We start from the raw sequence: 72,089 nt of genomic DNA, 5'->3' as shown, positions 1-72,089 counted from the left end.
CAAACCTATTGATGTTTTTACATTCATTTCTAATGCGATGGGTTTCTGAGCACACATTTCAAAAGAGAATTCTATTACTTCTTAATAATTGCAATAGAAGCAGGGGGCATCCTGGCAGTATTTATTCCTATCGAGAGGAAAAAAAATGTGATTGCCTGGGGCTCTTTCTCAGCTTTGCTCTCCATTACTGTTTAGACTTTTTGTTGTTCATGTAGGGCAGTGACCCAAACCCAGTTAAGTAAGTAAGTGAAAGTCACTCAGTCGTGTCCAACTCTTTGTGACCTCATGGACTATACAGTCCATGGAATTCTCCAGCCCAGAATACTGAAGTGGGTAGCCTTTCCCTTCTCCAGGGGATCTTCCCAACCCAGGGGTTGAACCCAGGTCTCCCACATTGCAGGTGGATTCTTTACCAGCCACCAGGGATGCCCTGATAAATAGATTACTAACCCTTAGCAAGCATATCCTGAAAGTAATGGTGTAGGGATAGGTCAGAGTATGGCCTCAAGGAGACCCAGTCTTACAAAAGGCATTATAAATTCCTTTGTTGGAGGAGCAACATCTAGTGGTTGGGTAGGGAACTGATCTCCGCAATACAGTGATCTTACCTTATTTTAATCATTTATTTCTTACTCTTCACCTCAGTCGAATTTCTACACATCTTTATCCAGAATATTTTTGTCTAGCATCATTGTGGGAGAAGAGATAACACATGAAGTCCTGGCATGCCAAGTCCCCACTTAGAAGTGGAGGTTTATCCCAACGTTTGGTAGGATGGGCAGTAGTCCAACCATAGTCTAATTCCCCAAAACAGCTGACAAATAAATGCACTGACAATTCTGTTGCCCCAAATGGTGGATCTGATGGCATATATTGATGGTCAGATAGGCAAGAAAATGGCTAAGTCACCTGAGGATTTATGTATATAAGTTGCAGCTTCATGATACTAACATAATGGATTGATTTGGTTTTTTGGTCTGATGGAGGAGACTTTTTTCCCCAGAAGTCTTTACTTTAGGAGTTTTGGAGGTGAGTGTGTTAGTTTGCTAGGGCTGCCATAACAAACTGCCATAGATTGAGTGGCTTAAGCAATAGAAATTTCTCACAGTTCTGGAGGCTAGAAGTCTCAGATTAAGGTGTTGGCAGAATTGGATTGATCTGAAGGCTATGAAGGAGGAATCTGCTCCAGGTTTCTTTCTTTGGCTTATAGATGGCTGTTTTTTTTCTCTGTGTCTTCACAGGTTCTTTACTCTGTGCTCTAATCTCCTCTTCTTATAAGGATGGTGGTTATACTGGATTAAGGCCCACCCATAAGACCTCAGTTCACCTTAGCTACCTCTTTAAAAGCCCTGTCTCCAAATACAGTCATGTTCCAGGGTGTTGGGAGGTAGTAATTCAACATATGATTTATAAGGGAGACACAGTTCAGCTCCTAACTGTGGATAACCTCATTTATTCTAGCTGATAGAGAAGAGATGCTTAGCTTTGGAGCTAGCTTTCTAAATTACAAGTTGAGAAAGTCTATCTTTGGTATACCCACAGCCTTTTTACTTCTGAGTCCTTTCTCCAATATGTTGTCATCCTCTTGTTTACACTAATCAGGCTTTCTGCCTCACTGTTCTATCTCCCTTCGTTTAATGCTATGCTATCTCTGGAGAAAGAATCTGATATAATGAAGCAATTTTAACTCAGAGCAATTTGCATGGTATGTCATCTCCAGAATAGTGTAATGAAAGGCTTTGTTTCCACTTAAAGGAAATTCACCCATCAATGATTACATCAACACATGTGTGTGTGTGTGTGGTGAGTGTGTGAGATTTTTTTTTCCTTGTCTCACCCCTGAAATAACAATAGGTAGAGAGACACCTACTAAATTCATCTCTTTACAAAATTGGTTTTCAGATCAATGGGGGCACCACCCCACCCCTGCAAATCCCCCAACAGACACACAAAGGAAATAGGCAATGAACTCAAGCAAGAGTAATTGAGGAAAGTTTAATAAAGAGACTATTTGTGAAGGTGTAAGCAGGGTTAAAGAAAACCATTAGAGATGGAGAAATATCCCAGGGCAAGCAACAGCAGGAAGCCATTACCACCTTCAGATCTGAAGGTCAAGGGGAAGGGGTGCTCACCAGAACCCAGCAGAGCTAGGGTGGCCAGGGGTAGCTGTGGGAGGGCTCCCAGACAGAAGCTATGGGTTTGAAGGGAGGTAGTCTAGGGAATAAGTACTAAGCTTCACTTTCCTCCCACCCTCCTGTTTCCCCCAGCTGCTAGCAAATGGAAGTCAGAGGTTGAGGAAGTTGATGTGGTCTGTAGGGTCAGCCTCCCAAAACTCAGAGCAGGGTGAAAAAGGTTCTTCTCACTCCACATATTTCATTTCTTATTGCATATGACGTAACTGGGACTTCCCCGGTGGTTCAGTGGTAAAGAATCCGCCTGCAATGCAGGAGACATGGGTTCAATCCTTAGGTAGGGAAGATCTCCTGGAGGAGGACACGGCAACCCACTCCAGTGTTCTTGCCTGGAGAATCCCACGGACAAAGAGCCTGGTGGGCTACAGTCCTTAGAGCTGCAAAGAGTTGGACACGACTAAAGCATGCACACACACGAGGCAAACTATTCAAGGCCTTGTAACAGTCAAAGGATGAGTGCTAATCCTACACCCCCATTTTTCTCCTCTATTTTGACTGATGAAATGACTTCAGAAAAAGCTTCTCTTAATTACTGCCAATTATTTAGTCTAAAAGTTTTGTCATATATCCTACCACAGTGAGCTTTCATACTGTGTCTTGGGCATTTACTTTATTTCCAGCATCAAGATTAGATCGAAGAATTTTCCTGTTTGTGTCTGTGCAGACTTCAGCTGTTTTTGTCTGACATACTTTCCTTTTCCTCTTTCCTGCTAACAGTACCTCGATTTGCCTTTGAAAGTGAAAGTGAAAGTCACTCAGTCCTGTCCAACTCTGCAACCCCATGGACTATCCATGGAATTCTCCAGACCAGAATACTGAAGTGGGTAGCCTTTCCCTTCTCCGGGGCATCTTTCCAACCCAGGGATTGAACCCAGGTCTCCCACATTGTGGGTGGATTCTTAACCAGCTGATCCACAAGGGAAGCCCCTGTGATGTGCCTTTAGGGGCCGCTTTTCCCCAGCTCTCAGTTTATGTGGTTGGGGCGGGGCTGGCCTTGCCCCTGGGCTCCACGGATAGGCACGTGGCTAAGCTTAGCCAGACAGAGCTCTGCATCTCCTTTGCTGAAGGGATTATGTCAAAAACATTCTTGTGTTCCATAACAGCCTCATGCATAAGATGTAGGGCTTCTGCTAGTACAATATACCCTTTATAAGCCGTCAGGTTTGCAAGGCTTACAAACACAGGTTTGTAAGCTCAGTGTTCCTTGGAATAACTGCTTCATAGTGAAGCCAACACAGAAAACAGCAGAAAGGGGATACAAATAAAGATAGATTCTTGGATCTAGCTGTACCTAAAGTTCCCTTAAACTTAGTTTTAGTTTCATTATGGCTTATAATTTTCATATAAGCCACAATTTTCTTGTCAGTTTGGGTTTCTGTCACTTATAATGGAAATTCCTGGCAAACGTATTTGTTTATGTTGAGTTCTACACATCTTGTTTATCATCAAGTGGCATGGATTCAATTCTATGTTGCACTGCAGGCATAGGTAGATTAGCATCGTTGAAAATACATTTATTAGCAGAAAAATAAGATACTTTACAGGCTGCGAGCTGGCACTTTTTTCTTGAGAATAGATGCCACCTATCAGTTATAAAGAATATCACTTATTTGGTAAAATAATGCAAAATTCAGTTATGGGCCATCCAGAGAAATATGTAACAAATAATTTTTAGTTTTTTTTTTTTTTTAATACAATAGCAACAGGGCTACTGGAGTGATGAAAGATACAGCATGCTTAGAAATTGCTCTTGTTTTCTATAAATCTTTAAGCTCCATTAACTGTATTCCAGAGCCTCGTTCACTCAGTCTGGGAAGGATACATAGAATAGTTTCTATTACATTTTCTATTTGTTTTGCTATTATTTTCTTTCAGGCCATAAATGTGTTTCCAAGGCTATTTCCAGAGCAGATTTTCAAAGATGAAGTAGGTATATATTCTGCCACATTACTGTTCAGGATTTTTCCACCCAACACTAAATAATTAAAGAATAAAATTCATTCAATCATTTGGCTGACTATATTGATACATGGCTATGAAGACTAATTTATAATGGAGATGCACATCTGCATATGGATCTGGAGTCCACTGGAGTTTCACTGAGGGTCCTGACCTGTTGGGAAAGGTCTCATAAAACGGAAGAGGAGGCTTCCTGGAAAGATGCTGGCTGAGCATGGGACTGTGTGATGCACTTTAAGATCTGATATTTATTATCAAATTGCCCTTCAGAAGGTTGTGTCAATGCTCACTTCCACCAGCTGTGGAAAAAGTGCCCATTTTCTTACCCAAACTGAACATTAGATTTTATTTAATACCTTCAACGTATTATTAATATCTTTTAAAAATTATTTAAATACTTTTTGAAACTTGGTAGGACAGAAGAGTATGTCATGGTTTCATGTATCTCATTTCTCTTTGCTTACTAGTAAAAGAGCCGACAAATTGGAAAAGACTCTGATGCTGGAAAAGATTGAAGGCAGGAGGAGAAGGGGATGGCAGAGGATGAGATGGTTGGATGGCATCACCGACTCAATGGACATGAGTTTGAGCAAGCTCTGGGAGATAGCAAGGGACAGGGAAACCTGGTGTGCTGTAGTCCATGGGGTCACGAAGAATTGGACACAGCTTAATGACTGAACAACAACAATAAATTAATTTGGAGGGAATTCCTATTTTTATCACATTGAGTCTTCCCATTCAGAAGGATTGTGTGCCGTTCCATTTATTCAAATGGTTTGTTATGTTTTAGTAGGTTTCATAGCTTTCTTGATATAGACTGTATGTACTTACTGTTATTTTTCCCTTGAAGTTTTCAAACATTCATTTTTTTCTCATAACATATAGAAAGCTATATGTTTTTCTTATGTTCATCTTGTTCTTGGCTGCCTTACTAAACTTTCTTATTAATCATAACACCTTTACAGTTTGTTCTCTTGGATTTTCTTAGTAATGAATTATATCAGAACAAATATCTGATGATTGTTTCTCCTCTTCTAAAAAATATAGAGTACTTGTTTCTTTCTAATGTCTTACTGAATATTAAAAACCCCTGGGCATATTGCTTTCCTCCAAACTTTAGGGGATTCCTTCAGCTTTTTTGTAATTAAGATGATAATGTCTAATGATATGAGGTAGAAACTTTTCATCTGGTTAAGAAGCATCCTTCTAGTTTTGCTATATTAACAGATTTTTCTTTTTAAAAACCTGAATCCATTGAAGTTTTTTTCAGCATCTATTGGGATGATTGTATATGTGCCCCCTTTTAGTTAATGAAATTTAGATTTCTTAATATTAAGAAATTCTTGCATTTAGGGAGTAAATCCCAATTGGTGAGTTATTCCTTTAATAAACCACTGGGTTAGATTTTTTAATATTTATCTTGGAGCATGTGTATCTATACTCATAAATGAGATTTAGTCTGTTGACCTTTTCTGAGTTGATTTTGTTTCCAGAATTATCTCAGTTTCACAAAATAAACTGAAAATCTTCAGTCTTTACCTCTAGTGGTCCAGAGCTTGAGCTTTATCTACTTTTTAAAAGTCATTGAACAACTTGCTTGTACAACAGATGGAGTTCAGCCTTTTGTACTGGCTAGTCCCCTGGTTTCATTTTCATTTTCTTCCAAGGTTATAAGTCTATTCAGTTTTCTGTTTGTTCCAGTTCCCCGAATCCCATAAAATTGGCCATTTGAACCATATTTTAAAAAGGTACATGTCTTAGATGAATTTTCTTTAAAATTAAAAAAAAAAATCTCATCTGTGTCTGTCTTTTCTTCTAACACTTTGTACATATGTTTTCTTTTCCTCATGCTAAGATAATCTTGCTCAAGTTAATGTTTTTTAAAAGAATAAAAATAGAACTTTTATGAATTATTTATAATTTGTCTCTTCATTCAACACTTTTTTCTGCTTTAAAATATGTATTAAATTTTTATATTCACAAAACTAGGCCTAGTTCTGGATATGTATTCTTTTCCACTGAATTGTCTACCTTTGTACCTGTGCCAGTATAAAATGATCTAATTGTTATAACTTAATAGTATGTTTTAATATATGGCAGGTCTAGTTTAAAAACATTTCTTCTTTTTCGGGTGAACTTCAGTATCACTCTGACAACTTCCTCCTAGTCCTCACCCCTGTTTCCTGGAGATTTTGATTTAGTGTTCCTTTTGAGGAAGCTGCTCATCTGGCTGGGGGAAGGTTCAGGCTAGGTTCACAGGGTCTGGGTAATAAACCTAGTGTAACTGTCATGACACAATTCTAGTAATTTAAGTTGGGAGTTTGATAATAAAATGTAAAATTAATTTTTATGGCTTTATAACTACCCATCAAAACTTTGCTTTTATTTTTATATCAAATTGCTTATGAGAAGCTAACATCAAATAGGTCTGGACATGCCAGTGAATCTATAATCTGGCAAATAACCAATGGTTTTGTAGGGGGCTGGTGGCTCAGACAGTAAAGAATCTGCCTACAATGCAGGAGATCTGGATTTGATTCCTGGGTCAGGAAGATCCTCTGAGAAGGGAATGACTCCTCACTCCAGCATTTTGGCCTGGAGAATTCCATGGACAGAGGAGTCTGGCAGGCTAAAGCCCCTAGGGTCACAAAGAGTCGGACACGACTGAGCAACTAACTCTTGTGAGATGAGGCTGAGACCAAGATTATTTATAACTGCATTCTTTAGGCATCAGAAAACATAAAGTCTGAGAGACTGAAATAGAATGAAGATTCCAGAATAATCTTCTGTAAGGCCTATACTTTTGTTTCTCTCTTTCTTTCTAAACACTTACAAGAACACTAAGCTAGAAGCGAGTTTATATGAGTTGGGTTTTGACTCTGGCTTAGCGAATTTGGACAAAGCATTTAACTTCTCTGAGACTCATGTTTCCATTCCTACAACACGGGAATGATAATAACTGTTCTCAGCAAGTCACTGGTTTTTAATATATAAAGCTTGTGTAGGTATCAATATTGGGCTCCCCAGGTGGCACTAGTGGTAAAGAACTTGGCTGCCAATGCAGTAGCCATAAGAGACACAGGTTCAATCCCTGGGTCGGGAAGATCCCCTGGAGGAGGGCAGGGCAACCCACTCCAGTATTCTTGCCTGGAGAATCTCATGGACAGAGGAGCCTGGCGGGCTGCAGTTCATGGGGTCGCAGAGAGTCAGATACAAGTGAAGTGACTTACCTTGCTTGCAAACTGTACCATACAAATGTGAATTAATATGTTTTCTGTCTCTTATCATCTCCTTTACCTACTTTAAACATCAAGGTATTCACTTTATCTTATTCATCAAACATATTTTGCCATCTCTGATTTTTCTTGATTTATCCTGAGTCCAAAACAGCTAGTCATTTGCCTATCTTAGTTATTGTTGCTCTTTTAATTTTCTATTGACCCAACTAGCCTTTGCAAGATCTTTGCCCCTCTTCTCAAGTAGTTCAACCCTTAAGAATGGGGAAAACTCTTGTCACAAGTTAATTTCTTATAGTCACCGAGGTCTACTCAAAACATGAAATAGTAAATTAAGAAATAAAGAAGAATATTGATAAAAATTTGAGATTAGTTTTATATCTGTCAAACTTTATTTTGACTTTTAAAATAAAATTGTTTATGAAAGATTTGAGTTGCTACGCTATAGGATGCTCCCAATCTCAGAAGTAGGAACGTGGAAGTCTGGATACCCAATACTGTATGAAGTTGAAATTCCAAAGGAATTTGAGGGGTGGGGGAGGTTAGACAGGGAGAACTTGTAAAAATTTGACAATGACCCTCAGCTTCATTTGGAAAATCACTTGGGATTTAAAAAAAGAAAAACAAATCAGAGGCCTTGCCTGGCCAAAATTTAAAGCTCTTTATAAAACTTTTTAATCACTTTTATCCTTTTTGTCTTAGGTATTCTGTTTTCTCATGCATGAAGTAATTTCATAAAACTTTTAGGAAAGAAACAATTACACACACACACACACACACACACACACACACACACACACACACACACACACACACTGTGCTTGTTTATTCCTGTTATGTGAATGATATATGGTCATAGGAGAAATTTGCAAAAGTGCAGAAAAACACAAAGGAAAACTAATCATTTGTAATACAAGGAAATTAACATTCTAGTGCCTATCCTTTCAACTTTTAATGTATACTTTCTATTTTTTTCTTTATAAATTTTTATATAAAAGTTTAAACATAAACCTTGTACTCCTGTAATACATATATCTTGCTTTGTTCACTTAATCTATCAAACATTTTCTCATGATTCTATGGAATCCTTGACTTCTACTTCTGGTAATTACATTTTGAAAGTGTTGAACTCTAATGGATATAGTTTTCTTTTCATTTCTTTTCTTCATTTTGGCTTAAATGGTGAACATTTATTTTAGTTCTTAAAAAGAAAAAGGAAATTTTCAGTTTATACCAGTAGGTGTCATCCATTCACACAAAGCCCAACCAAGGAAAACTAACGTAATTCGCCTTCTTTGTAATGTCTATTAATATCAAGCTCCAATGTTGTATTCTGGTTTAGCTGAGCCCGTTGGGTGAAGGGTATTTAGGTTTTAAATAGAAACTAGAGAAGAGGTGACCTTTGCCCTTAAGTGAAAGTGAAAGTCGCTCAGTCGTGTCCGACTCTTTGCTACCCCATAAACTATACAGTCCGTGGAATTCTCCAGACCAGAATACGGGATTCGGTAGCCTTTCCCTTCTCCAGGTTATCTTCCCAACCCAGGGACTGAAGCCAGGTCTCCCACATTGCAGGCGGCTTCTTTACCAGCTGAGCCTCCAGGGAAGCCCTGGTGCTTACAAAGGAAGAAGAAAAAAGAACAGTTTTGAAATGGAATGAATTTCATAAGCTTATACTTTAATATTCTAAAAATATATCAATTACTGGGAAGAGGTTATTAAAATCTTACTATTAGTTAGCCATTCAAAGAAGGTCAATTATACTATTTATTTTTTTGAAAGAGGCTCAACAATCCAGATCCTATGTTTAAGAACTCAAGATGAGTCGAAATATGATATAGTTTAAGAATACCAAACACTTATGAAAAAGTTATGCAATTTAAAAATTATAATAACTAGATTTTTTGGTATCATGTCACAGTTCTTAAGAGCTTTTATATCCATTATCTTTTTCTCATAAGAATCCTCTGAGGTTAGAAATTAGTAAACTTGTGTTCAAAGAGATTAGGCCTGTTGCTCAGGGTCACATGGTTATTAAATGATGCATCCAGGTCTAGAACAAATCTTCTGACGTGTTATGCCTGGGTTTGTAGTGTGAACTGAGTGTTATCCTTTAGAGGAGAAGTTAAACCAAACTGGATCTTCAGATATATATTGTTTGCCCCCTCACCCCGCCCCCAGAGTGCTCACTCATAATGGATTTTAGATTTTTTGAATAAGTTGCAAAATTTTAAAATGGGGACGTTTCCTACAAAGACTAGAGTTTCGTACATATATTTGGAAAAGAGCAGAAGATACGGCTACTGGAGTTGTATTTCCTTGTAGCAGTGGATCTGATTGGCTGCTTCTCCCACATCCTCTCCTGTGTGCTCCAGTTTCCATCACTCCCTATTGCTTTATACCAGGTCCGCTTCATTCATTTCTTTTATCTGCCTGCCTCCTTGACAGCATATGAGCTTGCAAATCTTTTGAATTTCAGTCTTTCAGGAAAGACTATGTACTCCTTTCAACAATGCTAGCCATGTGAGGACAAGGGGCAGAGACAGGGGTGAGTCAAGAACACTAAGGATGCAGGTAACTTCTAGAAGCTAGGAAGCAGCAAAGAAAGGTTCTACTCAGAGCCTCAGAGGGAGCGTGGCCTTGCTGACCCGGTGATTTTAGACTCTTAGCCTCTGGAACTGGGAGCCAATAAATTTCTATTGTGTCAAGCCACTCAAAGAAAAAAAGTCACACAAGAAAAATGGTGCTGGTATGTTAGTCCACTTAATTTTTAAATTAACAGTGGCATTATCTGCTTGGTCACTTGGGTGGAGTATTTAGAATGAAGACAGCAGAGGATGAAGCTCAAATTCTGGGGACTGTTAACATCAACATTGAGGAGGAGAGAGGAATTAGAAACCCTGGCACAGAAGAAAAGGGTCTGAGAGATGGATGTTAAAAAGCAAGGAGCAATGATCTGACCAGTCACTTTGAGGCAGACCACAGATAGGCTGTGATGACCTGTTTGAAATTAGGAAGGTAAAAGTTTCCTTCTGAGAGTTAGACCTCATTCAACACAGAATATATCAGAATATTTTTAGTTCTGATAATTCCTTCAGGACCAAGTGGTACCACTTTCAACATAAAGTAAGTGTAACATCAACACAAAGTAAGCATAGCATCAAATGCTTCAGAGGGGTCAAGGAAAGGAAGGAGGGAGAGTGCAGTTTGGAGCTGGCAATGTGGAGGTCATGGGTAGGCTTAGGGAGAGCAGTTCCAATGACATGATAGAGACAGAAACCAACAGACAGTGGATTGAGGAACATCTAGGAATGAGTGAAGGACAGAGACTGAGTGAGGTCTTTTCACTAAGAAAGAAGAGCGAGAAGTCAGTGGCTGGGCTGTAGGGTCAGAAGAGATGTGCTCATATATGTTAATGGTTGAAGCGATTCTAGCACACTTATAAACAGAAGGGAAGGAGCTAGAGAAGGCCACTCAAGAGTGAAAGGTGGGACTGAGAGAAATAGAATGATGGAGATTCTGGAGGAAATGGGATCCAGAGAACTGCTTTATGATGTTTGGGGCAATGGCACCATTGTCAGAATGGAGGCCAAAGTGACTAAGTGGGGTTTTTTTTGTTGTTGTTGTCAAAAATATCGATTATATCACATTATAGTCACATCTTAGGCTTCCCTTGTGGCTCAGCTGGTAAAGAATCCGCCTGCAATGGGGGAGACCTGGGTTCAATCCCTGGGTTGGGAAAATCCCCCGGAGAAGGGAAAGGCTACCCAATCCAGTATTCCAGCCTGGAGAATTCCATGGACTGTATAGTCTATGGGGTTGCAAAGAGTCGGACACGACTGAGTGATTTCACTTTCACTTTCATAGTCACATCTTACACTGATTTTTCTCACCATTAACTGAAAATAGTTTTCAGGGCTTTAGGGATGAATCAGTAACTTTTAAGTGAGTAACTATTATTTTGCTGTTAAAATAGAATGTTTATTTATTTGATGATTAGGGATGGACAAATGATCAGTTAAAAGAGATAAATCAAGATGATTAATTATTATATTACTGAGTTAATTTCAATGTGAAATACAAGCCCATCTTGATAACTTTCTGCCCTCAGATAATCATTCTAAGAGCAATATTGCTGATGGTTCCTGAGGTAATATAGTTTCTTCAAAAGTCGAGGATTCTTCAAACACTCACTCATTCAACAAATAGTGATGGAGCATCTAGTCAGCTCCAGGCACTGTGAGACCATGAGGACATGGCTGAAGACAATGCGTCTTCAGTCCTCGCTCTGATGCTGCTCACGGTCCAGCAGGGAAGTCACCGCACTCGTGTAGAGAGTCTTGGGATGAGGGATACAGAGGGAATTTAGGAAGATGCAGTAAAGCCACCCAATGGACTCTAACTACGGAGTAAGTGGGTCAGGAAAGGCTTCTTTTATAAATTGATGGACACGTAAGCGCAGACCTGAAGTATGGTAGGATTTTGGCAGAAGAAGGGAGGCTGGTGTGGGGACGAGGGAAGAGGGGGCAAGAAGAGGCTCCTGGTGGTTGGAGGAAGGGTTCGCTGGGGAACTTGGAGAACGATACGTCATTCAGTGTGGCTGAAGCCCTGAGTGCAGGAGGAAGGAAGAAGACATGTGGCAAGAGATGGCGCTGCACTGGAACCCTGCTGTGAAGAGTCTTGTAAGGAGGCTGGGCCTTATCTAAGGCTGGCAGGAGGCTAGGGGAGAGTGAGAATCAGGAAAGCAGCGGTATCAGATTTACATTTTACAAGGATGGCTTACTCTGGGTATAGTGTGGAGACTGACTGAAACTGGGCAAGAGTGGGACAGAAAGATCCAGAGAGAGATGCTGGAGACAAGAGATGAAGAAAAACAATGTGGAAGAGAGCAAGAAAGTAGGATAACAGGGCTCATTGGTGAAATAGTGGAGCAGAGAGGGCTGACATGCAGGTTCCCGGCTGACTGCATGATGGTGTCGCCCAACAACTGGGGACAGAGGAGGAGAAATCATTTTGACTAGGAAGAACTCTTCTCTTCCATTGTTTTTCTATTTCAGATGAGCAAGCCAAGTTCAAATGAAGCAGAGACACTTTGGGGGTCATTTTCAGCCCCACTATTTAGATTCACTGGCCTTGGTGTGTGGGCTCTCTTACACCTGTGATTGTTGCTTTCAATAAGTTTCAAGCAAAGGAGAAGAAAGGTATTCACCTGCAGAACTTCAAACAAGCAAGCACATAGTCTCCCCAGCCCCAGTGCCCGCAAGGCAAGTAATAATAAACACGGCACCTTTAATGTAACAGACTTTCCATTCCCACCCGCATGCTAGGCATCTGCACACACAAATCAAAACCCTCTTAAGTCATGGAATGAAAAAGTGAAAAAAGTAAAAGCAAACAAAAGTGCTTCCTGTGGGGTGAATGGAAATTTCTGCCCAGTTTGTTTTCCAGGCACTTGAAAAGTAGTTCTGAATAATTAAAACCACAAGTAATTATTTTCTGAACTGAGATTTTTGAGATGAGGAGGTGAGGGAAGGATCCCTTGGAGGGGTCTTTGATATGAGTACCGTCTACATCGCTGATGCAGTGCCTGCTTTGCTTCAAGCTCAGTTTCAACCAAGAGTCTTAAAACAGGTCTTTTGGTGGGAAAAAACAAACAGATTCTTATCAAACGAAAACATGTATATTCAGTTGAACTCAAGCAGAATCCAACCATAGTTTGCGTAACTTTTCTCTCTTTGAGATAGAAACATTGCATCTCAATTTTATAGGAAAACTTTTTTGCAATCAGATATTTGGGAACTTCATCAAGGACCTGAGTGTTTTCCTTCCACCAAAATCTGAGGCTAAAAATTCATGTTACCAGTAATCTCTGGCCAGATATATGAAGATCAGCATGTGAGCGTATTGTGGTAATTAAGAGAATAGAATTCAGAATTTTGTTGTCTGTGTTTGACCTGACTCTATCACTTATTGGCTGTGTGATCCTGGACTACTTTTTTAATCTTTCTAAATCTCAGAGTCCTCATCTGGGAAATGGGAATAATAATGAGATATACTTTAGAGAGTAATTGTGAGATAATTCATGTGGCACACGGTGTCTAGCACATAGCATTGAATTGGCTAAAAGATTCATTTGGGGATTTTCCATAAAACTTTATGCAAAAACCCGATGAACCTTTTGGCTAACTGAATACCTACTTACTATTTGTGCACATGTTCAGTCATGTCCGACTCTTTGTGACTCCATGGGCTATAGTCCGCCAGCCTCCTCTGTCCAGCAGATTCTCCAGGCAAGAATACTGGAGTGGGTTACTACTTGCTTCTCCAGGGGATCTTCCCAATCTAGGGATCGAACTCATGTCTCCTGCATCTCCTGTATTGGCAGACGGATTCTTTACCACTGAGCCACCTGGGAATCCCCAGCTACTCAATAAATGTTCTTTATAGATCCCCCCACCCCCATTTTCCTCTGCACAACTGCAGCTGAACTCTAGAATTTGTAGCAGCTTTTATCAAATGAAGTAAAGTCTCTCCATTCTTAGTTCCAGAGCAAGGCCACAACTAGGTTGGAAAAGAAACTGAAAGTGTTAGTCGCTCAGTTCTATCCGACTCTGTGTGACCCCATGGACTGTAGCCTGTCAGGCTTCTCTGTCCATGGAATTCTCCAGGGAGGATTACTGGAGTGGGTTGCCATTTCCTTTTCCTGGGGATCTTCCCAACCCAGGAATCAAACCTGTGTCTTTTGTGTCCCCTGCATTGACAGGAGGATTCTTTACCACTGTGCTACCTGTGAAGCCCCAATAAACCGTATTTCCTTCCTTTCTTTTCTGTCTGTCCCTGACAGTATCAAGAGTCCCACTGACTTTGTACTGGAGTCCTTGCCCTCAGAGATAGCAGGGAAGAATAACTGACCTTTTCTAACTTCATTGTGGTCTTGCTCTGTGGCTCAGACAGTAAAGAATGCCCGCAATGTTCTCAGGGATGGAGAGAAGGGAAAGGAAGGAAATACGGGTGGCAGATTCCCAAGACACCTGTGGCCCAGTTGGTGGTGGTGGTGGTGCTGCTGCTAAGTCGCTTCAGTCGTGTCTGACTCTGTGCGACCCCATAGACGGCAGCCCCCCAGGCTCCCCCGTCCCTGGGATTCTCCAGGCACGAACACTGGAGTGGGTTGCCATTTCCTTCTCCAATGCTTGAAAGTGAAAAGTGAAAGTGAAGTCGCTTAGTCGTGTCCAACTCTTAGCGACCCCATGGACTGCAGCCTACCAGGCTTCTCCGTCCATGGGATTTTCCAGGCAAGAGTTGTGGAGTGGGGTGCCACTGCCTTCTCCACCAGTTGGTGCTAATCAGGTTCAAATAGCATCTTTCATACCCACTAAGGAGGCTCAGGGGCCCTGAAAATGGTATCTGGGAAGCCTCAGCAGCTTGGAAATCACTACAGGAACAGCCTCCAACCTTACCTTTAGAACCCCTTGACTCTGGTCCAGTATCCTTAATTGCTTTTTTATAGTCTATCCTGGATTCTGCTTCAGAGCCTGGACATTTGGACTGACCCCTTTGTTGCCCCACCCAACTGATTCCAGCATCTCAATTGGGTGTCACCTCTGTAGACTGATGGTTGATCCTGCCCTGTTACTCCCCAGAAACCCAGCCTGAACCCAGCATTCTGGAAGCTGGTTCAGACCTCTGAGTGTTAAGCTTGGCAGGCCTTGGCATGACTGGCTTCACCTGCTTGTTTAGGAGTAAGAATTCTGGAGTCACAGGCTCCAAATCCTAGCACTGCCACTTACTAACTAAACGACTTGGGCCATGTATTTTACCACTCTGTGCCTCAGTTTTCTTCTTCTGTGCAATGGGAGGATTAGTAGCCCCCATCTAATAGGATGGTTAAGAGGATTAAGTGAATTAATATGAACTGAGCTGAAAACATTATATAAATATATAGCAAATAATCCACATAAATAAAAATATAAATACAATATTAGCTTTATTTACATATTTTATGCATATTGAATATATATCATTTTACATTTAATTTTATATGTTTTGCATTAACATGCATTGTTTCATACAAAGGGGCTTCCTGGATGACTCAGCAGGTAAACTGGAGAGATGCAGGTTTGATCCCTGGGTTGGGAAGGCCCTTGGAGGAGGTAAAGGCAATCCATTACAGAATTCTTGCCTGGGAAACCCCATGGACAGAGGAGCCTGGCAGGCTACAGTTCTTGGGTCGCAAAGAACTGGACATGACAGAGCATGTGGCACATTTCATATAAACATCTATATGCATATAAACATAATTCTTTATATTATTATTACTGTTGCTGTTGTTGTCTACTCTATCTCCTTGCATAGATAGAGAGACACTATGGGTAGGCTCTTCAGCTTTCTTGCTTTCATCTGAGATCATAGATTCAGAATCCCTTGTCTCTACAGACTCTGCTGGGGCTTCCCAGGTGGCACGAGTGATAAAGAACCCACCTGCCAATGCAGGAGACATAAGAGCTGTGAGTTTGATCCCTGGGTTGGGAAGATCCCCTGGAGAAGAGCAACCCATTCCAGTAATCTTGCCTGGAGAATCGCATGGACTGGGGATCCTGGCAGGCTACAGTCCATAGGGACATAAAGAGTCGGACACAACTGAAGCAACTTAGCGTGCGTGCACAGACTCTGCTAAAATTATGCAAAACAAGGTTTAAGTTAGATTAAAACTGACTCCATCACTTGGAAAATTACCATCTACAAGGAATGCCATAAAACTATTCTTTCTTAGGTTTCGGTGCTGCTCCTCCTTCAGACATCATTATCTAAAGTTCTGTAGTGCGTGCGTGAGTGCTCAGTTGTGTCTGACTCCTTGTGACCCCATGGACTGTAGCCCACCAGGCTCCTCTGTCCATGGGATTCTCCAGGCAAGAATACTGGAGTGGGTTGCCATGCCCTCCTCCAGGAAATCTTCTTGACCCAGAGATTGAACCCGTGTCTCCTGCATTGCAGGAGGATTCTTTACCATTGAGCCACCAAGGAAGCCCAAAGTTCTGTAGTAATTTTATGTATTTCTTGTCCTACTTCAAAGGCTTTCTATCTCTGGAGCAAATAGCATAAGATAGAAATGCATCAAAATACATGCTATGTATCATATGGTTAATTTTAGATCATGCTATACCCAACAACTATTGATTCAGAAGGAATAGGGTGGTTCTGAAAAGAGCAGGCATTGTCTCTTTCATTTGTTTTCTTGGAACTGAAATAAGGGCAAAGTTTTCCTTTGTCTTCAAAATCATCAATAATCCATGGAGTAAGGGGCTGCTCTGGTGGTCCAGTGGCTAAGAGGCTATGCTGCCAATATAGGAGGTGCCCAGGTTCAATCCCTGGTCAGGGAACTAGATCCCATGTGCTGCAACTAAGATCCTGTGCAGCCAGATAAATAAATATAACAAATTATAGTAATCCATGAATTAAACTTAACCTCCATGAGCAATAATGCCACTGACATTGACATCACTTCAGAGACACCTCCTTGCTTTGATGGTAAGTGTGACACAACATCAGCCCCCACCAAACCCACTTCCTTTCCAGCAAATAGAAAACAGTTAAGGACGTGAATTCATTGTCAGCCTTAAGCGCTGAAGGAGAAGACTGCATTTGCTTCTGGCAAACATGAAGTCAGACCTCTGGTATTTCTTTCTCTTCTGCATCCAAGTTGAAATTATAACAGGTAAGTGACTTATTGAATATGCATTATTAAGTTATAATTCAAGTGAACATTAAGAAAAATAAAAGGTGGAAAAGTTAGTCACCAAATAGAAAGTTTTTGTTTGTTTTTTAGAAAGTAAGAACAATTACAGAAGAGCCCAAGTCCATGGCTAATGGCATTTATGTCACTGTTTTAAGATGAAAAATGTCTCATCAGATCATTAAAATTTTAAATTACCTGCTTGAAGTTAACTTTTAGTGGATAAAATAGAAGAGTGGCTTACTGTTCTCAGAGGAAGATGAAAGGGAAAATGACTTGTGTCAACAGAATGAAAATTAAGTAGGCTTGGCATTTGGGCTGGGAGAAAATAAAACGGAAGGGCTTTGAAAAGGAGTTTTATTTTAATCTTATCTGGGTGGTCTTTTGTCAGAAATGCACTGGCTGCCACAAGGTTTTTTATAGCCCTAATGTCAGTCCTTGTGAAAGGCCAAGGATCAGTGGACAATGTAAAACAGTCCTAAGCCTCTGAAGACACTAAAAAAAATCATTCTGAAGTCCTCAATTCTTTCTCTTACATGGTATATATCAGACTCTATTTGAATATTTTAAATAATGCTATTGACAATGAAATTAGTGTGTGTTTCTTCTACTTCATACTGGGTATGTTTTCAATTATTTTTGTTTTATCTTTAAGTCTGGGCCATGTTCCCGAGGTTGGGAAAAAACAAAGTGAAATCACATTATTTTAGGAAGTTTTGCTAACACTAAAAGTGTAGGCAGAACTTTGGATGGTATACTCTTATTTAGAGATAAGTTTTGCAGTGGTACCAATAGCAGACTTTATTTTTATCTTCAAAGGAAAAAAAGTGTATTGATCAAATATTTGAGCTTGTGGTGGCTCAAGGTGGTTCCAAAGCTCATAAGAGGAATGAGGAATGAGGAATGAGGAGTTATTTATAGGTCCCAAGGGTAGTTTGGGGCTTCCCTGGTGGCTCAGAGGTTAAAGCAACTGCCCGCAATGCAGGAGACCCAGGTTCGATCCCTGGGTTGGGAAGATCCCCTGGAGGAGGAAATGGCAACCCGCTCCAGTATTCTTGCCTGGAGAATCCCATGGACAGAGGAGCCTGGTAGGCTACAGTCCACGGGGTTGCAAAGAGTTGGACACAACTGAGCGACTTCACTTTCACTTTCACTTTCAAGGGTAGTTTGGGGCCACTATGCCTTTTCTACACCCCGTGAAATCCTTTAGCTGCACAAGCAACAAGGGAATAGCACTGAGAGTGATATTCATTCATTCATTCACTCATCCATTCATTCATTCATTCAGCACCAAGAACTTGCCAGGTAGGCAGTACTGCGCTGGCCTCTGTGTGTATAATGATGAGCAAAACCAGGTTAGTTCCTGCTCTCATGAAGCTAACTGAAAGTTTGGAGAGAGGCATTAATCAGATAATTTTGTGAATGAAATGACAATTATAGACAGAACTCAGTTCTATCAGGGGGTGTAACGAAAAAGCTTGTGTAGACTGGGTGGATATGGAGGTGCGGGTGGGGGGTGGGGATCATCCAAGTCTTTTAAGTGGTCCTTGAGCTGAGATTTGCAGGGCAAATAAGGGTGAATGGGGAGAATGGGGAGACAGTGGGTAAGGACATTTCATATCATGAGAAGAGTAAGTGCAAAGGCTCTGTGTCAGGAAGAAATGAAGTGAGTCAGGAAGCTGGAATGGAAGGTGGATGTGCCTGAGGACAGAGAGGGAAAGAGTTGGCGATGGTGCAAGATGAGGCTGGAAGGGAAAGCAGAGGCTAGACTATTCAGACCTTTTGTGCCACATGAAGGATTGTGGATTTTCTCCCAAGAACATTGGTTCAAGTCATTGAAGGGGTTGTTTATAGTGTTAGAAAGTGTCCCAATATGCCAAACCCAACTGGGCATGTGTGGTGGTGATATTATGCTCAGAGATTCAAATTAACAATGGTGTTACCACTGTGGAAGGATCGATCCAGCCTAGGTGGAATTATTTCCAGTTGTCAGACTAAGCTGATTAATACATTGTACTTCTGGAATGATATATATCTTAAGATTCTGATGGAATAAAATCAACATTCCCCCTCATCACACAGAAAACCATGCCACGTGACAAGCTGTTTTCCTATTTGACTGGTGGCAAAATTGGAGCATGAATGGCTAGATGGAGATAGTAAATTGCTTAACAATTTTTTTCTAGCAGTATTTTCTCCTTTAATTTATATAATTGATTCAGGTGGTTCAGGGATTCATCATTGGTAAGGCATTCCTTATTAAATGAACTTGAGCATCTATGCTCCTAATTTAAGGCAAAATCGCTATGCCTTTCTTACAGTTAATTCTTATTGGAGGATAGTTGCTTTACAATGTTGTGTGCATCTCTGCTGTACGGCAAAGAGAATCAGCTACATGTATGTGTATATCCTCTCTCTTTTCTGGATTTCCTTCCCATTTAGGTCATCATATTCAAAGTATCATCACAATCCATTTATTCAGCAACTACTGTTTTAAAGACTCTAAATGCAAAGTAAAGACCAAAACTGAAGTCAGCTAAGTTCTTGCAGCTCCTTTCCTTTGGTATATTTGTAATCCTTCCAACTATGTAGGCTTCCTCACCCCATGGAGAGGTAAGCATTCTTAGTTAACATTTGAGGAATCTCAGACCAGGAAAGGCTAAGTGTTTGGTTACCTAGTCTTTAGTGGCAGAACCAAGATCAGAATTCCAATACATCTGATTCCAATATCCACTATCTTTCTGTACTATGTTGAAGTAGCCGAGAAATAACATGAATCTCAAACGAGAGAAATTACCAGTTTTGTTATTTGGTTGGTGAGTTAAGAGGGAAAGAAATCTTGGTGATTCTCAGTCTTCTATTGATCTCAATGTAAAATTTAACAAAATCATCTTCTTTGAATGATTCTGGAACAATAGGAGGTTCTTTGTTGTGGAAGGATTTGGGAAAAGTGGGACCTTCTGTCTACATTTAGAAGACATTCTTTCCAGAACTTATGGGCAATGGAGATACGATGTGGTGACATGTTGAATTCTGGTTTTGGACAGACCACTTTGAAAGCAGTGAAGTGTGAATGGCCAAGATCAGGTGGTGTTTAATAAATGTGCATGTCTCATGGTGTGCTCAGGATGGAAGCTGGAAGGGGAACCATCATGCTCATTTTGAGCCTTGATTTTATCACCCAGGCATTGAAGCAGTGGTTCCTGAACTCCATCACCTGAGGGAAAAAACATCTCTTTGGCATCTCCAACATCTGCTCCTCCCCAGAGTTCAGGGGAGTCCTCCCCCTGAACTCTGGGGAGGAGCTGAGCCAACATTTGAGCCTCCTCCTTCCAGTGTTTGTGCTATATTTAAAAAAATCCAAATTGTCCATTTTTCTTTCAGTGCTTGAATTCAGGCCATTTCTCACTTAGTACAATAACTCTATGTTGATTTAGTATGTGTCTGCTCAGTTGTTCAGTTGTGTCCAACTCTCTCTGACCCCACGGACTGTAGCCCGCCAGGATCCTCAGTCCATGGGATTTTCCAGGCAAGATACTGGAGTGGGTTGCCATTTCCTTCTCCAGGGGATCATCCCAACCCAGGGATCAAGCCTGAGTCTACTGTGTCCCCTGCATTGCAGGCAGATTCTTTACTGCTGAGCCACCAAGGAAGCCCTATATTGATTTTACTCCTTCAACATTATGTTTATGTTGACTTTCCTTGGTTGTGGTCTTTTCTTTTATTTTTGTTGAAATGAGAAAATTTCTTTTACAGACTACAGAGGAAGTCTTCCCTCTGTAATTTGAAAGGTCTGCTACACTTCTTGATTGACTAAGTCATTGTCGTATTCAGAGCATCTTAACTGAATATCTATTTATTATTGTAAATAGTAAATCATAATTTAACAATAAAATGATGAAATCATAATAAAATCAATAATGACAATAGGCTTGCTTGATGTTTTTATCCTCCACCCCCTGCAGTCACATGAGAACTCCACGATGTTCTCTTTTCACTCTTCTGCTTTCTGGCGGGGCTTTCCAGGTGGCCTTTGTGGTAAAGAATCCGCCTGAAAGTGTAGGAGACACAGGAGACTTAATTTCGATTCCTGGGCCAGGAAGATTCCCCTGGAGGAGGACATGGCAACCCACTCCAGTATTCTTGCCTGGAGAATCCCATGGACAGAGGAGCCTGGCGGGCTACAGTCCACAGGGTCACAAAGAGTCAGACATGACTGAAGTGATTTAGCATGCACACCCCATATGCGGGTTTTGTTGAAATAAATGAAAACTTGTAGTTGCAGATCAATTGCTAAGTTTCCCCTAACAGCATTTCTCTTCTGACCGAAGGATTCTCTCCGTATACTCATATCACCTCTTTTCAATGGCAGCATCATTCTTGCCATCTGCTCCTGTCTTGTCACCCCTGTTCTTATCCAATGATCAGAAGACTTCTATTATTTTCTTCAGATACCTTGAAGTCTCTGAATTCCAGCATGGGTAAAGATGTTTTTCTTTTACTCTGAGGAATAACTAATATCTTTCCTGGGAATAAGATTCCTGATCTGTCCTCTTTAAATTGTCTGTGGGTATTCATTCACTGTCTGCTGGCTTCTAGGGTTGTGGTTAAACAGTTCCATGCTAGTCTGACTCTCATTACTTTGCAAGTAGCTTAAAAAAATTTCTCTAGAACCTTGTTATTTATTTTAATATTGGAATTCAGGAATTCCACTAGGATGTGCCTAATTCTGTGAGTGTTTTCATTAACATTGTTTGGGACTGAGTGAGTCTTTTCAAACTGAAGATTTCAGTTCCTTATTTTAAACTTTCGGGATATTTTTTCCTCACAGTGGTTGTTTAGTCGTATCTTTGTCTCTTTTTCCTTATTTTCAGAAAAGCCTATTATTTTCATGAAGGTCTTGAGATCCTTGTTGTTCATAGTTAGTGAACAAAATGACTTTCATAACTTGCAGTTGGTATTAACAACTTACTCAGATGAAATGGAATATTTTGGTTTTTAAATTGCTAGCAGCATATTCCAATTTCTTAGTAGAAACAAAATGCAAGCGTGTAGGGAGGATTTCAGTTCTCATCTAAGCTTTGCTCACTGTGGTATCCATAAACTTGCTTGACAAAAAAAATTGGCCTCAGTATTCACAGTTGTAAACTGAGCAAAACCCATAGCTTATGCTGACTCCCTATCCTAACAGTGTGACTTTTATACATAAAAGATGCAAAAGATAAAAATTCAAAGTCCAGTTATATATATAAACATATGTATACACATACATATACACATACACACATGTGTATGTACATACACTTACACAACATTTGCTGTCTTCAATGCCTGAAGAAAAAGTCACATTTACTCCACAAATGGCATCTCTGTGCTACTTCTATCCTAATAAATTGAGTCTATTAAATGACACATTTTGGTCATTCTAAGTAAAATAAGAATATGGCATTCAACACCTTTTAAGGAAAATTCAAAATTACATTTTGGAGTTTAGAACTTAAGAAGGCAGAAAATATGTAGCACAAATGAGAGCTGTTAGTCAGCAAGTGATTTTTTCCCATTAGTTTGGCCTGTATGGTTGATTGAAACAGACAGGCGAGTTTAGAGAGAGGCAGAAATCAAGATATGAACCTCCTCTTACTCTTGCAGACATACTGATGTCTGGATCTACTTTGCATGAAGAAAAGCTAAGAAGAATCAGGTTGTCTTTAAGGAAGGTGATGGACTCAAGAATTTTGAGTCAGTCAACCACTAGTTCTGGTAGAGTCTTTTGTTTGTCTGAGTGTATGGCCATGTCTATGGCACTCCCAACAAACAACAGAGGAACACTTAGAAGGAACTTCTTCAAGTGTAAGACATCAAACTTTTTACAGCCAGCAATTATACTCTCCTAGGGCTTAGAGCTGAAAAAATGCATTCATAAAAACAACAAGAAACAGAAATAAACCTCTACTGCATTCTCAATTCAAGTTCTGTTCATTTTGTACTATTTAGGACTGAAGCAAAATCTTCTTGGAGTTCCTGTTTGCATTTATTTAACTAGGAGAGTTTCTTATAAATGTGAATATATCTGTTTACTTTTCTACAGGCAAATAAGTTACAATACTCATCAAGAATTTAGACCCCATCAGAGCAAGGACCCAGACTTTGTTGCAGGTTCAGGTACACAAGGCAGCTCAACGCACAATGGTTCGAGGCTGTCTAGGGAAATGAGTGTATTAAACACAATGTAATTTCATATAAAATAAATAATTTTATGTATTTTTGTGGTGTACAATAACCTTTTCAATCATATAAAACATATGTGGCACCAGCATAAACACTGCTTTAAGTATTTGGAACAATTATATACCTAATACATCTTGAAGGAAAAGAAATACTTGAAAATAACTTCTAAATCTAGGTTAATGTTAGAAACTTCTTTTTCTTCCTTTTTCTCAGCAAGTCTCTTTAGCTTCTGTGTTTCAGTTTCTATAAAATTAGGAAATTGGGCTAGATTACTAAGGGACTTTTTAGGAAGGGTGACTCTGGTTTCAGATTGTCTAGGTTCAAATCATGGCTCTACCTTATTTTGGGCCCATTATTCAAGCCTCAGTTTCCTCATCTGTAAAATAGGGATAAATATAGAAAATCTGATTTCAAATACTGCTATAAACATCAGATGATGTATTATTGCATGAAGGTTCAGTTCAGTCGCTCAGCCGTGTCCGACTCTTTGCGACCCCATGAGTCACAGCACACCACGCCTCCCTGTCCATCACCAACTCCTGGAGTTTACTCAAAACTCATGTCCACTGAGTCGGTGATGCCATCCAGCCATCTCAGCCTCTGTCATCCCCTTCTCCTCCTGCCCCCAATCCTTCCCAGCATTAGGTGTTTTCCAGTGAGTCAACTCTTCCCATGAGGTGGACAAAGTATTGGAGTTTCAGCTTCAGCATCAGTCCTTCCAATGAAGACCCAGGATTGATCTCCTTTAGGATGGACTGGTTGGATCTCCTTGCAGTCCAAGGGACTCTCAAGAGTCTTCTCCAACACCACAGTTCAAAAGCATCCGTTCTTCGGTGCTCAGCTTTCTTCACCATCCAACTCTCACATCCATACATGACTACTGGAAAAACCAAAGTCTTGACTAGATGGACCTTTGTTGGCAAAGTAATGTCTTTGCTTTTAACTATGCTATCCAGGTTGGTCATAACTTTCCTTCCAAGGAGTAAGCATCTTTCAATTTCAAGGCTGCAATTACCATCTGAAGTGATTTTAGAGCTCCCCAAAATAAAGTCTGACACTGTTTCCCCTGTTTCCCCATCTATTTGCCATGAAGTATGGGACCAGATGCCATGATCTTAGTTTTCTGAATGTTGAGCTTTAAGCCAACTTTTTCACTTTCCTCTTTCACTTTCATTAAGAAGCTTTTTAGTTCTTCTTCACTTTCTGCCATAAGGGTGGTGTCATCTGCATACCTGAGGTTATTGATATTTCTCCTTGCAATCTTGATTTCAGCCTGTGCTTCCTCCAGCCCAGCGTTTCTCATGATGTACTCTGCATATAAGTTAAATAAGCAAGGTGACAATATACAGCCTTGACTGAAATCTTAATACATGAGAAACATGCAATGCTTATAAGTTGTAATTATTATTATTTGGAAGCTTTGGAAGGCTTAGATATTTATATAACTCCAGAACTATCGGACTTCGGAGAATTGGTTGGGTATCATTCAGTCTGAGCCTTTGCCTTTGGACTTGGAAATAAGCATTCTCCATGATCTAATAAACAGGATATCTTGCTCTGTTTTCCTTGTTTACCTCCTCACCCCAATGAAGGACATTTACCAACCATGCTCACTTTTCATATTCATCTGTTCATTCATTCATTATTATTGAGTATCTAATATACCCCTGTGGTGTTGGAGAAGACTCTTGAGAGTCCCTTGGACTGCAAGGAGATCCAACCAGTCCATCCTAAAGGAGATCAGTCCTGGGTCTTCAATGGAAGGACTGATGCTGAAGCTGAAACTCCAGTACTTTGGCCACCTGATGCGAAGAGTTGACTCATTGGAAAAGACCCTGATGCTGGGAAGGATTGGGGGCAGGAGGAGAAAGGGACGACAGAGGATGAGATGGCTGGATGGCATCTCCGACTCGATGGACGTGAGTTTGAGTAATCTCCGGGAGTTGGTGATGGACAGGGAGGCCTGGCGTGCTGTGATTCATGGGGTTGCAAAGAGTTGGACACGACTGAGTGACTCAGCTGAACTGAACTGAATATACTCCAGGTCCTGGGATTATTTAAGTGACCATGATACAATCTTTATACTTATAAAGCTATTGGTTAAATGAGGAAGATAGACAAAAATAATTATAATCTAAGGTTATACATGTTATAAACAGATTGGTGTAAACAAAGGTTTATTGAGAGCATAGAGATGGGAATCTTTGTCTGGGGGTTCTCAGAGACCAGTTTAAAATTGCTCTTAAAGGATGAACAAGTATTTCTAAGCAAATAAAGTGGTAATAGGCTATTGTAGTCTATGCAGACAGAGGTAACCATGTTATAGGAATGGCCAAAATGTATGGTGCAGCTTGAAGCTATATGGTCCCTGGTATCATGAAAGGGTTTTGTGTCACGCCAAGAAAATTGTTTTTTTTAACCTCATAAGCAACAAGGTAATGGATATTTTAACCTGGCCGAATGGCATGTTTTTAAGAACACAATTTTGGAAGCAGGCATGGAGGCTAGAGGAGGGAGTGATGGCTGTTGAGAATGCCCGTCAAGAAGATGCTTCTACAGATGAGGGGAGTTGTGAAATAGTCCTGGATTGGTGATAGGAATAGAGAAGAGCAACTGAATTTGAGAGCCATCCATGAGCTAGAGTCAACTGGACTCGGTGACTGATCGGATCAGGACAGTCAGAGAGACAGATCAGAGAGAGGGAGACCTGAGGAAGACCGAGGTCCTAACTCCTTAAAGGACAGGACTTGTCTGGGTTTGGTGAGTGAATGCTGAGTTCAGTCTGGAAAAGTTACTCCTGGTATGTCAGGCACATCCTGAGAAAGATGTTGAAAGGAAGCTGTAAAGAAGGAACTAAGCCAAGGGGAACGGTGGGCTGGAGATAAAGGTGACTGGGGTAGAGAGTAGAGTTTATTTTAATTACTTTGTAAATATCATGAGAAAGTTTATAACGTCTCTGGAACTTTTCCATCAGCTTTTACTAGAAGAAAACCAATCTTTCATTTAAAAGCATTACATCTTTTGGAGCACCAAAGGTTGTTTTACCTCCTCTACAGAGTTCCTTGGGGAAAAAAGCAATTCACACAATGTATGCTTATGACACAGTCTTTTGGCTGTTAAACTTTCTCCTTATATTTTTTCTTAATTTTTTTTTTTTACTTCCTTTTCTGCAAATGTTAAGACTTCGGATTGGGCTTATTTTGCCTACCCTTGCTACTGATTTTAATCTCTACTTTAGATTATGGATGCCTTTGAATAATAATGTAAATATAGAAATAATGCATATATAAAAATCTGCTAATCAGGATTCTAAAAGTTTTAGTTGGTAGGTGCATAAGAAATGACAGTGCTTTTATGAGTGGTTTTTAAAAAGTTGTAGAAAGCATATTTTTTAAATGCCAGAATTTCTTAGTAAAGCCCAAATGTAACAAAACCCTAACATAAACATTGCCATTTTTAAAACTTCGCATCTTATGTCACATTTGTGTGCTATGTTAAGCTAAAGATTATCATTATTGGATTACAGAAAATATTTTTAATAAGCCTATCAATAATTGCAAACTCAGGAGCTCTTATCTTTCTATCACTCAGATCTTTGTGGAGGTTTGTGGTTAGAAGTCTGAGTTAAGGAGAGTAAATTGCTGATCTGTCTCACACCCGCTGCACTGTGTGGGTTTTTTAAGTGTTTTTGCCAAAAGACTTTCAAACAGGCATAATATGACTGCTTATAAAGAGTCCTGGCAGAACGGGTTCTAGCAAGACAGTCTGACACTGAAGAAATGAAATAGGTCAGATATTAAAAGAATCAATTTGCAAATAAACTTCTGAACCATAGTGCAATTCTCAGGGGAACTTTTTCTTCAGAGATTTTTCTTAATCTTCTAAAAGAAGATGCAAGTGCTTTTATCTTTTGAAATGTTTGACGGTCTAGAGAAATCACCTAATATAAAGATTTTCATTTTACTCTTAAAACCTTAGTCTACTAATATCAATGATAATGTTATAAAAATCATAGTTAGCAGCAGTGAACAGGTTTGAACCTCTGTTGGAAAGACTGAACCCTTTAGACATGGTAGTCTACGTGATTAAGTATAGTATCTATATTCTAGAGTACTGATAATCTAGGAGTAGCAACAAGAAGTGAACAGATATGGTAGCAAAACAAAAACGAAGTCTTATTACCCAGATTTTAAAACTCATCACCAGAGTTCAAGAGAACATTATCTTATTTGTGTTTTTAACAAGGCATTAAGTGCTAAATGTGACAGTGGTGTTTCTATTACAAATATCTTCCCTGGTGGCTCAAGTGGTAAAGCATCTGCCTACAACGTGGGAGACCCGGGTTTGATCCCTGGGGTGGGAAGATCCTCTGGAGAAGGAAATGACAACCCACTCCAGTACTCTTGCCTGGAAAATCTCATGGACAGAGGAGCGTGGTAGGCTACAGTCCATGGGGTCGCAAAGAGTTGGACACAGCTGAGCGACTTCACTTTCTATTACAAATCACTAACAGGCTCTGGTTATGAAACATCTGGGTGTGTTAGAACAGCTTTTGGTTCAGAGGCATATATCATGGACATCCATTGGGCAAATTTAATGATTCTGCCCTCTGGAGGATACAAAAAATAACCAGGTTTAAATCTGTCTTCCTCTCTGTAGATACGAAAGAACCAAGAGAATAGTCAACAATTTGAACAAGTCTTTGGGCTTTTCAAGTGGCACTAGTGGTAAAGAATCCACCTGCCAATGCAGGAGTCTTAAGAGACTCGGGTTTGATCCCTGGGTTGGGAAGATCCCCTAGAGGAGGGCATTGCTACCCACTCCAGTATTCTTGCCTGGAGAATCCCATAGAGAGAGAAGCCTTGCAGGCTCAGTCCATAGGGTTGGACACAACTGAAGCGACTTAGCATGCACATCTACAAACAAGTCTTTATGAGTCTGGTAGATATTTATAATAGTTAAAGAACATGCTTCTTTAATACTCAGGTAATATTCATTAGAATCTGACATCCCAGTTGAGGAGGTATCTTCTATACTTGTTTGCGTATTTGCATGTACTTGTCTGCAGAGGAAAGGCAACCCTAGGATCGTGTCCCACTATGAGCTGTGTAATCCTGGGTAATATACTCACTTTTCTGACCCCAGTTTGGCTTGATAAATTTAAATATAAAATTTAAAATGAAAAGCTTAACTGGATCATTTCTAAGAGCCTTTTTGGTTCTTGTATTTTATATTATATGCTTTATCTCCCTAGATTTATAACATCATTGAGCTCTACATATTCTTCCATCCATCTATCCAAAATATTGTGAATTACTACATACCAGGTGCTATTGTAGATACTTGCGATGGATCACTGAATAAAATCAACAAGGTCTCTGATTCTAGAGCTTACATTATCATGTAATAAACAAGTAAACAAACAAATCATATAATGATACTTTGTCTCAGGTAATATGCTAGAACATGACTTAGAATGGGGCTTCCCTGGTAGCTCAGATGGTAAAGAATTTACCTGCAATGTGGGAGGCCTGGGTTCAATCCCTGGGTTGGGGAGATCCCCTGGAGAAGGGAATGACAATCTACTTCAGTATTCTTGCCTGGAAAATTCCATGGACAGTGGAACCTGGAGGGCTAAAGTTCATGGGGTCACAAAGAGTCAGATATGAGTGAGTGACTAACACTTTCACTTTCACTTGGATTGAGTGGTCAGAGGTTGCTGGAGAAGTAAGAAGCAGCCATATGAAAATAAGAGAGAACATTCTAGACAGAGAGACAAGAAATTCAAAGCCCTGGAGTCCAGCTTCTCATGTTTGAGGAATAGAATGAGCAGTGTGATTGCAGTGTAGTGAGTGACTGATATTAAATAGTGTCAGCAAGACAGGGTAGATCATGCAAGTCATGGAAACCAGTGTAAGGAGTTAGATTTTCTTCTAACTGAGATGGGGAGGCCCTGGATGTTTTATTAGCAGGGCAAGTGCACTATTGGATTATGTATGTAAGAAGATTATTCTAGTTTCCCTGAGGAGCATGGATGGTGAATGTGCATGAGTGAGAACAGAAAGTTTGGAAGCTCTCATCATGCCAGAGAGAGAGAGATGTTGCTGATTTGGACCAATAGCAGTTTAGATGGAGAAATGGGTAGATTCTACTGGATTTAAAACAGAGGTGCAGGAAATCAGACTTTCTTCCTGTAGACAGATTTCAACAGTGATCCTCTAAGACTCAATCTGAAGTGATCACTGTGAAGCTTCATGTGGTTGCCTGCTTCCATTATACTTTCTCTGGTTGTTGCTAGTGGCACTTCAACCTCAGATTGTACCCTAAATCTTTCAAGTGCCCAAGAGGTTGTGTGACCTTAGACAGACAATCTAATCTGTCTGGGTCATCAGTTGCCTGTAAACGGAAAAACTGGACTTGCTGTAAGATCTGTACGTTTGCTAGGTTTGACTGTGTCTGATGCTGGGCAGACGTTGCATCATGTTACAGGAAACACAGTGTGAAGGTGGAGGTGTTTACAGGACGCCTGAAACATGTGCGGACAGTGAATATGAGAACTTATGGGTACTGGGGATGGAGATGGTGATTTAGCGAGAGTGAGGAACATATCAAAGACAGTGTAAGAGACTATTTTAGAGGATGATTTTATATTCAAATGTGGTATATGAGAAGAAAGACATTGATGAGGAAGACAGGCACAATTTTCCACCACTGGCATGGCAGGAAAACTGACCAAAGAGATGTGATGCCCAATCAAAGCAGACACTGGCTATAAAAGTTGGTGCTATTGTACCAGTACTCCTGGTTGAATATCAGACTTGAAGATAATATCTGGGAAAGGTGGAGAAAAGATTCTAGCACCTTCTATAGTTAGAAGATTTTCCTTAAATTGTCTGTGTATCCATTAAATGTTTTAGTCATGATTATAGGGATGACCTCCTTATGATACTGTTTTTCAAATGCCATCAAAGACTGAGGATATTTTGTGATTAGAGATTTGAGGTTCTACAGGATCCATAGTAATTGTGAAGCAATTGATTACATGCCCTATCTGATTCCTGTAGTTGAAAATGTTCAAATAGCAGATTAAGAGTTACTAAATGGTTTTCCAGATGGAAAGTTTAAGCATTGGGTGAGTCTGCATGCTTAGTCACTCAATCATGTCCAACTCTTTGAGACCCCATGGACTGTAGCCCACCAGGCTCCATCATCTATGGAATTTCCCGGGCAAGAATACTGGAGTAGGTTGCAATTTCCTCCTCCAAGCATTGGGTATGTGGACCCTTAAGTCAGGCTTCTTACCACCATGTTTAATAATAAAAAGGTGACTTAGGCAATTTATAGATTAAAATTGATAAAATGAATAATTAAGAGTGTCCAGCAGAGGGGTCCCTTGTCTTTACACTGTCTCCATTTATTGTTTGTAGATTTTTTTGATGATGGTTTTTTCCCCTCTGTGATACCCTAGATGGGTGAAATGGTGGTCGGGGGAAGGTGGGTGGGCAAGGGGTTCAAGAAGGAAGGGATATATAGATACATATACATATAGACATACATAGAGCTGATTCACTTTGTTGCACGGCAGAAACTAACAGAACATTGTAAAGCAGTTATACTCCAATTAAAAAGTGCCTAGTAGATAAGATAATTTGGGATCTCCAGTTACTCCCCTGATGTCAATAGCACACACCCTTGGCACTGTCACTCAAGAAAAACTTAAGTAGTCTTCCTCAGTTCAGTTCAGTTCAGTCGCTCAGTCATGTCCAACTCTTTGTGACCCCATGAACTGCAGCACGCCAGGCCTCCCTGTCCATCACCAACTCCCAGAGTTTACTCAAACTCATGTCCATCGAGTCGGTGATGCCATTCAGCCATTTCATCCTCTGTTGTCCCCTTCTCCTCCTGCCCCCAATCCCTCCCAGCATCAGGGTCTTTTCCAATGAGTTAACTCTTCACATCAGGTGGCCAAAGCATTGAAGTTTCAGCATCAGCATCAATCCTTCCAATGAACACCCAGGACTGATCTCCTTTAGGATGGACTGGTTGGATCTCCGTGCAGTCCAAGGGACTCTTGAGTCTTCTCCAGCACCACAGTTCAAAAGCATCAATTCTTCGGCACTCAGCTTTCTTCACAGTCCAACTCTCACATCCATACGTGACTATTGGAAAAACCATAGCCTTGACTAGACGGACCTTTGTTGGCAAAGTAATGTCTCTGCTTTATAATATGCTATCTAGGTTGGTCATAACTTTCCTTCCAAGGAGTAAGCCTCTTTTAATTTCATGGCTGCAATCACCATCTGCTGTGATTTAAGAGCCCCCCAAAATAAAGTCTGACACTGTTTCAACTGTTTCCCCATCTATTTGCCATGAAGTGATGGGGCCAGATGCCATGATCTTAGTTTTCTGAATGTTGAGCTTTAAGCTAACTTTTTCACTCTTCTCTTTCACTTTCATCAAGAGGCTTTTTAGTTCCTCTTCACTTTCTGCCATAAGGGTGGTGTCATCTGCATATCTGAGGTTATTGATATTTCTCCCGGCAATCTTGATTCCAGCTTGTGCTTCTTCCAGCCCAGCATTTCTCATTTCTGCATATAAGTTAAATAAGCAGGGTGACAATATACAGCCTTGATGTACTCCTTTTCCTATTTGGAACCAGTCTGTTGTTCCATGTTCAGTTCTAACTGTTGCTTCCTGACCTGCATGTAGGTTTCTCAAGAGGTAGGTCAGGTGGTATGGTATGCCCATCTGTTTTAGAATTTTCCACAGTTTATTGTGATCCACACAGTCAAAGGTCTTCCTAGTCATGCCTAAATGCTTTTCATCAGGACGATAGTCTCATTAATTTTCATTTCTCCTGACTTCCTGGAATAGCCCAATAAGATGCTGGGACAGAAAGAGGATTATGGAAACATGGTCTCTCCTCTGAAGAATCCAACAGCAAAGTAATCTCTCTTGTTGTTCATGGTCTCATCTGGTTATGTTCTCATCCTGAATCCATAGACAACAAGTGTTGGAAAGGACTTTAAGATGTCTTGGTCCCACTTCCTTATCTCACAGATGAAGACGCTACAGTCTAGAGAGGGACCCTTGTTACAGACACTTGCTAATGGCAAAGCCAGAATTTTCCTCTGGTTTCCTTGGGAAACACTGCGTTGTACTTATCTCACTCTGACCACCAACCATTATATTTCATGTTGTGTTGGGTTATAGGTCATAGTGTGGGTATAAAAGGAGAAAAAGGTGCTGACAGAATCATCTTCAGAAATAGAAGTGCATCTTGTGTCTGGGTGAGCACAAGGGTGGCTGCAGACACTTTTGTTCCAAGATTTCTTTGTGGTTTACACACTGTCATTCTAAAGTCCTTGGGAAATTTGCTATGAACATTTCTAAAGAAACTGTGAACCAGCTCACTGATTTTTATCTTCTGCATCAAAGCAAGAGTAGTGCAACATAATTTACTTTCAGACAAATAAGTCCCCATGCAAATCATCTTTTATTTTAATCTAATGTAGATTGTACCTATTCTCATGTGATCAACTTTTCCCCTTCGCCTTTTGCTTGTATCTACCCTCTATTTTTTAAATGAAACAAGCATTAGTTTTCTTTTTGTACTTTAAAACCATTTTTTTCTAGAACAAAGCATCTATTCAGAAAAGTGAAAAAATAAAATGTGCAATTTAATGAATAACTACTAAGCTTATTACCTTACTCCCATAATTACCACAGGTCCAGAAGTTAAACATTGTCAGCACACAGACACCTTTCCGCTCTGTATTTCTTTCCTGATTCCGACTCTTCTTCCCCTTTATACAGAAGCATCATACTAAATTTTGTGACATTCATTTGGGTTTTATAGTCTGTTTCTATTATTTTAGTCATTATCAAGAAATCACAACATGCATACTTCATTTATCAAAGTCTCAAGTTACATATACTTTTTCTGTCCCCCTAGACAATCTATTTTGTGTTGACAGTTTCATTCAGTACTCTAAAGATATAAGATGTAATTCCACTGTATCATAACTTTTATTGTTGATGTTGAGATACCACCTGTCAGTCTAACAGTTGCTTTTTAGAAAGAAATCAGTCTCTTTTCCCTAGTTGTTTTCAAGATTTTTATTATAATATGTGAAATAAAGAACCTCTTGATGAAAGTGAAAGAGGAGAGTGAAAAAGTTGGCTTAAAACTCAACATTGAGAAAACTAAGATCATGGCATCTGGTCCCATCACTTCATGGCAAATAGATGGGGAAAGAGTGGAAACAGTGACAGATTTTATTTTGGGGGGCTCCAAAATCACTGCAGATGGTGACTGCAGCCATGAAATTAAAGGACACTTGCTCCTTGGAAGAGAAGTTATCAGCAACCTAGACAGCATATTTAAAAAAGAGACATTACTTTGCCAACAAAGGTCCATCTAGTCAAAGCTATGGTTTTTCCAGTAGTCATGTACAGATGTGAGAGTTGGACTATAGAGAAAGCTGAGAGATGAAGAATTGATACTTTTGAATTGAGGTGTTGGAGAAGACTCTTGAAAGTCCCTTGGACAGCAGAAGATCCAACCAGTCTATCCTAAAGGAAACCAGTCCTGAATATTCACTGGAAGGACCAATGCTGAAGCTGAAACTCCAACACTTTGGCCACCTGATGTGAAGAACTGACTCATTGGAAAAGACCCTGATGCTGGGAAAGATTGAAGGCAGGAGGAAAAGGGGATGACAGAGGATGAGATGGTTGGATGGCATCACCAACTCAATGGACATGAGTCTGAGTAAACTTTGGGAGTTCATGATGGACAAGGAGGCCTGGCATGCTGCAGCCCATGGGGCCACAAAGAGTCAGACACGACTGAGCAACTGAACTGAACTGAGTGAAAGTGAAAGTTGCCAAGCTGTGTCCCCACTCTTTGCGACCCCATGGACTGTAGTCCACCAGGCTCCTTTGTCCATGGAATTTTCCAGGCAAGGATACTGGAGTGGGTATTCTTTTCCAGGGGATCTTCCCAATCCAGGACTCAAACCTTTGTCTTCTGCATTGCAGGCAGATTCTCTACCGTCGGGGCCACCAGATGTGCTTATCTTCAAAATATCTGCTTGTGATTTGTTGGGATTCTTGAATCTGTGAACTATGACTGCATTCTGAATAGTTTTTCTAGCCTAATTTTCCAATTCCTCAACTCTCTTTAACCATTTAATATACTTTTAACCTATCTGCTGAGATTTTTTTTTTTCCAATTCTAGTTAGTTATCTTTCAAATTAGCTGACTTTTTTCCTTGAAGTATCCTCTTCTCTATAGATACTCCTACAAGTTTGTCTTTTATTTCCTTAGACATAGAATGCTCAATTGTTTTATTTTGGAGAATCTTTTAATTTAAATATATAATTGTGTGTTTGTTTTTGTAGTCTGTTGTTTCTGTTGTTTTGTTTCCTGGTATGTCTGTTTATTTTTTATGGTATGTTTGTCATTATAACTAAGTATTATTTGTAGATATGATTTGAGTCCTGGGATGTAAATCTTTGCTTTCTGGAATAGTTTGTGTTTTTACTTTCAAAAGCTTAGGTATAATAATAATCCCAGTCACCTTAAACAAAGTTCAATTATTGAGATTTTTCTGGACCTTTGGAGTGATTTGATGGTGGGACATAATCTGGATAAAAACTGGCTTACTTCTGCTTTACCTGTATTCCAAGAATGCAAACATTGTGGATTTCACCTTACCAAGGAGAAATCTGATAAAATGTCTTTGACCAGATTTCTCATTTTCAGACTCTGGGAGTTGAGACATGAAAACATAATATAAATCTGAGAGAACAGCATAAACTCTCAAAGTAAAAGCAAGTTCTAACCTTTGATTCTGTCTTTGGATTCTGGTTCTTTAAGTTTAATCTAGTAATTTTTTCTTTACTTTCACCATTTAATCTTTTGAACTAATAATTTTAGGCATTTCATTCAGCATTTTTGGTTATTTTGGTGTGGGAGTTAGTTTGAACAATCTGGACTGCCATAGCTGAAAACTAGAACACTTGTGTATATTTTCACAATCAAATCCTCAAGTTGAAAATCTATTCCTTAACAATATGAGAGATAGAAAGCCTAGAGATATTAAAAAAAATAAGTGTGGTAAATCTTAAATAAAATTGACACACTAGTGTAAGCAGAGTTGTGGCAAGTGAATTCACCTGCATAATGCTAGTCCTGTTAAAAGGTGGAACAGTCCTTTCCAAAAGCAACATGGCCATAGAGTGTCATTAGAGTCTTTAAAGATTTTTACCACATGTTGAAATATTTACATGAAATCAAAATGCTGGAAATAACCCCAACCAGTCAACATGAGTGGAATGCTTTAACAAGTTATTCTAGATTGACATTAAGCCTTTTGTATAGGCATTAAAAAGGATAATTATTATGACTATGTAAAAAATAGAACATTTATAATATAAAATTAAATGCCAATAGAAGAACATTAAGTAATATGTTTGCTATATAAAATAAGTTTATATCTGGAAGGTAAAGAGCAAAAAATGCACAAATAGTATATCTATTTCACTGGAATATGAGCAAAAGGTAATTTTTTTCCTTAAAAATTCTTTGTTCTTGTTACATAGTTTTCTCAAGAATAAAACCAGGAATTTCAAAATTTAAACTGGAAACTGTCATGTTAATAATTTTTTCCAAACAATTTCAGTATGAAGTTTCATCATATTAAAAAGAAAGAAGAAAAAAGGAAAAAAGAAAGCAGAGAGTTGTTTGACTTATAACTCAGAATCTGCAACTGGTCCAAAACCATTTCAGCTTCTTTCTTCTGTGATCCCCTATGTAGCTCACAAAAACAACTTTGGCTTCCTATAAGCTTCAAACTTGTTTTTAAAAATGAGAAAGTAAATAGAAAATCTGGATCATTATCTTTATCTTTATCATCAGACTTTGATTCAGTTCTCAATGGATGAGGTTAAGAGAAGACATGTTTCTATCATTTGAAAATAATTTTCATTTGTTCTTTCACTCTCTTAGAGCGTATAGTGTAAATATATATTTATACATAACCATCCATTTTTAGTTCAAGCTGTTTTGTGCTTTAAAAAGTTTTTTCCCCTAAACTATGTCTTTCCCTGCATTTTTCATTGTTTGACTAAAGTGCTAATCCTCCTTCAATTTTAATTTTCAAAGTCACTTTCTTGGAGTGGCATTATCTGAATTCTTCAATCAAAATTAGGACCCATGTACCTATATTTGAATAGTACTCCATTTCTAGCATCAACTATTGTGCACGACTACATATTTATTTGTCATCTGTCTCCAATATGAAATCTGTCAAGCGGCAGGAACCACTTCTGCTTTATTTATGCTATGTAAATATATTATTTAACATATTAAATATTATGTACTCATGCATGATAAACAAACCTCTGGTTAGGTTTTTTCCTAATTCACAGTTCTACCTTCATATTCTATATTTTGGTTGTGAAGTTCTTTCATTTTGTTGCAATGATGGTGACTTTATGAAGAGAAAAGATGACTTTTGTGTTCAAATACAATGATTAGAGCAACAAAATCACAAAATTTTGCTTTCTTTTTTTTTTTGCCCAGGAGAATTCAATGATTCTGCTGCATCTGAGATGTTCATATTTCACAACGGAGGTGTACAAATTTTATGCAAATACCCTGATACTGTTCGACAATTTAAAATGCAGTTGCTGAAAGGGAATAACGTACTCTGTGATCTCACTAAGATTAAGGGAAGTGAAGACACGGAATCCATCAGGAATCTGAATGCCTGTAAATTTCAGTTATCCAATAATAGTGTCTCTTTTTTTCTATATAATTTGGACAGTTCTTATGCCAACTATTACATCTGCAAATTGTCGATTTTTGATCCTCCTCCTTTTCAAGTAGATATTCTAAGCAGAGAATATTTGAATATTTATGGTAAGATATTGTTTTCACCTTTTAGACTTAAGAGTATATATGCATTTTAACATTTTTCTCACTAGGGAAAACAGTTAAACAAACATGTATCATATAAACTGCTGAGTTAGAAATAGGTTATATTGTCTTTAAAACAGACATACTGTTGAAAATCAGGGAAAAAATTAGAACAAATGTCAAAACCCATGGCTTAAGAACTATTACCTCTATTCATCTGAAGTTTAAGGTTTGGGGTTTTTGTTGGGGTATGTGGAATTAAGTGAGATGATTGAAAACAATAGTTTTCTACGTTACTTTTCTTACTGTTTTGCAAGAACGTAGACAGCAAAGTCTTTTCCATTAGCCACATTTGTAGACATATATGTGCATAGAGTCTGTTTGGTTTGATTTTTGGATCCTTGCTATCATACTGAGATGATGTTATTTATTTACTACTTACTGCATTTCATGATTGTACTGAAGAAAAACTTTATTTGATTAAATAGCTCTTTTAAATTTGGTGAATGAACTTATAATTCAGCAATTAAAGGGGAGATTTGATTCTGAGAGCTTTTCCTTATCTAATCTTTTTTTTTTTTCAACCCAGAATCACAGCTTTGTTGCCAGCTGAAGCTCTGGTTACCCATAGGATGTGCAGCTTTTGTCATAGTCTGCGTTTTTGGATGTGTCCTTATGTGTTGGCTTACAAAAAAGGTGAGCAACATCGATCTCTTCTTGCACCAGCTTTACTGGGGAATATCAGTAGTTCTATACTCATCAGAGTAAGTATTGCTTTTGCCAGAATAATTTGATTAACAGATAGATAATTTCTTTTCTTTAAGATGTGCCTATTAATTAAACTACTAACTTGGAACAGAAGCTTATTTACTTTATAGCCACTTCATTCAAAGAAGAATTCAGTGGCTTCCAGAGAGATATGTCATTATTATTATTCCAAAATGCTAAGGGAATGCTAAGGGCCATGGAAAGACCAAAAGGGAAAAGGAAAAAGGAAGGTTAAAAGATTTTTTTAAAAGATGCTTCCGACTTTAAAAAATATTATTCCATGTGTGCAAATTTGATTAGAAGTTTCCAAAGTCAGGCCAGATGAAACGGTTGTAAGCTTTCCTCAACTTGTCAATTAAGAAACAACCAGTGAGAAAGCCTTGGAAGATGCCATCAGTAGTTGAGAAAGAAACTGCCAACTTTTTTACATGGTGAGTTATTAGGACTCCTTGCTTTTAAAGAAAATCTCTGAAAAGCTATGCAGAAAGATAAAAGAATGATAACAACAAAAATCTCTCTGTGCAGGAGAATATTCTTTTTAATCTATCACAAAATGGGTTCTCAAAGAAATTATACCATTCTGAGTATTATGCAAGGATGTTAGCAACTTCAAGTACATCCACAGTGTGATCATTGGCCACACAGTATGTATATTTGTTTCCAGAAGGGAATTTGAAAAGAGAGACAAGGAAGGAAGATCATAAGATAAGTCCTGTGATCTCAAGTCTACTGTGGAAGGAAAAGTAAAGGCATAAGTGAGAAAAGATATTAAGCAGAAAGCCTTTTATTTAAAGTCATTTACATATATGGTTCTCCTTGAAAGTGAAAGTTATGTCTGACTCTTTGTGACCCCATGGACTACACAGTCCATGGAATTCTCCAGGCCAGAATACTGGAGTGGGTGGCCTTTCCCTTCTCCAGGGGATCTTCCCAACCCAGGGATTGAACCCAGGTCTTCCAAATTACAGGCAGATTCTTTACCTGAGCTACAAGGGGAGCCCAAGAATACTAGAGTGGGTAGCCTATCCCTTCTCCAGGGACTCTTCCTGACCCAGAAATCAAGCTGGGGTCTCCTGTATTGCAGGCAGATTTTTTACCAACAGAGTTATCAGGGAAACCCAAAGTCAAGAGCCTAAGTCACATTTAATACTTTGTCAAATACTGCTTCAACAAAGAATAGAAATCAGTAACACACACACACACACACACACACACACAGAGGAATGGAGATGGGAAGAGGAGAAGACAAACCATGTTTCTGACTTTTCTTGCAGAAATATCCCACCAGCGTGCATGACCCTAACAGTGAATACATGTTCATGGCAGCAGTGAACACTGCTAAAAAGCCAGCACCCACAGGTACAGTGACACACGGGGATTTGGGAAGGGAAGAGTGTTCTTTACATGAAGCCTATAATTTTAAATTTTTATTTTAAAAGAAGAGAAGATGTCTCTAAGACAGAATTTTAGTATTTTCTGTAAAAAGGTAAAAGTTTCATTTTCACCGAATTGATGCTTTGTCTCGTTCATTGACAATGAACAATATGTACATAATACATGTAACTTCATGGCTGATTCATGTCAATGTATGACAAAACCCACTGCAATGTTGTGAAGTAATTAACCTCCAACTAATAAAATAAAAAAAAAAAATGAACAATATGGTAGAGCTCAAAGTTTGCAATAGGAGCCAAGTTTACAATAGACGTTGGGTAAAACTCCATGGAAAATGTAGAATTGGTGCTCAATCTTGAAACATAAAGAAGAGTTTGGAAGGGGTATGTGTTTCCCTGTGGGCATGTATATGTGTGTGCGTTTATAAGAGGCAGAGGAAAGGAGAAGTTTTGTTGAATGGGCTTGGCACATAAAGAATTTTTAAAGAATTGATGCTATCTTTCTGTTACAGATGTGACCCGTAATTTGGAACTCACTGGCACCCAGGCATGAACCACCTGGGCCAGTTCTCCACAACTTGAAGGGCAAGATTCTCTGTTTCCTGGACTACAGAGAGTCTGACTTGATTTGACTACATACATCTTCTGCAAGAGTTTTGTTCAGTCTGGACCAGTGACTATGTCAGTCAATAGGGATTTTAACAGACTGCCTTAGTACTGTTGAGTTTTCTCAAAACAAATACCCTCTTGCAACTAGCTTTGTAGAAAGCCCAGCTCATGTGTGCTCAACAAACAGACCTCACTGGGATGGAATCCCTGTTTTCACATCTGCTTCTAGCAAAGCACCAGCCAGGAGAACAAACACATCTACAAAATTGTTTTAAAGATGCCAGGGGTACCGAATCTGCAAAGCAAACGGGCAGCCAAGAGCCAGAGTCTATCTGCATTTCACTACAGACTGCCTCTTCTTCCTGTAGGGATGACCATTCCCTTCATAATCAGGCAGTAGAGGAAGATGCTTGAAAACTGTAGTGTTTTATTTCTGAGGTATGGATGTGTAACTATAGCATACTAGTACGTTTGTACACAGCACTCTTTTCCAACTTCAAAACCCCAGTTGACCACTGCCCCAACAATTTAGATTCTTTCTTCTGCCCTCAATTTTCCTTTTAAAAATGCTTCTACCTAACTACTTGACAGGCTTATGGAGTTGGGAGCTCCTGTCTACATTTTTTCCTTCTGCTGCTCAGTTACATATATATAGTTGCAGTCTAGTGAATATAACTTGCCTGTATTCTCCCTAAATAAGCATAATTTTTTTGCTCCAGAGAGATATCTTATTTTCCCAAATTCCCCCCAAATTTCCGGATGTTCTTATAATGTATTCTATGAAAAAGATTTACTTTGCCTTCAGTTTACTTTCCAAATGGTTTACTTTGCTGACATGTTGACACCAGTGGAAGGGAGCATTGCTCAGAATCAAAAGTGACTTCATTTTTTGACACTTTTCCCCACTAATTTTATGTTTTCATGGTGCTATTAATTACAAACCAGCCTATTTTTGGAGATCATGCTATAATTTTGAACAAACGAAGAAAACCATCTTTCTTTGTCAAGCATTGTCCTGGAAGGTAAAGCCCATGATCCATTCGGCAAAAGGTTGCAGGTTTTAGAGGTCACTGCCAAGCTTCAGCCATGATGCCGCTGTTCTTTACAGGTTGAAGTGGCCCCCATCAGCCTGGAGCAGCTATCCAGACCTGGATGGAATTCCCAGAATTGATGGACTCTACTGAGCCAGGACAACCAGGTGCTTTTGCCCCCGGGGGCTGAGGCAGCCCTGGGAACCAGAGTCGGTCTGCCTGCCTTTTCCTCCAGGATCTGTGATGAAACACAGATGTGTCAGGAAAACATCTGTATGATCCCCTCTCCTAGTAACCACTCAGCCTGGAAACTGGCCCTGGCTCTTCTAGACAGTCTTCCTTTGCATTCAGTTTAGTTGTAGAAATTGTTAAGTACATGTAACATGTGATTAGTCTTAGCTGAAATATTTTCTGCACTTCCTGTCTGCATGCCCAAGGCTTCTGAAGCAGCCAATGTGTAGGTGACATTTTAAATTTAGGTAAAAAGGGATTACTTAGTAGTTTTAGAATGTGTAGTTGCCTGCTTATTGTTACTTTAAAAGTAAGATCTGATATGTCATTATGCATACTTATGTTATTTTAAGCATGTGTGATGCTGGATATGTACAGTACAGTACTGAATGTGTAATTTGAATCAAGTACAATGTTCTACTGAGTTGGACAACCTGGCTGGCTTTGCAGAGGTGTTCCCAGGATTGTTTGTGGCTTTCTGCATGGGGTGTCGAGTGGGGAGGACAGCCCTCAGGTGGCCCCCTTCTCCTGGTTGTCCAAGTTGTACTTTGAAACACCTGCGTCCTTAGCCCTGTATGTTTCAAAGGGAATTATTAAAGGATACAATTTCTGTGAAATAAAAGCTGATTTTCAGTTCAGTTCAGTTGCTCAGTTGTGTCCGACTCTTTGAGACCCCATGAATCACAGCACGCCAGGCCTCCCTGTCCATCACTAACTCCCAGAGTTTACTCAAACCCATGTCCATCGAGTTGGTGATGCCATCCAGTCATTTCATCCTCTGTCGTCCCCTTCTCCTCCTTCCCCCAGTCCCTCCCAGCATCAGGGTCTTTTCCAATGAGTCAACTCTTCGCATCAGGTGGCCAAAGTATTGGAGTTTCAGTTTCAGCATCAGTCCTTCCAATGAACACCCAGGACTGATCTCCTTTAGGATGGACTGGTTGGATCTCCTTGCAGTCCAAGGGACTCTCAAGAGTCTTCTCCAACACCACAGTTCAAAAGCATCAATTTTTCGGTGCTCAGCTTTCTTCACAGTACAACTCTCACATCCATACATGACCACTGGAAAAACCATAGCCTTGACTAGACGGACCTTTGTTGGCAAAGTAATGTCTATGCTTTTTAATATGCTGTTTAGGTTGGTCATAGCTTTCCTTCCAAGGAGTAAGCATCTTTTAGTTTCATGACTGCAATCACCATCTGCAGTGATTTTGGAACCTAAAATAATAAAGTCTGACACTGTTTCCACTGTTTGCCCATCTATTTCCCTAAGAGGAGCTAATTATGAAATAGATTTTAGTAGTAGTATGAAATTGAAGAATAAACATTTGATACTCAGCAACTGAAAATATCTGTTTTCTTGGGGGAGGGAAATGATTACTGTAGCCAGCACGTGCAAATCTGACCTCAATCTTAAAGATTGTCACACAGCTTGGAACGGTTGCTCGTTTGGTCCTCATTTTTTTTTTTTTAATTGAGGCCATCACAAACATGTAGTTGGAAGGCCCCCAAAATGCTCTAATCGGGCATTAGTTCTAAGTTTTTGACCTAACAGCCTATCACCTCCAACTGGTATGTATGTCCTATAAACAAGCCCCTTTTCTCCATAAACACAATACTATCATCAACATCAGAAAATTTGCATGGCTACTTTGCTGCCCCTAATTCTCAGACCACATTCAAGTTTTTCCAGATGTCCTTATAATGTATTCTATGCAAAAGATTCTATCCAGAATCTCCCTTTGCATTTAGTCTTCACACCTTTGTTGAGAACTTTGGTCTGAACAGTTCCTCAGCGTTGATTTCTATGGCCTTGGCTCTTTCGAAGATTATAAGCACTAATTCTGTAGAAGGTCCTTTGATTTGGCTCAGTCTTGTGTTTCTTCATAATTAAAATCAGCTTTTATTGACCTTTAGCCAAAATAACATGGAAACAATGCTACTTTCTTTTAATTGCATCTTGTCAGGTGGTTCGAAATTTCAACTTGTTATGTTACTGACAACAAGCATTTTGACCCCTTGACTAAGCTGTTATCTGTTAAGCTTCTCCTCTGTAAAGTTAACTCTTTTCTTGTTGTTTATAGTGACAGTTTATAGGGAGGTACTTTCAAGTTTTGTGAATCATCTGTTCCTCATTGAAGGGTCAATTTAGTCATTTGTCCATCTATTTAATATATATGTATGATTTCCTGTTTTATTCAGTGACAAACATCTATTACTATTTTTACTCTGTTTTGATGCTTAAATTGTCCCAACGGCCAGCAGGCGCCTACTCAAACTGGCTCTGGTGTCTTTCAACTAGGTCTCCATCATTCTTTCATCACTTCTTTGCTTTCTGGCAGAACAAGAACCTCCAGTCTCAGCTGGTGTTTTCCCCTGTGCCAGTGCTGGAATCAGTTGTTTCCCCATGGATCCCTGATTTCTTTGATTGGACAATGGTTTTTAGAAGCCAAGATTTAAGTATTAGTAAGTTTTCATTCCTATTGGGATTTCCTTGCTCCAGGATCCTTATTGGACAGAAGTGGGACACACATACCCACATACACACAAATGTAGACGTAAATATGTGTGTGTATATATGTGTGTGTGTATGTGTGTAGATACAAATTGTACGTGGTGAGTTGCATCAGTCGTGTCTGACTCTTTGCAACCCTATGGACTGTAGCCCACCAGGCTCCTCTGACCATGGGATTCTCCAGGTAAGAACACTGGGGTGGGTTGTCATGCCCTCCTCCAGGGGATCATCCTGACCCAGGGATCAAACTCATGTCTCTTATGTCTCCTGTATGGGCAGGCATATTCTTTACCACTAGCACCACCTAGGAAGTCTGGATGCAAATAAACATGTATATATAATATGTACACCTAGGTAGGGATATAAATATGTATACATACATATATACATATATTTATATATAATGCATACATATACACATTTACAATTGTGTTTATTTCTGTACCCACATCTGCTGTTTTGAAATTCATGAGTTCACACCTATGCCTTTAATTCTAATGCAACGCAACAAAGTTCATTCCATATTTATTCCTTTCTGTTATTTGTTCCTCTTATGACATTGAGAAATATGACTGTTATTATCCTTAATATGTCACTTATTTGATCAGTCCCCCAGAAGGAAACCAATCTGCCATCTTTGTTGTACCTCCTCCCCCCACCACAGGATAGCTTCCTCTTTCTGTCTGGGTGCTCCCTCCCTATGCTGGGTGCTCCCACCCCATGGATACCCCCTTCACTCTGTTTGGGCTCTAACACCCCAGTCTGGGTGGTTTCTCTATTCTCAACTGGGGACCAGAGTGGCTCCCTTGGCCTGGGATGTCTAACCTGTGGCTTGTGCTCTATACTGGCTCCCAGAGCTTGCCCTTTGTGTTAAGTTCTGATTGCCTACAGTGACTACTGGTTCAATTCGATACGCTTTATTGGCAGTCATTCCTCCCCTGTCTACCTGCGTACATCCCTGCTGGCATCTCCTTTGCTTCTCACATAAACTTCCTGCCCTCGCATCCTTGTCTCAGCTTTGGCTTCTGGGGTAACTCCAGCTTAGATATCCTTTGATCCTCCAGGGCTAGGGGAAAGCCTGTTTTCGCACTGTTGCCTGTAACTGGTGCTTCATCCTCTCCTGTTTGTTCCTTGACTCTGTACACCTCTGAAAAAATCTCTTTGTTGCCCTCTTCACTTAACCACTAACTGCTATCTGTGGCCCCTTCTACTCCCTCCCGCTGTGTGTCCAGCACCCTGGGACACAGAGTCGCCCTGGGATCTGACCTCCTTGCTTAGAAGTGTCATCTTGAATTCTGGTGAGTACGCTTCTCCACCTTGTAACATTCACATTCTTTATGTGAGGGGACCACTTGTTCTTTTTGTGATCTAAATCCTCTTCACATTTCCCACTCCGTTTTATCATTTTTCTCTTGTGTTGGGTACATAGGATTTCTCCTCGTGCCATGGAAGACAGGCTGTGCTCATCCTACCTGCTTGTCAACTTTTGTTCTCTGAAAATGAGAAACAGGGAAATTTGAAATTTTCTAAGAGGGTGACTGCATCAATATCAACACTTAATTACCCTTCCACAGTCTATATTTTCAGTAAGAAGACACTGGTGAATTTAAAGGGAAGCTACCCTTGGATGCCATTCACTCTATGCCACCTTTTATTTTTCTCTTGCTGATTAGTGTTTGTTTGTGATTCAATATATGAGTCTAAGCTATTCTTCACTTTGCCATGTAATCCATCTAAAGGCAATAAGAGTGTCTATCAACAAACCTAGAAATTATCCCTAAAACCAACACTTTTGGATTCTTATTTTCTTTGTCTTCCAAGTCTATCCATTCTTTTCTCATTTCAGGGACTGCTTTAACCATGACTAAAAATCTTCCTTTCTCCCCAAGTGTCTTTAGCATAGAGCTTTTTATGAAAGTTTTCAATTTCAATTTCCTGATCTCTGCTGGATAAAAGCCTTCACCAAACCATAGATGTCTGTCATTGATCTCTGTCGTTAAGAAAGGATGTCCATTGAGGCTGAGTTCAACAGAAGTGGAAAAATGACAGATACCGATATTACTGTATTGGATAATTTTTTTTATAATATAGAAAAGAATCTTTTCTCTACAATAGTGTTAAAGTCACAAAAAGGCTTATGGAAAAGGGAGTTGCCTGGTTGAATTATTTTTTTTAATGAAACAAAACCAAACACAATTGTAAGCTAACAGAAACTGGATTCACAGCCCTGCAAGAAGAGAAGGGAGTGACAGAGGATGAGATGGTTGAAGGGCATCACCGACTCCATGGGCATGAGTTTGAGCAAACTCTGGGAGATAGTGAAGGACAGGGAAGCCTTGCCTCCTTGGGGCCACTTCAGGGAACTGAAGAGTCAGACATTACTTAGCCACTGAACAACATTTCAACAGCTTCTCCTTCTGCCATGACTCATCTAGATACCTTTGTACTTCTCCATGCCAAGCACTCCTGGGCCAGCTAGTCTCTTTTCTCTCCTGTATGTAATATCACTACCCCTCCCCCAGCCCATTCCTTTCCTAGTAAGTCCTTTCAAAATGACCATGTAAACTTTAACATAAAAAAATTATATTGAGCCATTTTGGAAAAAAATCCAAATCCCCTTTTGTATGGGGGGGTTTTTAGTTTTCATGTATATGAAGATTATAATGGCATCTAAGTATGGTTCTTTGCCAGAAACACTGAAACCTAATTGTGACTTCTCCTCAGTATGGTCTCTCTCTACTCTGTCCTTTTGGCTTTAATTATGGGTCATGTCCAAAATGACTGCAGCTTGTCTAATGGATATGACACTCTCTTCCATTATTATTCCCCTACTTTGGAAGTCATAATGAAATGCTCTCTTGAGCGAGGGTAGGAAGACATAGTTGAATACCCCCAATTTTAGGTCCAAAACATCAGAGAAGTTCTCTAAAATCCCCAGTATAAAACCCAGATATCGCCAAGCTTACTCAGAATTTACATTGAAAAACATGACATTGCATCAGAAATAAATGTTAATTGAACATACATCTCTTTCCAGTCTTTTGAGAACATGCCCAAATGGGGATGGGTTTCATTCACAAAAGATAGAAAAAATGTCATTAATAAAACCCCCTGTCCTCCTCATCAGTGCTTTTTGCATGCCTGGGGGCAGCTCTGGAAGCAGGAGCCCCCTCCTTTTCTTCTCCTAGAGCCTTCTCCAAGCAGCCTGCCCATCACTTCCTTCTCCTCTCCACACTTTCCCATTCACAACACATGAAAAAACACCTTTCTTTCTTCCTACTTCACGTCGTCTCTGTATTGGTTTCCTGAGGCTACTGTAACAAATCATCATGGACTTGGTGGCTTACAACAACATAAATTTATTCTCTTAGAGTTTTGGAGGTCAGAAGTCCAAAATCAGCTTTGTTGGTCTAAAGTCAATGGATGGAACAAGGCTGGTCCTTCTGGAGGCTCCAGGGAAGAATCCATTTTCTTGCTTTTCCAGCGCTTCCGGTGGCTGCCAGTGGTCTTTGGTTTGTCATTACTCCAATCTCTGCTTCTGTAGTCCCATTGTTGTGGAATCTCCCTCTGCCTTTGTCTTATAAGGATCTTTGTGATTGCATTGAGGGTCCACCTGGATAATCCAGGATGATTTCTCATCTCAAGATCCTTACTGAATGGCATCTGCAAATGTCCGCGAAGTCTCGTTTGCCTTGGAAGATCATCCACAGATTTCAGGGCTTATAACTGGGATATCTTTCCTAGCCCATTATTCAGTCTTCCATAGTTCCCTAACCAACAGGGTGTTGGGGGTGGGGAATCCCTTATGAACTTTTTCTTCCACTCTCAACTTGAGTCTCTATACTTTGGATGCCCTACCCCTTTCTCTAATTCTCTGTTTCTGAAATTTCAAACCCTTCTTTGACAAAGCTCCAGTTATTGCCTCTTTAGATTCTTTCCCTATTCAGTGGACAATATTCCTATTCTTGGCCCTAGTATTGTGATTAGTTTTAGGTTTCAGCTCACTGGATGGCTGAAGCTCATTATTCTTTGTAGAGCAGGTGCTGAGATGGAAGAAGGGTGGGCCAGAACTGGTTTCAGTCCAGTGGGCAATAGTGAACACAGCTTTGTCAAGTCCAATTTCCTTTCCACTACATCTACCAAAAGGAGCTGTAGACCCAATGGTTTGTTTACTAATTGGTCCATTAAAGTAAGCAAATTCCCAAAAAACAAACTATGCTTGGGAACCAGTATAGTTTAAGCTCAGATTAAGAAAAGACTCGATTGCTTCACTTAGCCAGGAGTCATTAGGTCCTCACCACTATGAAATAAGTTTTTATCTTGCATCCTATGGAAGTGCCTGCCAGCATCCTAAAAGAAGCTAACAAACACATGAAAAGATGCTCAACATCACTCATTATCAGAGAAATGCAAATCAAAACCACAATGAGGTACCATTACGCGCCAGTCAGGATGGCTGCTATCCAAAAGTCTACAAGCAATAAATGCTGGGAAGGGTGTGGAGAAAAAGGAACCCTCTTATACTGTTGGTGGGAATGCAAACTAGTACAGCTCCTATGGAGAACAATGTGGAGATTCTTTAAAAAACTGGAAATAGAACTGCCATATGACCCAGCAATCCCACTCCTGGGCATACACACCAAGGAAACCAGATCTGAAAGAGACACGTGTACCCCAATGTTCATTGCAGCACTGTTTACAATAGCCAGGACATGGAGGCAACCTAGATGCCCATCAGCAGATTGAATGGATAAGGAAGCTGTGGTACATACACACCATGGAATATTACTCAGTCATTAAAAAGAATGGACAAGGAGGCCTGGCGGGCTGCGATTCATGGGGTCACAGAGTCGGACACGACTGAGCGACTGAACTGAACTGAACTGAACTGAATCAGTTCTAGTGAGGTGGATGAAACTGGAGCCTATTATACAGAGTGAAGTAAGCCAGAAAGGAAAACACCAATACAGTATACTAATGCATATATATGGAATTTAGAAAGATGGTAACGATAACCCTGTATGCGAGACAGCAAGAGAGACACAGATGTATTGAACAGTCTTTTGGTCTCTGTGGGAGAGGGCGAGGGCGGGATGGTATAAGAGAATGGCGCTGAAACATGTAAATTACCATATGTGAAATGAATCGCCAGTCCAGGTTTGATGCATGATACAGGGTGCTTGGGGCTGGTGCACTGGAATGACCCAGAGGGATGGGTTGGGGAGGGAGGTGGGAGGGGGGTTCAGGATGGGGAACACATGTACACCCATGGCAGATTCAAGTCAATGTATGGCAAAACCAATACAATGTTGTAAAGTGAAATAAATAAATTAATTAATTAAAAAAATAAAACAATAAAAGAAGCTGATGTTAAATTTTAATGTGTTCACTTTATTAATGTGGGAAGTGGGCTAGACTTAATTAAATTATTTTGGTTCAGAGTTTCCACTCTAATGGAAATCAAGGTAGGGATCTTCTATTTTTCTCCATCCTATGAGATGTATTAAATGCTGTGGGGTTTGAATTTATTTCCCAGCAACAGTCAAGAAAAATGGTGATTTCTGGGAAGCACTCTTCTTTTAACGTAAAGAAACCCAAGTGAATGAACATGAGAAATATGGGAACCATTGACTGCCATCCAGTTGAAGCTCGAATTCAGCCTAACATTTCCCAAACAGTACTTTGAGATTAAACCTTCTTGGTATGTGAGGACAAAAGGAATGATTTAAAATAACCAAAATGCCTCTCCATCCTTCTCTTCCCTGTCTAATACCACTCTGTCATCCTAAAGGAATTTTATGTTAATTTCTGAATTTTAAGCAAAATGCTATAGAATCCCACTGTCCAGATTTTAAAATGTCTAGAATATTTACTTTTACATGTGTGAAGGTGAGGTCTGAGATATCAAATCTGATCACAAGAAAAGATATTTATAAAGTTCAACAGAATAACCACAGAAACTCCACAGGCTCTGCAACCACAGAGTCTACAAGAATCCACAGTCCAATTTTGTCAATGGTCTAAAGAAGTAAAATAATTTTTCATGATTAACATTCCTAGTATCATAAAGAGACTAGAAACTGTACCTTTTATTTCCTTTGCTTATCTGTTTTCCCACTTGCTTTATCTTCAGTTCAGTTCAGTTCAGTTCAGTTGCTCAGTCGTGTCCGACGCTTTTTGACCCCGTGAATCGCAGCACGCCAGGACTCCCTGTCCATCACTAACTCCCGGAGTTGACTCAAACTCATGTCCATCGAGTCAGTGATGCCATTAGTCATCTCATCCTCTGTCATCCCCTTCTCCTCCTGCCCCCAATCCCTCCCAGCATCAGGGTCTTTTCCAATGAGTCAACTCATCGCATCAGGTGGCCAAAGTATTGGAGTTTCAGCTTCAGCATCAGTCCTTCCAATGAACACCCAGGACTGATCTCCTTTAGGATGAACTGGTTGGATCTCCTTGCAGTCCAGGGGACTCTCAAGAGTCTTCTCCAACAACACAGTTCAAAAGCATCAACTCTTCGGTGCTCAGCTTTCTTCACAGTCCAACTCTCACATCCATACATGACCACTGGAAAAACCATAGCCTTGACTAGACAGACCTTTGTTGGCAAAGTAATGTCTCTGCTTTTTAATATGCTATCTAGGTTGGTCATAACTTTCCTTCCAAGGAGTAAGCATCTTTCAATTTCATGGCTGCAATCACCATCTGCAGTGATTTTAGACGCCCCCAAAATAAAGTCTGACACTGTTTCCACTGTTTCCCCATCTATTTCCCATGAAGTGATGGGACCAGATGCCATGATCTTAGTTTTCTAAATATTGAGCTTTAAGCCAATTTTTTATTTTTTTTTAATTTATTTTTTTATTCTAGTGGTTTTGTCATACATTGCATGAATCAGCCATGGATTTACATGTGTTCCCCATCCCGATCCCCCCTCCCGCCTCCCTCTCCATCTCATCCCTCTGGGTCTTCCCAGTGCACCAGCCCTGAGCATGCATATACACTGTGGAATATTACTCAGCCACTTAAGCCAACTTTTCCACTCTCCTCTTTCACTTTCATCAAGAGGCTTTTTAGTTACTCTTCACTTTCTCCCATAAGGGTGGTGTCATCTGCATATCTGAGGTTATTGATATTTCTCCTGGCAATCTTGATGCCAGCTTGTGCTTCTTCCAGCCCAGGGTTTCTCATGATGTACTCTGCATATAATTTAAATAAGCAGGGTGACAATATACAGCCTTGATGTACTCCTTTTCCTATTTGGAACCAGTCTGTTGTTCCATGTCCAGTTCTAACTGTTGCTTCCTGACCTGCCTACAGGTTTCTCAAGAGGCAGGTCAGGTGGTCTGGTATTCCCATCTCTTTCAGAATTTTCCACAGTTTATTGTAATCCACACAGTCAAAGGCTTTGGCATAGTCAATAAAGCAGAAATAGATGTTCTTTGGAACTCTCTTGCTTTTTCGATGATACAGTGGATGTTGGCAATTTAATCTCTGGTTCCTCTGCCTTTTCTAAAACCAGCTTAAACATCTGGAAGTTCACAGTTCATGTATTGCTGAAGCCTGGCTTGGAGAATTTTGAGCTTTACTTTACTAGTGTGTGAGATGAGTGCAATTATGTGGTAGTTTGAGCATTCTTTGGGGTTGCCTTTCTTTGGGACTGGAATGAAAACTGACCTTTTACAATCCTGTGGCCACTGCTGAGTTTTCCCAATTTGCTGGCGTGTTGAGTGCAGCACTTTCACAGCATCACCTTTCAGGATCTGGAATTCCATCACCTCCACTAGCTTTGTTCATAGTGATGCTTCCTAAGGCTCACTTGACTTCATCTTCCGAATGTCTGGCATTAGGTGAGTGATCACACCATTGTGATTATCTGGGTCATGAAAATCTTTTTTGTACATTTCTCCTGTGTATTCTTGCCACCTCTTCTTAATATCCTCTGTTTCTGTTAGGTCCATACTATTTCTGTCCTTTATTGTGCCCATCTTTGCATGAAATGTTCCCTTCAGTTCAGTTCAGTTCAGTCACTCAGTCATGTCTGACTCTTGCGACCCTATGAACCGCAGCACACCAGGCCTCCCTGTCCATCACCAACTCCTGGGGTCCACCCAAACCCATGTCTATTGTGTCGGTTACGCCATCCAGCCATCTCATCCTCTGTCATGTTCCCTTGGTATCTCTAATTTTCTTGAAGAGATCTCTAGTCTTTCCCATTCTATTGTTTTCCTCAATTTCTTTGCACTGATCACTGAGGAAGGCTTTCTTATCTCTCCTTGCTATTCTTTGAAACTCTGCATTCAAATGGGCATATCTTTCCTTTTCTCCTTTGCCTTTTGCTTCTCTTCTTTTCACAACTGTTTGTAAGGCCTCCTTAGACAGCCATTTTGCAACGTGGAGAGGAAGAATTAAGGGTGTTAATTCTTTTGCATGTTAAATTATTTGAACCTTAACTTGCAAGAGAATTTAATATTTGGACTTCAATTTCTTCTGGGAGTTTCACAATGGGAGGGAGTTTCCATGCAAAGTTCTGCCATCTTTATGTTGTTGGAAATTTCTGAGTGGAACATGTTGGTGTAGCATTTCAATTGTATTGCCTAACCGCTGGTAAGCTGTAGTGGGCAGTGTAGTTGGACATCATTTGGGATAGGAAATAGAAGAGGAAGCAAAGTCTCAGCCTTGGATATGGCGTAGATTTGGAGTTAATCTCATTAGTATACTGTCTGGAGCATTTTTATGCTTCCGCAGAAGGATACCAAAGGATCAGTAGGTGGTACTAAGGAAGCAACCCATGAAGGTGGAAATAAGACTGCCTTGATCAACAGCTGGTCTCCTCCCATTCAGAGAATGATCACTGTTTTGGTTGACATAATTCATTATGAATCCCAAAGGAAGAGAGAAAAAATGGGAAATATTTGGGGAAACTAACCCTTCCCCTATTCTTGCTTTAAATTCTATATGGGAGTCCTTAATTAACACCCTCATCACTTACCTGTCTTCTTTCCTACTCCATCCTTTCTGATGGTAGGAGATGTCCATTGGTACACACTGATCCATTTAGTGGAGCTGATCTATCACAAAGTTCCAAGCCCTAGGTGCTAATTTCTATCATGTCTTCTCTATCCTATATCAAGTGGGAGGCAGAGGTCCTGGATATTGTTTTATTTTGAAGATCAAAGTTTTCTCCTTGAATGAGCTTTTGTAAAGGTCTAGTTGGTATATGAATGAGAGGTAGTAGAGAGTATCAGTAATCCACTTTTCTTGCATAAACCACATACTGCACCTTAGCTTTCATGGTAATAAATCTAACATTTTGATCTTTTTGCTGTATTCAGTTGAGAGATGGTTTTCTCAATTGGATTTTAACTCAGGTGTGGAGTAGAGGTGTTTTTTATTTTTATTTATGTCAAACCAGAGATGTAAGTGCAAATCACAAAGATAGTTAAGAGTAGAGTTTGTTAGAGACAATTCATTGATCTGAGGGTGCATGAAAGTGGTGAAAAACAAGCCAGGAAATATAGTTTGGGTCAAACATGAGAATGACTTTCGATTTTTTATTTGTAGCAAAAAGGGGAAGCATTGGAGGTATTTGAGCAGGGAAGAAACATTTCCAGAGACAAATTTTACAAAGAATAATCTAGTTGTTGTTGTTGTTCATTTGTTCTTTGCAACCCCATGAACTGCGGCACGCCAGGCTTCCCTGGCTATTACCAACTCCTGGAGTTTGCTAAAACTCATGTCCTTGAGTTGGTGATGCCAACCAACCATCTTATCCTCTGTCACCCCTATCTCCTCCTGCCTTCAATCTTTCCCAGCCTTAGGGTCTTTTCCAATGAGTTGGCTCTTTGCATCAGGTGGCCAAAGTATTGGAGTTTCAGCTTCAGCATCAGTCCTTCCAATGAACACCCAGGATTGATCTCATTTAGGATGGACTGGCTGGATCTCCTTGCAGTCCAAGGGACTCTCAGAGTCTTCTCCAACACCGCATTTAAAAAGCATCAATTTTTTGGCACTCAGCCTTCTTTATGGTCAAACTCTCACACCCATACATGGCCACAGGAAAAACTATAGCTTTGTCTATATGGATCTTTGGGAGCAAATTAATGTCTCTGCTTTTCAATATGCAGTCTAGGTTTGTCATAACTTTTCTTCCAAGGAGCAAGTATCTTTTAATTTCATGGCTGCAATCACCATCTGCAGTGATTTTGGAGCCCAAGGAAATAAATAATCTTATAGCTGTATGTAAATAGACTGAAGGCAGATGAAAGATGATAACCAAGAAGAGAGATAATGACTGAGGAAACAGTCAAGAAGGAGAAATAATGTCATAGATATGTAGCTTGATAAATCTACTGAGGGTAAAAGAAATGCAGTTAATTAAAAAAATGCAGTTATTCAGTTTTGAAAGTTTAGAGCAGAGATTGGCAAATTTTTTCCATAAAGGACAAAATTCATATTTTTGGCTTCTTGGGCCATACAGACTTCATGGCCATTTTCAACACTCCATGGTTATCATGAAAGCATCTACACACAATACATATTAATAAATGAACAATCAAGGCTGTATTCCAGTAAAGCTTTATTCACTAAGACATTCAGCCTGTGGGCTGTGGTTTGCTGATCCCTGGCTTAGAAGACTATGGCACCAGTGCTGATATTAATTAAGCTGTCACCTCTGAGCTGTAAACTTGTCCTCTTGGGATGCTGGGCCTGGGACTCTGCAAATCACAGTTCTGCTTTCTCTCTGCTCCTTGTGAGATCTGGAGCAGGGAGAACGCACATGCTCCTTTGGGTTTTGATTGCTGTTCCCATCAGGGTCTTTACAATGGTTCTTTACCCTGGAAACTGCAGTGGGTTCTGATTTCCAGTTTCTTCCCATGCTTCCAGAACCAGCCTCTAATAGAGCTGCCTCAGGGATGTGAGTACCAGCCACCTAGCACCCCCTCCACCGGGATTTGAGTCTTGTCATCCTGAGGATCTTCCCCTGAGCTTCTGAGCCATCAGGGCCAGACAGGCAGAGACCTCTCCTCAGATCCAAGATTCTAGGTTCTAATAACCCTAACTTTCCCCCTCTGTTCCAACAGCACTAGAAATGGTAGCTGCTTTCTGGACTTACTATCTTGAGTTACCTCAGAATCCCCTTTTACTCTGCCTTTTCAATCCTCCAAAGTCTATTTAAATTATTTCCTGTATTAAATTTTCTCTGTTGGAATAATTGGTGTGGTTTTCTGTTTTCCTCGCTGAATGCTGATCCACGCAGAACTATATTCTGTATGTGCTCATTTGCTAAGTCGTGTCCTACTCTTTGCAACCCCATGGAGTGTAGCCCACCAGTCTCATACTCTGTCCATGGGATTTCCTAGGCAAGAACACTGGAGTGGGTTGCTGTTTTCTTCTCCAGTATTCTGTATAGAATAGGGGTATGTGGGAGGATATAGATAGGAAATATGAGCATTGTACTCCTGAAGGAGCATACACTAAGTCTGCTCATAGAAATGGTGAGTTTGGGGTGCTGACAAATGAATCACTTCCAGATTTCTAGTTGGCAACTGGATGTTGAAGAAAGAATATATTATTCACATGAAGGTGCTGTTCATGTGAGTAGAGATCAACAACTAGGAAAGTATGGCTAGAGTAGAGAAATGGGAACCATCTTTGTTTTTGAGACAGATAATGAAGAGAAAGAAAAAAAAAAGACAGAAATGATTAGTCAGAGGCAGAAGAAAAAGTTGCAGAATGTGAGAAGCGAAGAGTGAGTTTTAAGAAAGTGGTCAATCTGAGCAAATCTTATAAATATCAAGGGAGCTGATGACTTCCCAATGGGTCATTTTCATAGAGTAGTAAAGGTAGAATTGGAAGGGTTGGTAAGAGAAATGAAACCAGTAAGAACTATCTTTTATTTCTTTTTTAAGTGAAGCCATTTGATAATGAAAGGAAGACAGATGATTATATACAGATCTACAAGTCCAAATAAATAAAAATTAATTAATTAAACTTTTGGCAGAAAAGTTATCAGAGGTGAGGGGCAATGGGACACACATAGGGTAAAAGGATAACACATATAATATATGAGTGGATTACATGAGTGGTAAAAGGGGGTAAGGATGGATGGATAGAGAACCCAACTGATACATAGAGGAAAAGCACCTCTTTCTCTGAGATCCAGACAAATTTCATGTGGGGAGGACAGAAGTTGAACTTGTTTTGAAAACTGAAACTGTCCTAATTCCTTGTTCCTATGTTACACAATAATGAGATCAGACATATTTTCCTACTCCTATGCTAGACAGTATTCAGACCAAGCAGTAATAATAGTTGCTTATTCAGAGAGTGTGATTAGGGGATATGATGAAACTGTGGACCACTCTGACTAGATCCCTCTTTGAGACTTCTACCCTAGCTGCTAGGTATGCTATTGGCTGAATGTCTTTCCTGTCATTCCTTTCCAAGATCACCTCAGCCGCAGTTGAGCACTAATTCCTTGGTCAAAGCTGCCTTGACCATAACTTCCTTCCAGGGGTAGTCTATATCCAGTGACATGGCCCAGTAAAGGACATTTCTGATGAGTCATTTTAAATATGTAGAACTCACTATGGAGGATTTTCTGAGATTATGGAGACTGTATCACAGGTTGACTTCCCTCCTGGCCATTCTGGCTTGCCCCCACCCCACCTCTATTTCACAGGTGTTGATCTCAAGGACACACCCTAATGACCGTCTGAAATACTAAACTGCCCCAGGATCTGCCTTCTGGAGAACCCAACCTGTAATGTCAGCTCTACAACTGACTTCTAACAGCTTGCTCATCAAGACCATTTTAACAACCTTGCCTACTGTGCCTACTAAATCAGCTTACTTTGTCATGAACTCTGCCCAGTCCCAACCAGTTTCTTGCCTTGGAAGACCTACCTTAAAGTCATCTAGTCTGGGCCCTATAACACTGTGGATAACCTGTCTCAGTTTTCTATTTTGAGACACGCAAAGTGGTGTCCTCCCTTACTTCAATACAATTAGTAGAATGAGCTTTGCTTGATTAATAGGTTTTTCTGGTGATCTTCTAGAGAACTGATAGCTGAGAATTTTCATCAGGTATCATTATTCTTCCCTAGGTTTAGAAAGTCTGGTAGCTTCAGAGGAAGAGGAAAAGCGTAGAAAATAGATCTTGGCCAATTTAATAAGAAATCAGCTCTGAGAAGTTTGTTTTCTATCTTGACTTGGGATTTTGCAAGGAAGGATGATCTCCTAAGGGGTGACAGTGGTTCCAGAAACTTGGAATCAGATAATATGGTGTAGGACAGCCAGAGTTGGCAGCTGATATATTCATCTTGTAATTGGTATTCCCAGGAGTCCTATGGAGCAGTTTGGGCTCTGGTGGAAGTGGAGTCACTGATATCTTCTTTGACTTGGCAGTCAAGTGCTTCCTTGGCTTTGAGATGGCCCTCTTTGATTCTGAGCATTCTCATCTCTCCTTTCCTCCCAGGCTTCTCTTCTCAACTTCTCTTCTGTTTGTAGACTCAGGAAGGAAAGTTTGTAGGCACAGAAAACTTTTCTTTCCTCCTTGTGTAAAACTTATTGTAGGAATTTGGGAGCACATAGACAAATACATTAATTTCCCTTGAAATAATCCTAGAGATATTACAAGGCCATTTATTATGTTAAGATGAACTTTGATGAACTCAAACATGATATGATCTTGAGAAGAAGGGCAATCTATTCTCCTGTCTTCTCTATTCCTAAAATATTCAAAGGTGGATGTTTCCTATATAGTTATTTTTCATTAGTTCTCACTAGACTGTCTTTCTTATTTGTTGAAATTTAAACTAACTTCTTCCTGCCATTAAGGAAAATGGCTCATTCAGTAACTATTACTGAACACCTCTAGGACAAGTCCACTTATCCTCTCATGAGGATTATATCCTTGAAGATGGTTAGTAAACCTTGTCTCCACCTTCTCTTCTTTAGGCCAAGTGGACCGAATTTTTTCCTTTATCCAATTTCCAAGAGACATTTCAATTTCCTTTCTTGAATGCATTATTGGTGAAGGTAGGGGCGGGGAATTAATTAAGTCAAGTTCAACCCACAAAAGATCTTTACCGCAAATTACCAGCTTCTAAGTCTTGAACCTTTTGAAGTTTAGGCTTATTTGAAGTCATCTGGGTTTTCCCCTCCTTTCATTATCTTTATTATCAACAGCAATCTCTGGTGCCCGGAGGCACTGAATATTACAATTTCAAGTACCACACCCAACTCACTTGAAAAGCACGTTGAGCTGGCTGTGGATGACATCTGGGAGCCATATTCACTTAGAGGCATAACAAACATAGGACACTAAGCTTAGAGAGAAATTGAGACTGAGTTCTGGTGTCTATAACCAAGAAACTTTGCCACCCCCACAGAGAACAAAATGTAAACTCTCGCTAAGCATTTTTTCCATGGTGTAATTTGCTTTTCTAAAGAAGTGGTACTTAGGGTTGCTGTAGAATGAATTAACATAAGAATCTTTAAAAAAGACAAACTTGAATTCAAAAAATGACACTTAAAAATACATTGGGACATACTTTTTAATTACATGCTTGAAAGAAAGTTTATAATGTGATTATACAATTTTCACCAATAATTTGTCTAAAATTAGTCAATTTTCTATTCTCATAATTATTGTGAGCTTTTTGGCTTTCACACCTCACACCTCTTCATTTTCTCACAGTTATCACTAGCTTTGAATTTTTAAGTTTCTTTATATTACCACTTTCATTGTTGTCAACTTCTTTGTACTCATGGGGGAGGAAGCTGGGAGTGTGCTGTAGGTGAACTTGGATTGAAGCTTGGGGGTTTTTGCAGATGAACTGCTGCATCCCATCTCAATTATACCCAATCACATTTAACCTCCGTGTATAATTTTTCTTATTTCTCAAAGCATGTTGCCTTTTGTCTGTGCATTTATCTTCACAGTGACTGAGTAGTCATTTCACTGCCAGTCAAATACACTCAAGGTCTCATTTTCCTCATTTACAAAATAGTTTCTAAAGTTGCTTCTATTACTATAATTTTTACCCTTCTAGCATTTTAGAATCTTTAGTTCCATTCCCAGCACTTGAATTTCAGTGTTTTTTTTTAAAGACCTTACATGGTGATCATTTTGGAGATTATCAGAGCCTATCAATTCACTGTTGAAAACGTGTACTTCAGCTCTTCATTTTCCCCAGGTGGGTGAGATGACCATCCTTATATGTAAAATGTCATCAATTTCATCAGCATTACACATTTCTATTTTTTGGTAAAGTCTGTACTTTTTAAAGCTGCATCGTCAGGCACTTTGCTGTTTACTTCTCTGATTTCTGGGAAACTCTGAAAGCTCCCAAGCTTTCAAAAATCACCCAAGTCACAACAGATTCTCTACTTCCATCTTCTACACTTTGACAACTTTCTAACGGAGAAGGTAGTCTGCTTTCTTCCATCATAAAGTGCCAATTTCCCCATTTTTTAGTGTTTTATATTGTAACTTTTCTCCATCTTGAAAGTTAGATGGAGAGAAAGCGATTGCTCCATTTAGAATGAGTTGAAAGGAATGACTTTGCAAACTAAAACAAGCAGTTTTACTTATGGCAGTTCTACGTGGGTAATATGTTTGAATTAGCAGCCACTTAATTCTTAGGTTTACAGAATATGAATATATGTGGTACAAACTTCTTTTAAGTGATTTCAAAGTAAAACAAACAAATAACCTTTAAAAATGTCCTAGATGGCAGTTTCAAAGCTTCCTGGACTTAAATAGCAATTATAAATAAGCAATTTCAAAATCAGAAAAATTGCAATGAAATTATCCACAAAACATGGCACAGATATTTATAAAGAGTATTTCATTGGAATCACTGTCTTTTGTTATCAGCTGTCAGTCTTTTAAGAATTTTTAGTGATTTTAAGTAAAGCTATATTGGAAAATAGAAAAGCTACATAGTCTTCTTTTCTAGTACCTTCAAAAACTTATTCCAAGAGACAAAGAGCATTTTAATCTCTGAAGTCTGTCAGGGCCAACAGAGGTCAAGGGTGGGAATGGGGAAGAAGATGTGAATTTCTGAGCCAGGTAACTTCCCAGGTTGGCATATACACATTTGAAGAGTTAGGTGAGATTATCTAGGACTCCATAGGAAGACCCATGGGTTACAAACATCCCAGGGCATGAGGAAGTCTAGAACACCTAAACAGATGTGAAATCAACCAACATCTGGAAGGAATGCCTATTCCCCAGAGTTAACAACCAGGGTGGGTAAATGTAGATAAAAAGCTGTGTGTCCAACAGCTCTAGAGTCTGAGGAAAAGGTAGCCAGAAGTGGTTACAATTGTTATAAACATAAATACAGTAAGTAGTATGGAGGCGTGTTCACATGGGGGCACAAACTAAATCTGAGGACAAGGAAGTCATTTACCCTGCTGGGCTTCTGACTTGGGACTTGAAAGTTTCCCACTGTCCAACTTCTGACATGACTATGTTTATTTAGTACCAAATTTATAATGGGCCCATGGAGTAGGAAATGGCAACCCACTTCAGTATTGTTGCCTGGAGAATCCCATGGACAGAGGAGACTGGTGGACTGAAGTGACTTAGCACGTATAGTGGGCAGAGTGAATGCAAAATGTATCAGGCTCAATAAGAGCTTGCTGAACCTAAAAGTTCATGGCTATTGACCCATCACTGGCCCTGTCTTTCCTGCCTCCTTACTGCTCTTTCCTTTTTGACTCTCTCTTTTTCTCCTTCAGTGGCTCTTTTTCCAAGTTTTCTTTCTTGATATTCAATACATTTCCCCAAATTAATCTATTTTCCCTGAAGAGGATGGCCATATTCCATATGCCTGGAAATTTCTTTTTGAATTCTCTCCATTTTATGCCTTATGTACAAATTATTCAGTCCTGGGAGGGAATATAAAGATGAGTATGATAGCCACTGAAACGTTCATTTACTCATTTATCCAATAACCATTTATTGAGTACTTAGCGAGTGCTAGACATTGAGAAACTGAACATAGGGAAATAAGATGAATTTCTTTTCCTCAAGGACTCACAGTCTAGGAGAGAAGGAAGGCACATAAAGACCTTCAAAGACCCCCCAGAGACTAAAGTGAATGACTGAGGGGCTATCAGACGTGCAGGATTGTTTGAGAACATCTTGTGGCCTAACATGACTCCTGTCTTTGTATTACTTCCAGATCATTTGCTAAATTTTAGACTATATTTCACTTTGCTATATAGTATGTATCTCCTTATGTGACATTTATTGTTGTTTAGTCAAGTCGTGTCTGACTCCTTGTGACACCGTGGACACCAAGCGCCTTTGTCCATGGGATTTCCCAGGCAAGAATGCTGGAGTGGGTTGCTTTTCCCTTCTCCAGGGGATCTTTCTGACCCAGGGATCACACCTGTGTTTTCTGCATAGGAAGGCAGACTCTTTACTACTGAGCCACCTGGGAAGCTAAGATCAGATGTTATATCCTTTTTTTTTGTTTGTTTGTTATGGTGTGTGTTATAAATTTAAAAAAATTAAAAGAAGTGTGTATTTAAGGGAGGTGACTTTTGAGTTAGGAATTGAAACATGGAGTTCAATTTTCCTAACACTAAGAAGGAGAAAAATCAGCAGAATATGTGTGGGACTTCCCTGGTGATTCGGCAATAAAGAATCCACCTGCCAATGCAGGAGACACAGGTTCAATCCCTGGGTCAGGAGGATCCCCTGGAGAAGGAAATGGCAACCCACTCCAGTACTCTTGCCAGGGAAATCCTATGGACAGAGGAGCCTGGTGGCCTACAGTCCATGGAGATGCAAAGAGTTGGACATGACTTAGTCACTAAACCACTACCGCGATACAGTATATGCAAATGCATAAGGGGATGAAAATCTTGGGGTGCTCAGATAAAACACCCCTAGGGATCATAGAACACTTGATGTGGCAGGAATGGCCAAGGATTTCTGGAAGGAAAAGAACTGCTGATCATACTGAGGAGACTGGACTTTATCCTGTAGTCAATGAAGAAGCATTGGTGGTTTTTAAGGAGAGGAGTGACATGTGATGGGAGAATGGAAAAGATGGGATTGTAGTGAGAGAGGCAAAAAATTAGGAGACAGCTGCAGTGAAGACTTGGACTAAGGCAGCAGTGGCAGTGGTGTAAGTGAAATAACCAATTTGAGCAATTTTGAAGAATCAAAGTGCCGTGACTTCAAGAATTGCTTGTGTATAGCCAGTGGGGGAGAGAGAAGAGACAGGCTTTCTTGTGGGTAGTAGATGATGTCCTCATTCTCACAGATATTGAATTATGGTCATTGGAAGTTTAGACTCTTTGGGGAGCAAAAAAGTCACCAGCACATGAGAAGTGAGGTAGCAATAGCTTACCTTCCCCCTCACAGTTCACAAATTGCCATGGATTACATTCCCTTGTTTGAAACCTTGTGAATGATGTCACAAGGCAATGCATGACTGAATGTCAAGGATGTGGTCTTGATAGTGAGGACTTTGCAGTGGAACAGCATGACAAAGAGTTCTGGGCTAGCAACAAGGAGATATAACATCAGTAGATATTTATGTATCTAACGCAGCAAAACCTAAATATATAAAGCAAATATTAGCAGACCTAAGGGAGAAATAAACAGCCACATGATAAAAGTAGGGGATTACTAATGGACAGATAATTCGGACAGAAATTCTATAAGGAAACATTGGACTTAAGTGACACATTAGACCAGGTGGACTTAGACATTTATAGGACATTCCATCCAAAAGCAACAGAATATACTATTCTCAAATGTACCTGGAACATTCTCCAGATAGCTATGTTAGACCACAAAGCAAATCATAATACACTAAAGATTAAAAATCACACCAAGCATCTTTTCCTGTCAGAATGGTGTAAAAATAGAAATCAATTACCAGAAGAAAACTCAAAATTCACAAATATGTGGAGATTAAACAGCATGCTACCAATGAAAGATTAATGGGTCAAAGAAAAATCAGAAGAGAAATTTTTAAAATCTCAAGACAAATAAACATGGAAATACAACAAATTGTGTGGGATACAGGGAAAATAGTTCTAAGAAGAAAGTTCAGTGATAAATACGTGCATTAAGAAATAAGAAAGATATAAAATAAACACTTAATTTTTTACCTCAAGGAATTAGAAAAAGAACATACAAAGGCCAAAGGTAGTAGAAGGAAGGAAGTAACAAAGATAAGAGTGGAAATGAATAAAAACAGAGGCTAAAAGATAATAGAAAAGATCAACAAAACCAAGACTTGTTTTTCTTTTAAAAATATTAAAAAATAGACAAACTTTCAGCTAGACTTACCAAAAAAGAGACGACTCAAAAATGTAAAATTGGAAATGAAAGAGGAGGCATTAAATTGATACCATCGAAATACCAAGAACCTTAAGAGACTGCTATGAACAATCATATACCAACAAATTTGATAATTTAGAAGAAATGGATAAATTCATAGAAATATATAACCTACCAAGAATAAATTATGAAAATGTAAAAATTTGAGCCAACTGATTACTGGTAAGGAGGTTGAATTGGTTATCAAAAACTTCACAACAAACAAAAGCCCCGGACCAGATGGCCTCACTGGCCATTAAACTCATTGTATGAGGCCAGCATTATTATTTAGAAAATCCAGAGACTCTGTCAAAAAAACCTATTAGAACTAATGAACAAGTTCAGTAAACTTGCAGGATACAAAATCAATATACAACAATCAATTACATTTATATACATGAATATTCACCTATCAGAAAGAAATTAAGAAAACAATCCCATTTACAGTTGTATCAAAAAATAGCAAAAAATTAAAATACCTAGGAATAAATTTAACCAAGGAGGTGAAAGACCTGCACACTGAAAACTATGAGATAATGGTGAAAACAATTGATGACAAAGTAAATTGAAAGGTATCCCATGCTTATGGATTAGAGGAGTCAATATTGTTAAAATGTCTACACTGTCCCAGGCAAAGGCCAAATTCCAAAGGCAGTTTTCCAGAAGTAGAACAAACGATCCTGAATTTGTATGAACTACAAAAGACTCTGAATAGTCAAAGCAGTCTTGAGAAGAATAAAGTGGGCAACATCGCACTTTCTGATTTAAAACTACATTAAAAAGCTATGGTAACCAAAGCATGTGGTATTGACATAAAAACAGACACATAGATCAAAGGGAGAGAATGCAGAGCCCAAAAATAAACCCATGCACATTTGGGCAATTAATTTACGACAGTAGAGCCAAGAATGTACAATGGAGTCTCTTCATCAAATGGTGCTGAGAGAACTGGACAGCCACATGCAAAAGAAAGGACCACCATCCTATACCACACACAAAAACTACTTCAAAATGGCTTAAAGGCCTGAATATAAAATAAAACCCAAAGCTATAAAACTCCTAGAAAAAAACAGAGTAAACTCCTTAACATAGACCTTTGTGATGATTTTTTTGGATTTGATACCAAAAGCAAAGGCAATAAAAGCAAAAGCAAATAAAAGGAACCACATCACGCTGAAAATCATCTGTCTGGCAAAGGAAACTGTCAGCAAAATGAACAGGCAGCAAACAGAATGGGGGAAATATGTGCAAATCATGTATCTGGTAAGGGGCTGATATTCAAAATATATAAAGAAGTCATACAACACAATAGAAAAACAAAGAAACATGACTAAAAAAATGGGCAAGGAACCTGAATAAACATTTTGCCAAAGAAGACATATGAACAGTCAACAGGCACAAAAAATGCTTCCGAACGTCAATAATCACCATGGAACTGCAAATCAGAATCACAATGAGCTATCACCTCATACCTGCAAACATTTGCCTTCTCTGGAGCCTAACTGAAAATGCTGGGAGTGTGGAGCTAGAAAAGAGGATCCCACGTGCTCCTCTCCTTCCTCCCAAAATATCTTTTTGAGATTTCCTCATTCAAGGTCTAACATTTCCACAGGTCAAGTTCAAGACCAAATCAAGGTCCACCTGTCCTTGGGAATCAAATAAGCGTGAAAGTCAATTGTTGGATTATAACCCCACTTTTCCACTTTTGTTCACCAACCACCTCCCCTTCAAAAAAAAAAAAAAAAAAAAAGAATTCTGGGCTCAGATTCTGGGGTGACTATGACAGTAGCTAGAATTGTGCATTTTACCCTGTTTGGACTTCAGTTTTCTTCTCTACATTTTGCTTCAGGTAATGAGTACTCTAGATGACATACCCATTTTCTCAGCTCTATGACCTTATGAGTAAACATTCATCTTTCTTCCCCAAGTTAGTTAGTTTCCCTTTCTGACTAGACTGCTATTTCCTGGAAGGCAACAACTGCCCTGTTCATCTCTGAATCCCAGTGCCCTGGCACAGGGTCTGACACAGAGAGCGCAGAATTAATATTACTGAAAAAAATGACTGTGTCTTTCATCCTTCACTGATGATAGTATATGCCCCATTCTCCTGCCTGCCTCCTGGAATGAAAACCTCCAAGTACTCTGTGATTCCCTTCTCCTTGCATAACACTCCCACTCCACGTTGCCCTTGCCTGTTCAATTCGGACACAATTCTTCCCTTTGGGTGTCTTTCATATCTGGCTTCCCTTTCCACTGGGTGCTAGAGAGCCACCCGAATCTCTGCCCTTCGTCTTAAATTTAGATGACCTTAACATTGTGCTCACTCTCTTCTCATCTCTCCCTCCCAAGCCCACCATACCTACCACCACCGCATTAAGCTTCCATGGTTTTGTGGCTTAAAACTTCAAATGTCTACAATGGACATTTAACAATGCTTGCTTGAATCTGATTCCAACCCACATTGGCACAAATGCTCTACTAACCTGTTATTCATGATCTTCTAAACATTTCCTATCTCAGGAGGTTGCTTATTACTGTTTGTCCTTCTCTAATACTCTCCCCCCTCACTATCTAAGTGTACCTCATCCATCAAGACCTAGCTTGTTACTCCTCCATCAACCTGAAGTCTTCCCAGGTTATATTCTAGCTCACAGTATTGCTCTGTCCCTCACTCACCTGACAAATAATAGCATCAATAACGAATAATAATTCGTTATCAGGATTTTGCCAATGCTGTTGTCTTATCATGTGATCAAGTCTTGTCACATGATCATGTCTTGTCATCTCAAGTATCCTGTGAGCTCTTAGTGGGTAGAGGATAGGGTTCATATATCATCATATTCTCTGTTGTTTGATGACCTGAACAACAATATTAAGAGCCAATATTCAGTTCAGTTCAGCTCAGTTGCTCAATCGCTCAGTCGTGTCTGACTCTTTGCGACCCCATGAACCACAGCACGCCAGGCCTCCCTGTCCATCACTAACTCCCGGAGTCCACCCAAACCCACGTCCACTGAGTCGGTGATGCCATCCAACCATCTCACCCTCTGTCATCCCTGTCTCCTCCTGCCCAAATCTTTCCCAACATCAGGGTCTTTTCAAATGAGTCAGCTCTTCACATGAGGTGGCCAAAGTATTGGAGTTTCAACTTTAACATCAGTCCTTCCAATGAACACCCAGGACCGATCTCCTTTAGGATGGACTGGTTGGATCTCCTTGGAGTCCAAGGGACTCTCAAGGATCTTCTCCAACACCACAGTTCAAAAGTATCAATTCTTCAGCACTCGGCTTTCTTTATTAGTTGATTGCTTATGTGTGCTAGATACTACACCAAATGCTCTATGTTAATTTTCTGTCTTATTACTCAAAACCACCTTATATGATGGATGCTATTCGTCAGAAGGGGAAACTGAAGCTTAGAAATGTTAAGTAGTTCACATTATGTCAGCCCTAAAGTGACAGAACTTTGCTCAGGTTTTACATATAGTAGGCTCCTCCAAAAGTTAATTCAACATTTGTTTTCTGTCTTTCCTCCAAGTGGCTGAAGCAGAAGTGATGAGAAGGCAGAGTTTGGGAGTGGGCTCTGAAACAGCCTTGAGGAAATTTAGTGGGAGTTTGTAATAGAACAGTAGGCCTGTCAGTGCCCGGTAAAATCGTAAGATGAGGAAAACATGTTTCTGAAACCAGTTAGACTAGTATCTGGGAAAGTAACAAAATGTGAAAATACCCTGGTCGATAACCTATGGAAAAGGAAAATGTTTGAAACAACTATTACTGCAAGCTTATATGTTTGTTTAACTAGGACATTTGGGTATCATGGGAAGTTTTCAGTTAGATTTTGAGGAGTAAGCATGCTAGTTAAAATTGAGACAGTGTTTTGTAGTGGGAAAACTGTGACTACAATAGGACTCAATTACGTGTAGCAGTTTGCATTTGAGAATGTAAAGTGTTTAGGGCCAAAAAGGGAGTTCAGACTACATTCTGGGTTCATTCTCACCCTTGGGAACAGTAAAGCAGGAACAATAAACTTTTACTTTCCATCCAAAATACTTTCCTGGGGTCTCCCAGAGTTTCTTAGGGCGGAACAACCACAACAGAGATTGACATGACTGCTGGCTTCAGGACTAAAGCCCAGCAAGGCACAGTCTGGCGTTGTGATAACAACACAGGGAAGGGAGTTGGAACCCTAGGCAGCAAAGTGACCTTGCTGTGGAAGTGGAGGAGGCTGTGGAAAACAATGTGTTTTGGTCAATTCCCTGGGAAAGAACTCTCAAAAAGCTCTGAATCAAAAAGAAACCAAAAAACTCTAACCTGAGAAGGATGGCAATTGACATTGATCAATACTTTCAACTACACAAGTGCAGTGTTTGGTACTTTGTACCTGTCATCTCATTTAATAGTCATAGCTGCATGAGGAGGTGGCTTGGGTAGGTTAAGTTACACAAGTTCCCATAGCCAAGGTGTGGCAGAATAGAGATTTACAGCTGATCTTTTGATTCTGAAGTTCATCCATATTATCTTCTGTTCACCAAGAAAAGTCCCTGCTCCCTGGCTTCTAACATCAGATCTGTTGCTTAGCTGGTTGTATGGCCTTGAGAGGCCTCTTCATAGAGGATGCCGAGGTTGCTTCCAATGCTATGAATCTCTTAGACTATCTAATAAAGGAATGAGGAAAAATAGGTAGAAATGGTGTGTTCAATCCCTTGTGGTCACCTCACCTAAATTTGTGTACCATTAAGATTAGATAATGATACAAAAGAATCAGAAGTGGAATTCACAGGAAGCCCCAAACTTGGAGCAGATAATTAGCATGGTGATAAACACACAAGGGCCAACAGACTTTAAACAATCTAATTTCTCCTAATCTGGCCTGTCTTCCCGCAGGAGCTAGGACAAGCCTGGCACCTTTGGGCCCTTTAACTTTTGTTCTACAAATGAGTGATATATTCCCAAGTCAACTGGACTGAGAGATCAAAAAGAAGGTTATGGAGAACACAAAATGCTACGTGTCTCCTACAACATATAATATTGGTTGTCTTCACATGAGGACTGTTTCCATTGTGTGGAAATCATTTTCAAGGAAAGGCTATTCAATGGACACAGAAGTTATCTTTCACAAGTTTGAATTAGTTTTATTTTAAGATAACACAACAAAGAATGAAGTGCTGATACATGTTACAAGATGGATGAATCTTGGAAACCTTGAAAATGAGGTGACCTGTATAAAAGGCTTAGCGCTCACTGACACACGGAAGTTCTCAGTCGGTGGTGGCTATGCCAGCAGAGTTCTGAAATTATTATTACTGTTTCTAAAAGTGAGAATGAATATGAAAGAACCTTTCTCACAGTGTCTAGCCCATGGAAGACTCAATATAAAAATTTAGTCCCCTTCCCACTTGTGAGAATTGTGTTTTTTTCCTTTTCATTAGAAAAATATAACAAGTAAAAACCATTTATACTAGCAAAGCAAGGAATTCAAAGCTCATCTCCCTCTCTTCTATCCACCCAACTTGAAAATGGAGACATTATTAAAATAAACAAAGGGCTCAGTTTCAAGAGAGAATTTTTCTCTTTCTATGAAGTCTCCAAGAACACATTTTACCCCTTTGTCCTGGAGTGGCCTCAGTTTAGGGACTTTATCCAGAACTGAAAGCAAGTGAAGTTCTTGTCTTGGTTATAAAGTTACACGAGTCATATTGTTGCTTCATCTGGAAATTTATGTTGTTTTTCTTTAGAAGGCATTCTGTTATGGACCACATGGTTTCTGACTTAGTCAAGTTCTAGTTTTTTAATCATTCAGAAAACTCTCAATTCAACCAAAGTTAATCATGTATGAAGCCTCCTCCCCTTTCCTCAGTAAAATACCAAAAAAGCCACCAGCTTTTGTTGATTTCACTGTAGATAATTCATCTTGCCACTTAATGGAAGAAATCTACAAACGACTTCATTTGAGAATTACAATTATGAATACTTTCACTTTCCCAGTTTAGATTTCAGAATTTTCTTGTATTTTTAACCTGGAAATCATGTATTAAGTACTTTTAGATGGGAGAGACCTGCTTTCATATGTTTTTGTATAGAAGTTCAGACAAGTTAGACAAATACATGTGACACATTTAAATACCCAGGGATGAAATATAAAATAAACATTTGTACACAATAGGATATGGGGACTTACACTTATTTTTTTATTGCTGCCAGAACTCTGATTTCAGTAGCTGTGGCTGTTTGAGGTCTTGGAGTTAATTTGAAAGCAAGCAAGTGAAGACTTGTGTGACTTGCAGAATCTTTGGAGATTTTATTGATTTCTAGATATTTGGCTAAATAGCTGGGTAAAAGGATCATGAAGAACTGCATCCTAACTCTAAGTAGACAAAATGAACAGAAACAAATCCTTTTCCCCATCTTACCATGCCTGCCTACATTTATCACTAGGCTGCTGATTCTGTGAAATGCTCCTTTTCACCCGTGATTTCTTGGCATCTTGTGTCATTCAGCTTGCTTCCTCCCCCGTGTCTAGCCTTAGAAGATTGAAGACATCAGATAAGGAAACATGCATCTTTATTCTCCCCTATCGACATCGTTCCCCTTCCTACTCCTTACTATCAGGGTTGTGACTGGCAGCACTCAAAGTCAGTTTCTAGAATTCAGCAGCTAAAGAGGGGAGGGGGGAGAAAACCCACAGTTAAGTTGTTTTGCTCCAACAGACCCATTTAGCCATTTCATTTCCAGGAAAGCATCTTGCACAAAGAAGTCTCAGTGAGGGAAAATCTCTGAACATCTCCCATTTTTGAAGGTGGTTACTTAGTTCATCCTTACTGAGGTGACTTTAATCTTCCCCACACTGTTGCTTCTTCTTCATGACTTTGAACTTCCCATTCTTTCTCCCTATTTCTAATGACAATAACACTGTTCAGAATCTTATCTTAGGACAATGAATAGTTAAGTGTCATAGATAAGGCACACACAGAGTGAATGAATCTTCCAGAGAGGCAGAAATTGGTGACGAAAAGCTTTATAGAGGAGACAATTCTTAAACTGACTCTGAATATGAGTCAGTGTTTGTTTGAGGTTTAAGAGGACAGTCTAGCTGGAGTGGATGTGAGGGCTAACAGGGAGTTATTAGAGATGAAATTGTTAGGCAGTGACTCAGTGATTCACAGACTTTTCTTATATGTTGTTCTAAAAAGCTTGGATTTAATCTTGGGAGCAGTGGGGAAGCTGTGATGGACTGATTCAGAAACTCCCAATGATAATGTTATTCACAGAGGGAAAAACGTGAGTGGGGAGGTCATTTAAGTGGAAGAATAGCTCTGTTTGGGGTCTGTGGAGTTTGAAGAGCTGTGAAACTTCAGAAGGTGTTTGACAGGTAATTAGGAGCTCAGGAGCAAGATCTTCACCAAGGACCTAAGCATGAATGTTACCAGCCTGTGAGTAGTTGACAAAGTGGTGGCTTGACTTTGACTTCCCAGAACTGCTGTATGAGATTAGAAGATGACAGCAAGCTGGAACTTCAACAGCGGGTACTGGGAAGGGCTGATCAGAGTGGTGGGGTGAACCAGGGGAGACCCACTGCATTAAAGCCAAGGGAGGAAAGAGCTTCAAGGAAAAAAAAATGTCAATCATTCCAACTTGACCAAGAAATAGTCAAGTTCTGTAAGTCTTGAATTTTGTTACGAATGGCCTTGGCAAAAGCCATTTTGGAGCAGGGGGTTTCAGAGGGCTGGAGAGAGCATGCGGACTGGAAGAAGACTAGCCAGGCAAGACACTGAGGAGTTGGCCCTCCTCTGAGCCTTCCATAGTGGAAGTGGCTGGGGAGGTATGTGACGTGGGTACACTGAGTTCCTGGCAAAAAAGCTAGGGAAGAGTAGAGCAGAACAAAGTTTCTGTCTGGAAGATCAGAAATTTCTTCTGGGGGGTCAGTGAGAGGAGCATTGTATATCTTCACTTATGACATGTCCTGAACTTCATTTGTGGTCAAGCACTCAGTTATGCTGGATCCCCCTCTGAGAGCAAGTGCCTTGGGAGTCCCAGCTGGATTGAGGGGTATGAGAGGGCTGGCCCTGTACTGTGAGCACAAGACTAAGAATGATGCAAGCCACTGTTTGCAGAAAGAGAAGTGTACTGGATTTTCTCTGAGGCCTCTTTCAGCTCTAAAATGTTATGATTCTGTGATTAATTTGCTAAATAAATTAATAGTGCAAACAGTATTTCAAGAGGAATGTTTAAATTACTTATGAGAACAAACTTTTCAAGTACCCTCAAGCATCATAAAAACATCCAGTCCCATAGAAATAATTGATGCACCAATTATAAATCTTTCTTAGCTATTCATTCAAGCAGATTTCCTAAGAACTATGCTTGGCTACATTCTATTTACCTAGTTCAAGTTCTTGTTTGTATTTCAAAGCCACTGAACCACATTTCTTTAAACAACATGTTTCAGCCTGGCCAGCCCCCTAGTAGAGCTGAATTATTAAAGTTTTATATTATGAGCAAGATGGGTTCTTGATGAATTGGTCCATCTCTGGAGAAATGCCCATCTTCGTTTTAATTTAGGACACAGCTGCTAGAATTGCAGACTTCATCAAAAATGGCCACAGAGAACTCAGACAACTCACAGAAACATTTCCTTTAGATTGGCATGGTCTTTGAGGACAAACCACACTCTAAAATGTTTGTGTAACAGGAAAATGTGGTGTCAAGATGATCAAAACAAGATAGAAAATGATATATTTTCACAAAATTTGCATACATTATTAAAAAATAGCCAATAGTAAATGTAGAAAATGAGAACACCACATTTAAAGGAGATAGCATGATAAAAATGCAGGCAGATTAAATATGCTTGTGATCAATAGACCCAAAATTAACAGCAATGTATTTATTTCTTTTCTTCAAATTTGGGAGAACAT

At 39.7% G+C, this 72,089-nt stretch overlaps 1 protein-coding gene across 1 annotated transcript; it reads left to right on the top strand.

Annotated features, from left to right (window-relative positions):
- The first annotated feature begins 16,994 nt into the window (after positions 1–16,994).
- On the top strand, positions 16,995–39,984 carry ICOS (inducible T cell costimulator). The gene is made up of 5 exons (XM_065927692.1): positions 16,995–17,096; positions 36,934–37,272; positions 37,859–37,965; positions 39,312–39,396; positions 39,944–39,984. Exons 1-5 carry the CDS (start codon positions 17,039–17,041, stop codon positions 39,982–39,984), a joined length of 630 nt encoding a protein of 209 aa, XP_065783764.1. The 5' UTR covers positions 16,995–17,038.
- Positions 39,985–72,089: the final 32,105 nt, after the last annotated feature.

Source organism: Muntiacus reevesi, chromosome 3, assembly GCF_963930625.1.
Source record: "Muntiacus reevesi chromosome 3, mMunRee1.1, whole genome shotgun sequence".
Lineage (NCBI taxonomy): Eukaryota > Metazoa > Chordata > Mammalia > Artiodactyla > Cervidae > Muntiacus > Muntiacus reevesi.
Note: the sequence above shows the minus strand (reverse complement) of the source record. Positions and strands in the feature narration are given on the sequence as shown.

Excerpts from the sequence above, each read along its gene's own strand:
- ICOS (XM_065927692.1), top strand. The coding sequence starts at position 17,039 with ATGAAGTCAGACCTCTGGTATTTCTTTCTCTTCTGCATCCAAGTTGAA. Across the intron at positions 17,097-36,933 it reads CCAAGTTGAAATTATAACAG|GAGAATTCAATGATTCTGCT; the intron begins GTAAGTGACTTA and ends TTTTTTGCCCAG. Across the intron at positions 37,273-37,858 it reads AGAATATTTGAATATTTATG|AATCACAGCTTTGTTGCCAG; the intron begins GTAAGATATTGT and ends TTTTCAACCCAG.